This window comes from Muscardinus avellanarius (assembly GCF_963383645.1).
Source record: "Muscardinus avellanarius genome assembly, chromosome: 4".
NCBI lineage: Eukaryota > Metazoa > Chordata > Mammalia > Rodentia > Gliridae > Muscardinus > Muscardinus avellanarius.
This window is the reverse complement of record NC_137789.1, coordinates 58,856,342-58,928,430: the sequence shown is the minus strand read 5'-3', so window position 1 is coordinate 58,928,430 and position 72,089 is coordinate 58,856,342. Positions and strand designations below refer to the sequence as shown.

At 37.4% G+C, this 72,089-nt stretch overlaps 1 pseudogene across 1 annotated transcript; it reads right to left on the bottom strand.

Annotated features, from left to right (window-relative positions):
* Positions 1 to 44,415: 44,415 nt before the first annotated feature.
* LOC308261809 (centrin-2-like) lies at positions 44,416 to 44,936 on the bottom strand (annotated as a pseudogene). Its single transcript has one exon. The product of its transcript is annotated as a centrin-2-like (transcript).
* Positions 44,937 to 72,089: the final 27,153 nt, after the last annotated feature.

The following is a 72,089-nucleotide window of genomic DNA, read 5'->3' as shown; positions in this document are numbered from 1 at the left end:
GGTATCCTTTCTGAACTTTTCTCAGTCACACCTTTGACCAATAGACTTCTGCAGAAGTTACATTATGCCAGTTTCAAACATAGCCTCTGCTGTCTAGGCTTTTTACAAAGCAGTAGAAAACGAGGACAGGACCATCACCCTGGCCCCTCCCTCAGGCACTTTCCCAGTGTTCTAGATTTCAACACCGTGTTGATGTACAAGTGTACCTATCGCAGGACTTCACCAAGAGGCAAGTAGCATATTCAGGCCCTACCTTCAGCAACTAGACAATCAAAGTCACCCAAACATATATACTATTCCTCCTATCCCCAATTTTCAACCTAATCCACTAATTGAATCCATTGGATAAGTACTCTGCTTTCCAATGTACACACCCTCATGCATGACATTGACATGAATATGTATTTAGATGGTTGTTTCTTCATCCCAACTACATCTAACTTTAATTTTCTATAACAGATACCATAACATAAAGACCAAAGAGTTAAGTGTTTCTTGTCAACAAGAAAGAATTGTAACTTTAAAAATATTGACATAGTACATATGTTTTCATCTTCGCCAAATCTTCTTACTCTTAATAAAAGCCATATGAAATAATTTCTTTTATCTCAAGTTTTCAAGAAGGAAACAAATATCCACAGAAGTGTAGTGACTTGCCCAAATTCCTACCAATGTTCAACCAGTTTTTTAAATCAGTTTCTCCTAACACATTTCTGTAACCTCTTTTTCACCTTTATTTCTATTGACTTAGTTTCACGAGAAGGTGAAATAATCATTCATTTAGACAAAAATCCTGGTAAGGATCATGGCTTTTCACTAAAAAAATTAAACTTCAAACATATGTCAAAGCAAATAATATCAGCATTACAGAAGTTTCTTACCAAAAACTGCAACCTTAAATTCTGCAATTCAAACTTTACTACAAGCCAGGGCAGGAAAAACTGCTATTTGTAAAATAATTTAAAAATAAATTCTTAATTTAGTGTCAGAATGACATGAAAAGTGTCTTTTTTGTTAGAGTCTGGGAGAGAAACTTCACTTTCAAAATCTGAAAGCACTAGGCTTCTTTGGAATACTTCTTTGGGATACTTAGTTGTTTTTATCTTTTGGAGACTATACATCTTATAGACAACAATATCTCCTCCCTTTGTTAACCTTTGAAATAGTTTTATGTCAAGTTTTAAGCATACCTATGAATCATAAAGGCCAGAAGCAAGAGAGAGCAACCAAACAAGGGTTTAAAAGCCAAAAACGCTGTCCCTAAGGCCACACCCCCAAGAACTTGCCTTCTCCAGCCATATTGCACCTGCTTAGGTTATCAACCAGCAAATCCATTGGAACAGATTCATCATAACTCTGACCATTAATCCTTGAGCTCTTCAGGGGACATCCTATATCTAGCCCTAACATTTTTAAAAAACAGTAAACATTATCCATGCTATCATTACCATTATCATCATCTCAGAGCAAAAGGTATCAAATACCTTAATGAATAATATTATGACTTTAAAAATGCTTCTGCTACTTGTGCATTTGAGTTATCCTTAAAAACCTATCAGGATCAGTTGCTTTCAAAGTGAGCTTCTGCAAAAATAAGTGATTTATTGGTTAATTGTATGTACTGGTTGCATACAATTATTTAGTTCACCTATTTGGTAGCCAAAGCAATTGTGCCAAAAATAGTGTTAGTTTGGTCATGTGTCATACATAAATACTTCCTAATTATTGGCCATCAACTCACTGAAATACTTCTAGAAAATAGTAAAGGAACATAGATATTTTGTGTGTTTGTCAACCTATTTACCTAACTGTTCATCTACTTTTAAGTTTTTCATTTAAATGAAAATAATCAGTGAGAAATCACAAGTAAAGTTTCTAATATAGATATATATTTTCCCTGCAAAATAGAGATTCAAAATATTGTAGGGAAGCTGTGACGAGCACAAAAATTACTCTGATACTTTTTTTCTTCTCAGGGAAAAAATGTCTTTTTCTAAGAGTTTTCTGATTATTAATGCAGTCAATGTTTATTTAAAAAATAATTTCAGACAATACAAAGTATCTATTTTATGCTTATGATTTTTATTTATGGTTTTGCTCTCATTAGAGGTTATTTCTTTCTGTTTTGTTCACTTTTGAATGGCCAGGGCCTAGAATGGGTCTGATATATGGTGGACATTCTATTCATTGAATTAATGAATTAAAGACATATATGTTAGTCCTGAAAGCATTACACAACATTTATAGTAACAGTTGTTTTGTTTGTTTGTTTGTTTGTTTGTTGGTGGTACTGGGGGTAGAACCCAGAGGCTTTCTACCTCTGGGCTATACTCCCAGACCTATTTATATTTTATTTGGAAACAGGGTCTCACTAAGTTGCTGAGAGCCTCACTAAGTAGCTGAGGCTGGCTTCGAACCTGTGTGATCCTCCTGTCTCAGCCTCCCAAGCGCGGGGATTACAAGTGTGCACCACCATGCCCAGCTTATAGTAACAGTTTTTAATAAAAGTACTTTTAATAGCATATGATGAGGATCTTTTCTATAGACAGTTAAATAAACAACATAATTAAATGTAATAGAAAGCTGGGCATATTTGCAAAGGATTGTAATCCCAGCATTCGGGAGGCTAAGACAGGAAGATCACAGTTCACAAACAGCCTCAGCTACTTAGTGAGGCTCTTTGCGACTCAGTGAGACCTTGTTTCAAGATAAAGAATTTAAAAAATAGAGCTGTGGGTATTGCTCAGAGGTAGAATGCCCCTGGATTCCATCCCCAGTACTGCAAAAAAAAAAAAAAAAGTAATAGCATTATACTCCTGATTATCTCTTCTAATACTTTAAAACATCTAAGTGATGATAAATGCCATTGTCAGTTTTTTCTATTTTTTTTTTTTTTTTTTTGGTGGTACTGGGGTTCCTGGAAGCCCTTCTTCCTTCGAGCTACACTCCCAGACCTATTTTTATATTTTTGAAACAGGGTCTCTTACGCCAGCACGGCTGGCTTCGAACCTGCGCGATCCTCCTGTCTCCGCCTCCCAAGCGCGGGGATTACAAGCGTGCGCCACCACGCCCGGCTCTATTTTTTTTTTAGAAGTGTTGACATCAGGATTTGGCAGATATAGAACAAATACTTACCGAATAACAAAATTAAATATTTCCTTTTAGGCCCTTAAATGATAAATTAAGCTTTTAATAAATTATGGTCATCGTGTAGTCAGGTTTTTAAATCACAATAAACCATATATTTTAATCCATTTCTTTATTCGCATTCTAGTTTGTTAAATTTCTAGATTTTAAAAAAATAGCTGGATTTAATTAGTTCTAATGACCTAAGTTCTTTTTGCAAACACTTTCTAGCCTGATTTAAAAGAAATGTTCAATGTCTTTTTTAAAGACATGCTATTTACTAAGCTGAAATATCCTCAACACACTTTAATATGTACAAAAGCTCTAACAATGCCCTGAATAAAAATGGCTTGCTAATATTCAGTAATAAATTATCTCATATTTATATATCTTTAATAGATTTACATATAACTATCAAATAACTGTACTGGTTATGCTTAGAATTTTAAATTGTACTTGTCTTTCACATAATACAAAATAATTTCCAAGGCAATTCTCTAAGTATTTGTCTTTTCTGATTATATGCATGCGTAGTTGACATTTGATGAATATTAAACATACTTTGTAAGAGCAAGAAATAATTCTTGTTCATTCTAGGTATTACTGGCTTCTAGGTAATTATTGAAAAGAATGATCTTTTCTGAAATCTATCACACAAAAATATATTTAATGTTTTCTTTCCAATCAAGATGCTAAGTTTACTACCATTAACAAAGCTACCAAAGGTATCATTGTTTTTACAAATGTTTCATATAATTTCTGCTTTAAAAATGATGGCTGTTAATGTTGGTAATGCCCAGCCTAGCTCCTGTTTTTTTTATTTATTTATTTATTTATTTATTTATTTATTTATTTTTGGTTTGCCTTTTATTCGGTTATTTATTTTTCTTTCTTTATTTTTCTCTTCTTTTAATTGGTACATTACAATTATACATAATAGTGGGACTCATTGGTCCATAATTGTACATGCAATAACATAATTTGGCCAGTTTTATTCCCCAAGGTCTCTCCTTTCCCTCTCTGCCTCTGTCATCTTATTTCCTTTCCTCTACTCTACTGGTCTCTCTACTATTCTCACTTCAGATCTCATTAATATTTATCTTTCTACCAACCTGGTTCTTTAATGGGGCTTTGGCTTTCTGAAATGCCAGTCAGCACCTAAAAGATATGATGAAATTCCAGGCATTTGAGGTAGACCTTGAAAATATCTTTGGCAACATGGCAAGAAAAATAACATCTTCCTCATGTTTCCATGGAACCATAAGTCGCTGGATATATCCTATCCTCTCATAAAGATAAGCACTAAGAGAGGCTCCTGAATCCCTATTTTTGTTTAAATCTATAAAATTTCAAAGCACCTAGGGCCATCAGATGATTCTTTTTGGTTTTTGGGTTGTTTTTTTTTTAATCATTGTAGGCTTTGATGATCCAGCCTATGTCAGAGACACTGTAATGGCAACTTGTGACTTGCTTTTTAAAAGATAAATATCTTTTGGTACCAAGTTAGACCCTCTAGGGAAAAAAGAAAAGATGTTTGAGGAAAAAAAATCACCTATATCACAAAATTGAATTTTGAAAGATAAATTTAATCTTTTATTAAAGCCTCTGAAAAAAACAATCATTGACCTCCAAATAAGCACATCATTAAAATTTCTATAAGGTTGGCTAGTAATAGAGTAATTATAGAACTTCTTTGGAAATAGAAAAAAAATCCAATATCTAAATTTGCTTGCTATGCTTTAAAAATAAATGCCTAAGTAGATGTTCTTACATATTATTAGCTGTAACAAATCATTAAACAAATAACTTTTCCTATATTAATTTATTGACATAGCATAATTTCCAAGGATTTTTCAGAGCTTTATTGTCTAATGAATGGTTTTAACAACTTCAGACTCACCTTCATTTCCAGAAAAATAATTTGATAAAATTATATATGGAGATACTCTTTCCTTATCCACTTTATTTCTAAATTCATATGAACCAGTTCATATGACTGGGTTTGTGTGTTTATTAATTAAAAACAAAATTTATAAAAATGAGAAATTCTAACAAAGTAACAACATATTCTTCAACTGCACATCCTTTTTACCTTAGTACTCTATTAGTAAGTTGTTCCTCTGCCCAAATAATGTTTTGTTATCGTTGTTGCTATCTGCGTTAATGACTTTGCCTTACATGTATGTCAAGGCAGTCTCTAGGGAAGTGTTCTAAGTCAGTGGCTGTGAAGTGGGTTCGCTGTATACTGGTTACCAACTTGCCTAAGTCTAGTGGGGCAGAATACCATAAAAACAAGTGAGAGCACCATGTGAATTTATCACTCACAGGTAGAAAGAAAGGGTACTAGAAGTCAAGGATTCATAGTTATCCAGTCCCAAAGGCTCAGAAGGACTGCTCAGGGCAGCCAAATCTGCAGGAAGATACTGCAACTATAACTGAGGGACGCCAGCCAGCAGCTTGACCTGGTTTTATACCCTAGGTAACACAGGAATCATTGGGCTAAAGTGCTGATGACATTTTACTTCCAGAAGGGACTAGAACAGAGCTCAGGCTATTTTTGCTAGCTCCTCCTTATTTCAGGATATTAAACATCATCTCCAGAATATTCTATAGTTACCCTTGAGAACTATAAGCAAGAAGTTGGGGAGAACTGTCCCTTAGTAGTTGGAATGTAAATTCTCATTATTTGTATTAGTGACTCAAATGGAATTTAATTATTTTATAAGAAAATAAAGTCTCCTACCCCAATGGCATCTGCTAATGCCTTTAGTAATTTAATGATCCCCATTACTGTTCATTATCACTGCCATTGTGGGATGCTAGTATATCAGCAGCAAACCAAAGGAAGACTGTAACATGAGATCATGATTTTTAGCATAAATCAATCAGACAAACAGAGACTGGGAAGAAATGCAAAGAGTATTTTTGGAAGATGTTCAAAATCCAATCATGACCAGTAATGCTCTGACTTACTGCATCTTCTGTCTGCTGCTCTCATTGAAGTGACCTATGTTTCCTTTTTAAAGCCCATGCTGGAAAGGTTTCAACTGCAGATGACATTTAACAGGAAGGAAGACATAAATGAAACCCGAATGGGCACTTGACATCCTTAATGCCCAAGAATGTGGGTCAGAGTTCACTGGGTTACTTAATCTAGTCATGTAAATTAAATTATTCAGTGTCTGAAATAAATCAGCCTGAGTATAAAGAAAATTGGGCAGTAGCTAAACAATTTTCTTTCCTTTTCCTTTTGTGTGTGTGATGTGCATGAACACGTAAATTGTTAATGTTAGAGGCAGAATGAACCCAAACTTTAACCTTCTCCTCAAACCATTTATACAACTTGCAACAGGACATAGGAAGGAATTATGTAATAGTTAATTGGTTTATAGAATAATATAGACAAAATATATAGGAAATGAAAAGACCCAAGAGAAACGAATACCTGTCATAATAATAAGAGAAGCCCTTGAAGAGGTTTCATAATTGGAATTAAATTAGGTATCACAATGAAGGGGGGAAATTTCACAATATTTAGTTTTGGGCACCAAGATATCAGATAGGCATCAACAAAATATAGAGGTTAAAGTTCTAGAGAAGTTTTTAGAAGCATATCAACACAGTTTTTTAATATTTATGAGGTTCAGTATCTGGAAAGGGAGATTAGATTTGGGGTTTTGTTTCTCAAAATAACAGAATTGAAGACAGGTTACAACAAAGCCAATATATGTTCAATAAAATAGCTTATTTTGTGGTGCTGGGGTTCCTGGAAGCCCTTCTACCTCCGGATACACTCCGGACTATACTTTTTATTTGGAAACAGGGTCTCTTAAGCCAGCGCAGCTGGCTTCAAACCTGCGCGATCCTCCTGTCTCCACCTCCCAAGTGCGGGGATTACAAGCATGCACCACCACGCCCGGCAATAAAATAGCTTTTTAACAATAGAAATTTCCTTCAAATGAAAGGTGTGCCTCATATATGCAGGTGCCTACTTCAAAAATATTCTTGCTATGACTAAATGGCCAAGGAGATACCTAACAGTAGCGTTTACCGGGTAGAAATTTACTCTGGGTGAACTCTGTGGCCACTTTCAATTTTTGTTTATTAATGTCTAGATTTCTTTCAAACCTCAAGATCAATTAAAGCCCACAAGGCACAATGTAACGTTCCAGCTTCTATGAAAACCCTCAACTTTACTCCTTGTTGCTCAGTATCAATAATCTCTTTAAAACTGAGTTCAAATGTGTTATTAAACACATATCATTTTAACTATTTATATGTTCTCTCATTGGGCATGGTGATGCACATCTGTAATCCCAGTATCTGAAATGCTGACACAGGAGGATCAGGTTGGAGGACAGCCTCAGAAATTTAGCTACCATGTTTCAAAATAAAATATAAGGGCTGGGGGTGTAGTTAAAAGGTAGAATGCTCCTGGTTTCAATCCCAGTACCTATTAAAAAAAAAGACAAATGTTCAAATGTTATGTATCACACAAATCTTAAAACCTTCTAAAGACAGCACCACCTACTTTATACTAGGATCAATAAAGGTTCCTAAGGGAAAGTTTGGAGGGAGGAAAGAAGAGTTATTACTTTCTTTTAACTCAATTTTCTATTCCATATCAATTTATTCTTTATTAAAAATAATACAAAGCAAAATAAAAACAAAACAGAACACTCACATAAAGCACAATACTCATTGAATATGCTAAGGACTTATGCTGTTATTAAATAACAATGATGAAATGCTTAGCATATTTTTGACACACTCTAAGCATATTAAAGGCATTAGTATCTGTTTTGAAATGCACAGAATAATATATTTTATATAAAAGTCATGTATAGAGTTTCTGAAATAAAATTTGAATAGAGTTTAGATTTTACATAAGAATCTTATCTCAACTGAGGGAAAAAATATGCTGATGCCACCACTTCACTCTCTGCTTTAAATTCAGTTCATTGCACATGCAGAAACACTGTCATTAGGTTTACATTTCCCAAGCAAGGGTGATCAGGATGTGGTCCATCTCCCACTTTGGGGCCAAGCAGAGGTTGTAGAATGACAAATGGTACACACCAGATCTGGCTGGAATTGCTTTGTCTGACTACCTGTGTGTCCAATAGACCAAAAAGAGCTTTTAAAAACTATGCTTCTGAAACCGATTCACAAATGTTTGGTTAATGATCGCCAGCAGAGATGATGCACAGCAAAACGCCCCCAGGGAGCCCTGGCAATTTTTCAGTGGATGCTCAGGGGTTGACAGGAAGAAAACACTACATAAAATTATGTGCAAACTCCAAGGGCAGCCAATAGGAAAATAGGATGGAAGGGAAAAAAATTTTTGCTTAAGTATGTGCTATATACTAGGTAAGAAAACCAATATACAAGAAGCCATGTATCTATCTTCCTCTGATACAGACATATGTAACATAGTAAAATGTCTTTCCCTCTCTCAAATCCTTGAGCTTCCAGAACCAACTTTTTATATACTAAAGCATTAATTTTTAAAATATGTGATTGAGATATAGAAATTTGAAAATAAAAATGATCCCAATATTATTTATATATTTGTTCTTTTGAAAACTGGAGATAAAGCAGAATATTAACAAAAGATTTCTGGATGCACTATTACAAGTGAATGTACAACTTATTTGCTTCATTAATTTCAAATTTTATGCAGTGAGCATATGGGATTTTTATAATAAGAAACACTACAATCATTACTTTTATCTTTATTTTTGGAGAGGTGGATATTGGGGATTGAACGCAGGGGCATTCTACTTCTATATCTCCAGCCCTTTTTATTTATTTTTTTTTAAATGTTGTTTCTCTTTTTCATCTAAAGTTCCTCCTCTGACTCATTAAGATATATGACTACAATGCACCAGTAAAAAGGAAAAATAAATAAATAAATGAATTTGGAAACCAGGGTTTTGCTAAGTTACTTAGTGTCTTGCTAAATTGCTAAGACTGGCATTGAACCTGTGATACTCCTGTCTCAGTCTCCCAAGTACTGGGATTGCAGGCATGAGCCACTACTTTTGGCTCCTTTACTCTTATATTTTGCCTCAGTTTTGTAAATAAAGTAAGACAATGCTCACTTACCAAACTTTTAAATACAGGTATTTTATGTTGCCAGACACTATTGGCCTTATTTCCTGTGATGGTCATACCTAGGCCATAAATTCTATAATGTTTTATTTTTATATCAACGTTACTGTGCCAGGAATAATGAGGTTTTGGTTAAACACCATTCTGGCTGTATCTGTGAGGGTGTTTTTAGATGATATTTACATTTCAATCTATATATTAGTGAAGAAGTCAATGTCAGCCTTACCAATTCCATCAATGTGAATGAAATTAACCAAATAAAGAATTAGATAGGAAGAAAGAAAGAAAGAAAGAAAGAAAGAAAGAAAGAAAGAAAGAAAGAAAAGATGAATAATAGAGAATAACCTTTTTGCCTGTCTGCCTTCAGAATGTGTACCATCAACTCTCCTGGGTCTCCAGCTTGCAAACTACAGACATTGAAACTTATTCAATCTACAAACTGCTTGAAAAAAATCTTATAATAAATTTAAAGAGAGACTATGCATGAACCTAGGCTAATACAAATGCCACAATACTAAAGACAAAATCAATTCATCAGAAATTTGTCCTAAGTCATTCATTCATTCAGCACATCTTTACCTTGCTCTGCCCAGGGACTCTTTTGTATCATAAGAATATAAAGTTGAAAATACCAGTTTTCAAGGAGTTCTCAAACTGATATGGGGAATGGTAGACAACAAGGTCAAAGAGTTGCAGAGATGTGAAAGTGGATGTTCATTAGATTAAGAAATGAAGCAGAGTTAGAGAAGGTTCCCAGGGGCAGATAATGAATATAGAAGTTTTCAGGTTCTCTAGAAGTTCTTTACGTGAAATAAATTAGAAAAACTTGTGGCAGGAAAACAGAAAAACAGTTTTGAGCAAAGATACCGGTGAGGAACAATAGTTTTAATTTTTCCTAGTAAACACACTCTTGTTTTCTATAGAACTAGAGGAGAAAAATGGTTAATGAGAGAATAATTAAAACCAAAAATTCTGTGCCCTTTAGTAGGTAAAACAAGTTCTACTCAACAGTGAATAACAGCTTGTTAAATTAGGAGCCATGCAAACAGAGAGATAGATCAATGATGATAGACAGATAGATAGATAGATAGATAGATAGATAGATATATGATAGAGAGATAGGTAGATATAGGTATAGTATATGAAGATATATAGATATATGTGTATATATGTGAACATAAGAAATGGTAATTAAATGGGTAGTCACAAACTAGTGGAGATAATATAAGCAGAAAAAAAGTAGTCAAGATGGTCAGTACAAGTCATTAATAAGTGAAATGGAAGAGAAGAATATAAATTAAACAGAAAATTAAAAGGCAGTATAAAAGAAGGACAACTAGAATGGGATAAAGATTAGCTTTACTAGGACCAGCTAGAACAGAATGTGCTAAAGAAACAAAAGAAAAATCATCTTTGTTTATGAAATGAGCTGAATTTTTAAAAAACTGAATGCAGAAAAAAAATGAAAGAGATTGAAAAGGAGGTAAGCCCAGGATCCATGCAAGTTCAGTCATAGTCTTGTGACTCTAGAGGACCCACGGCTTAACCTCTGAGTTCTCATGTGTTTCACAAATGGAACTACAGTTGCTATTAAAAAAGTTGAAGATGTAGTAATTGCAAAAACTGTTTTTTGGAAGCCATTTAAATGTGTTTGCCATGGATCAATTTCTTGAAGTAGAAGCAGTTTAAGCTGTGTTTGAAATGTGAGGCAATATTGTATTTTAAGTACAAATCTTGGTTCCTCATTTCTAAGGTATATATTTGTCAAGTTTTATAAATTCTGTTCCCAGTTTTTTCTTGATAAAATGATCATAGCAATCTTGCTCACTTCAAAGAGTTGTTCAAATAATAGTAATAAGCCTACTTCATAAGGGTTAACATGTGTAAAAATTTATAACTATCACTATCCCACAGTGAAAAACTATTTAAATGTAAGCATATTAAAGGTAGTAGTAGAAGTAATAACATTGCCTCTGAATTAACTTCATGCCTACAAACCTATGTTCTTTTGAATTTCCTTTGAAATTTAAAAAAATTATTTAACTCATCTAAGTTTCAGTACCCTATCTACTAAATGTATATGAATAATAACTAGTAAGTAGCAATAGTAATGAATACTTGGTATATTACAAATTAAATTGAAGATATATGTATAAAGTAACATATAAAATTTGCCCATTCCCCTACATCCCTTTATATTTGGAGCAAAAGGACATCATCAGAGTTGGTGCACATCCAACTCTCAGTTGGGCAGCAGAGTGCACACTTCGTGCTATTTCTGTGGTATTTTAATTCAAAAGCTTTGTTTTGCAATTATGGTGGAATATATTTTTCTGAAAGAGCAAGGCCTTGCTGATCAATGAAATGTTCTTCCTTCAATGAAAATATACAATGAGTTAGCTTTGAGCAAACACGATCCACTTTATTGAATTATATGAACATTCTAAAGATCTGGGAAGAAAATTAATAATGGTGACTTTAGAAGTAATTTCAGTGAGCCGGGCATGGTGGTGCACGCTTGTAATCCCCGCGCTTGGGAGGCAGAGACAGGAGGATCGTGCGGGTTCGAAGCCAGACACGCTGGCATAAGAGACCCTGTTTCAAAAATATAAAATAGGTCTGGGAGTGTAGCCCGGAGGTAGAAGGGCTTCCAGAAACCCCAGTACCACAAGAAGAAGAAGAAGAAGAAGAAGAAGAAGAAGGAGAAGGAGAAGGAGAAGGAGAAGGAGAAGGAGAAGGAGAAGGAGAAGGAGAAGGAGAAGGAGAAGGAGAAGGAGAAGGAGAAGGAGAAGGAGAAGGAGAAGGAGGAGAAGAAGAAGAAGAAGAAGAAGAAGAAGAAGAAGAAGAAGAAGAAGAAGAAGAAGAAGAAGAAGAAGAAGGAGGAGGAGGAGGAGGAGGAGGAGGAGGAGGAGGAGGAGGAGGAGGAGGAGGAGGAGGAGAAGAAGGAGAAGAAGAAGAAGAAGAAGAAGAAGAAGAAGAAGAAGAAGAAGAAGAAGAAGAAGAAGAAGAAGAAGAAGAAGAAGAAGAAATTTCAGTGAGAAGTCTCAGTCAGAACAAAGCAACCAAAATTTTTCCAAAATCCTACTGCATTGTACAGAGCTGATATGATCCAGTAGAAGGGACCTTCTTAATGTGCCCCTTTCAGACACCACTTATGTTTAAATGGTATTTCTTGTGATCAACAGGCCAAATGCCATCCTGAAGGAAGGAGTATGGTCTCCCAAGGCAGCAGGAAGAGGAACCAGATCAAGAAAGGGCTGAATGTTGGAAAGGGAGAAGTTTGGGGAGGGAGAAGAAATGGGGGAAGTCCTGCTTACAGTGACTTTCTAATGGTGGTTGTATCAGCAAAACTTCCAGGATTGGTAGGGCTTTATAGTAGAATTGCATGTAAAGATATTGAAGGGTAAGTCTAAACTGTCATTCTTCATCATAGTTATGTGTAAGTTACCCAGGAAAAGTTCATATTCTTCAATCCAATAATCGTATTTTTAAATATGCCTCATAGACAGACAGACACAGAAGCAAATGTGAACGAACCTCTTTACTGCAGCATTGTAAAAGCGAAACACTGAAGTTATTTGGACTTCTACTAAGAGGAGACCAGCTAATCCAGTTAAACAAATTGACAATTCAAAATAATAAGAAAAAACCTTAAATATGTTAGCATAAAAAGCTATGATTTTCACAACTGCAAAAATACCATTATTAAAATCATGTTTGTAAAGAATAATTAATAGTAAAATAGAAAAAGACATGCATAAATATATACTTCTGTAGGCATATATATAAAATCAAGAATTTTTACAAATATAATAATGCAGTATGATCTCAGATATTAAACAATGCATGGGGAAAAAAGAATGCAAATATGATAAACATCAGCTATGTTGCTTATATCATTTTTTTTTTTTTGGTGGCATTGGGGTTCCTAGAAACCCTTCTACCTCCAGGCTACACTCCCAGACACCTATTTTTTTATATTTCTATTTGGAAACAGGGTCTCCTAAGCCAGCACGGCTGGCTTCGAACCTGTGCGATCCTCCTGTCTCCACCTCCCAAGCGGGGGAGGGGGGATTACAAGTGTGCGCCACCACATCCGGCCTTGCTTATATCATTTCTGAGTGAGGAGAGAGTGACTGATTTTCTGATTTTGTCTTTGTCTTCTGCCAGGCCTCAAAACCTAGAGATGAATCCTCCTGGTTGAGGTACATATATAATACAGTGGTATACATGCGAACTCTGTCCTAGGGCCTTAAATACACAGAACATACAGAAAGTTGAGAGGAAATATCACTTAATTTGAAAGTCATCACAGGATTCAGACTCACTTAAAGACATAATATAAAGCAACAACATATAAAATGCATATTGTTTTAGAAATAACAAAGCAGACGAAAAAACATAGTGTTAGGAATATGATTGGAGAAAGAAGGGCAGGGAATCTCTGAAGTTCAGCTGGACAATGTTTATAGCTTATCTAAAATTCTCTCTAGAAATTGGCATAAGCCAATAGACTACTGTAATATAATCTCTCTTTACCGCTTGCATTTTTAAAAAATTAATGTATATGTTATTAACATATAAATTCCTTGCTAGTGAAATGGAAGTGAGGCATTCCTAGTTTTATCCATAACCATTTTTACTCAATCTCCCAACTCTATTCCACTCAGACTCAAAAGCTTTGGACAAAGTTGGGAGTAGAACTTGGAGTCAGCATACATATCTCTAAACTTTTTAATCTTGTGCAAAGTATAATTTAGTTTAATAATCAAGTAAACAAGTAATATATAATAAAAAATCTCATAAAGTACCCCCAAACAGGACAACAGAAGATTTTCCTCAGAAATAAACCTATTTTTCTATACATAATAAAATAAGCCTTTTATACACTAATTGTGTACTTGGAATATGACTAAATAATCAAATAGAAATAATGGAAAGCATTTTTATTTTGATTCATTTTACTTACATGTCTACTGAGTGTATTTAGAAATAATTTTCATTAATTACTTCTTACTATTAATTATGAATAGGCACAGATTTAAAAGAAAAATCTATCTGAACCTGCACTGTGTGCAAAAATGCCAAAAGTCACACAAACCAATCTGCTGGTTCACAGAATTATTGATCTTCATGAAGTGATCATGAAATATTCCTTCCTGAATAGAAGACTTCCTAGTAGGCTGAAGTCATTTTTTTATCACTAAGCTTAATATTCAATTAAGGAATCAGTGGAAATATTTAGCTTTTTTTCTTATGTTCATCATATTTCAGAAATCAGTTTTTCCTCTCATGTCTTTCCTCTGTTCCATGTTTCTTCATGCAGTTTAGACCTATTCCAGAAAGCTTTCCTATTATCTTGTCACCCATAAAGAGTCTTTCAGAAGGAAGAATTTTCCTTATTGTGAATGCAGAGACATTCTTAGCATTTCTAGAGAGCATTTTAGATAAGCTATAAAAATTGTCCAACTGAACTTCAGAGATTCCCTGCCCTTCTTTCTCTGATCATACTCCCTAACACTGTGTTATTTTGTTTGCTATTTTATTTCTAAAACAATATACATTTTATATGTTGTTGCTCTCTGTTATGTCTTTAAGTAAGCCTGAATCCTGTGATGACTTTCAAATTAAGTGATATTTCCTCTCAATTTCTTGTATGTTCTGCATATTCCAGAGTCCTAGGACAGAGTTTGCATGTATACCACTGTATTATATAGTTCTCAGATTTTTTGATATTTCGATTAAATTATTTTTCTTTCTATTCACCGCTTTTTGTACTTTCTTATCTCCAATGACACTTTTTATTCAATCTCCCAACCTAATTCCACTCAGACTCAATATGTATGTATATGTATGATATATCTATTGGAGAAGAAATTCTCTGCACTGAGGCAAATACCAGGTAACACATTCTATTTAACATTCTAAAAATGCTTAGGGACATGTTAAATGAAGTACTATAGAAAAGCTAATGTATATTGCCTAATATGGTAGAGTTTGAAAACTAATTACATATTTATCCATGCTTAGTTATTGAGCCATAGAAATACCTAAATAAGCAATTTGTAGTTATCCAGTGTGAAATAGTTATCCTGTTAACACTTAATTCGAAGCATTGAAGAAAAAGCCTTTCTTCAAGCTAAAGATAAAATAGAAGATACTCCTTTGATTGCTAATGGAGCCCAATTCAGTGACGCTAACAAAAGCTGCATATTCTCTACCAACTGTTCTGCTTTTAATTTTCACCTGAAACATATATGTCAAACTACAGAAGTTATTCTTAAAATTTACATCCCACCTTTTTCTCATAATCACATTCCTTATTAAATTTTTATATTGAGACAAAATTGTTTTCTACCTTTCAGAAACGTGAAATCAACATACTCAAGAATTTTAATTTTCTGCCACCAATTATTTTGGGAGGTCAGAGCCCTCAGGAACATTCCTAAGGCAGCATTGTCATTCCCCCCCCAAAAAAAATTCTTTGTGCTTGCCTTGGTTATCTGTTTTGAAGCATCTGTCTAATGTAAATGCTAACCCTATTCACTTATTAACAACTGCTATATCAACTCTGAGTAGACAGAACTGCATTGCTTTAAATTAACGGTTATACTTAGTTGAAGATCATGTCTTCAAATACTTAACCAATGTTCTTCAAACATTTCTCTTTTTTTCTAAATTAGAAGGGTATTGAGATTAGAAGATTAGAAGAGCTGTGTTGGATGCAACAGCTATGAATAAAAAGGAAAGGAAAAATGCAAAGCACACTTAGTCAGGAGCAGGTGTTTGGATTAATGTCCCAGTTTTACCACTCACTAGTGTCACCCTCGATGCTTCTTGATCCTCAGAAACACACTAAACCTTTTCTGAACCTCAGCAACACATTCTTATAGTATGTTAAGTACATATGTGACGTTAAAGCATTTTTTCAGAAGGTCCAAGTTTATCACTTGAAAAGTTGGATATCACCTAGGCATTGTGGTTTCTTTAAGATATCTGGTTGTTTTGAAAGAAGACTTCCATACAGCCCCACAGCCCAAGGGCCCCTGCTGACTGCAGAACCACCTATGTATTCTCAGTCTCTCTCCCTCTCTTGAGCTACAGAGTTGGAGGAGCCTCTGAGGCCACGAACGTTTCTGTTCCTATCTCTTTCACATTGCTCACTGATATCTACTTTCTCATCATCTCATCCTGAGTATCAAGTAGGCAGAAAACTGAACAAAGCTAATAAAATTTAGCAAAGTAATAATGAATTCACATTGTAATGGGAATGTGCAAAGAGCATATATCTCCTTCCTTCTTTAAGACTGTTCTTATGTTTCTCAAAAATTCCCAAACTTTGGATAATAGAGAGAAAAGACTACATTAATATGCCCAAATCTGGAAATACAGTTCTCTTTCAGTAGCCACGAGGAACTAGTTTCAGGACACCCTAGGACACCAAAATCTATGGTTTCTCAAGTCCCAAATATAAAAAGTTGTGATATTTTAATATAATTTATGTACATCTTCCCCCATATTCTTTTTTTTTTTTTTGGTGTGGTCTTCAGGATGGAACCCAGGGGACTTCTACCTCTGGGCTACACTCCCAGACCTATTTTATATTTTATTTGGAAACAGGGTCTCTTAAGCCAGCTGAGACTGGCTTCGAACCTGCGCGATACTCCTGTTTCAGCCTCCCAAGTGCAGGGATTACAAGCATATGCCACCACACCCAGCGAACATCTTCCCCTATATTCTAAATCATCTCTAGATTATTTACACTGTCTAATATAATGTAAATGCTATCAAATAGTTGCTATACTGTAGTATAGGGAATAATGACAAGAGAAAAACTCTATACATATTCAGTAGAGACACATTTTTTTCAAGTATTTTTAATCATTGTTTATAGAATTCACAGATGCAGAACCCACAGATATGGAGGGCCAAGTATGCAATAACTTAATTCTTTCAATACAAAAGAGGTAATCACTTGGATTTCACTTCTTTTCTCCTGGCAAAGGTTTGTGGCTAATGTGACCACATAGAAAAAGGATGAAGTGAATCTTGGAACCAAGTATCATCCTCTAAGATTCTGGTTTCCATAGTGACGTTCTTTGTTCTCCGGTTGCCGCTCACCCTGCTGGAATAATTCTAGCAGCCTATGTGACTCTTGGTCCATGTTGCTTGACTTGCTCCAGATCTGATGGTCTAATGCTAACAAGTTTTGCCTGCATTCCAGACTCCAGGCCTTACTTAAACTTTACTCTGTACTTCTGATTCCCAGTCATTCTGCACAGATCAACATTTTTACTCACATATCTGCAGTCCATTCTTAAGCCTACTTTATGCTAACAGAATATGGAAGAGCTTCACATGAAAAAAGCAAAAGAGAAAACTTGTAGATGTTTTAATTATGAAAGCAACTGAGAGTGGGGATCAGTGATACATACATGTAATCCCAGTGTTTGAAAAGGCTGAGTGTTTTGTTGTTTTGAGGTTTTTCTTTTTGTAGTACTTGGGATGGAATCCAGGGGCATTCTACCTCCAAGCTACACCCCCAGACCCATTTTTTATTCTTTACTTTTGAAACGGTCTCACTAATTTGTGAAGGGCCACATTAAGTAGCTAATGCTCTCTTCAAACCTGCGATCCTATTGTCTCAGCCTCCCAAGTAGTGGGATTACAAGCATAAATCACCAGGCCTGGCTTGGGAATGTAGTTTTGAGGCCAACCTTATCAACTTAGAAAGACCCTGAAGAACTTAGCCAGACCCAGTTTCAAAATAATATCTGGGGGTATAACTTGGAGGTATAATACCTTAAGTTGAATCCCTAGTAAAAGTAAACAAAAAGGAACAACCTCAAATACTTGCAACATAATTTATCTCTCTTTACCAGCGTATTCACTAGTTCACTCACAAGAGTGAAAGAACACACAGAGGTAACTGAACAGTCCTCCAAATTCTTCATGAAAGAAGACAGCAACCATAGAAAGGAGCTGGTAGGTGATTGACTAAAACTGGAAAACACAGAAAGTCATTCAAACTCCATATTTTTTTATTATAAAAATCTTTCTAAAGTTTCCCACATTCCTACAATTTTTTTTATTTTGCAGGTCTGGGGATGGAACCCAGGGGCATTTGACCTCCAAGCTACGCCCCCTGCCCTATTTTTTATTCTTTAATTTGAAACAGGGTCTCACTGAGTTGCAGAGGGCCTCACTAAGTAGCTGAAGCTGTCGGCGAACTGAGATCCTCTGTCTCAGCCTCCCAAATGCCGGGATTACAAATGTGCACCACCACGCCCGACTTCCTACAATTTTTTAAACCAAATGCAAATTCACATATCTCTGACTCAGTAAAAACATGCTGCCGTTCAAAGAGAATTCCACTGTCTTGAATCATAGAAGGTAAGAGAATGAATTTAATGAGCACCACTTTAATTGGCCTGAATTATACTTTCTGGTCTCTCTGTGACCACCTGCAGCTGACCCTTCCTTCATGTACTGCCAATTATTAACCAATAATGATCACATCCTGAAAAACTGTAAATATCATTTTCCTTATGTACTGAACATTAAGTGTGCTCTCCTCTCCTTTTCCAGAATGGATTGTGGCATTAGAAAGCGCTATTGAATTCTCATTATCTTTCCTTATCCTGATGCTTCCTCTATTTCTTTAGCTCAGGAGATGATATAAATGTGTTTCTTCAATACCCTTCTTAAGATCTTGTCAATATATGTTTCAAGTAGACAAAGTATATTATGATGTCTTTTTTTATTTTTAGGTATATGTTTAAGCTGATTTTTTTTAATTTCCCTTATACTGAGCATTCACTCCAGGGACTAAAGTAATAAATGTTCTCAATTCTGTCCCAACCTGAACTAAGCCCTTTACTCATAAACCACTCCTGGGGAAATATCACTGCAATATTTTTTAGACAGTGGCCATTGAAATAGACTAAATTGATGAGTATGAAACTTTCTTAACCGGGTATATTAGTTTGCTAGAACTGCCATAACAAAGTGATACAGACTAGGTGGCTTATATAACAGAAATTTATTGTCTCACGATTCCGGAGGCTAGAAGCTCAAGATCAAGCCAAAGACTTTGAGAGAAAATTTGTCCCATGTCTTTTTTCCTAGATTTTGGTGTTCCTGGTCATTTTTTCATTTTTCGGTTTATATATCTCTCATCTTCACATAGTGATCTCATGTGAGTGTGTCTCTCTGCCTCTAACTTTGCTCCTTTTAAAAGATACCAATTATGCAGGACTAGGGTCTCCCATAAGGACCTCATCTTAACTAATTACATTTGCAACCACCATTTTCCCAAATAAGGTCACATTCTAAAGTTTAGGGATTAGGATTTCAATGTGTAAATGTGGGGGATAAGCCAGGTGTGATGGTACATGCTTGTAATCCCAGTACTGGGAAGCTGAGACAGGAGGGTTGCAAGTTCATGGCCAGCCTCAGTTACTTACTGAGGCCTTCCACAACTTAGTGAGACTCTGTTTCAACGAAGGCTGGGGTTGATTAAAGGAGGAGCTACATTCGAATATGTATATAAGTATGAATGTAGCATGGTCAACCTAGACACTCATTGTTGGGAGGGGGAGAAAGGGAAAGCGGGGTGGGAGAGGGCACCAAGCACTGTCTGAATGTTCAATTTTCATTATGATTCACATAAAAATATATATATATATATATAAAGAAAAAGAAAAAAGAAATTATTATTTAGAAAATATGAATTCAACATTTAAATAAAAAATTTTAAAATACCCTAAAAAATAAAAGCATACCCACACGTGATTTACATACATTTTTCTTACTCATATTTGAGGGATCAACTTCTATCTTTGTAAGTATAATATTTAAGTATATGTGTGAAAAAAATGAAGAATTCTTTAAAATGTTTGACTCTCCAAAGAAAAAAAACAAACAAAATAAGGAATAAAAAATAAGGTTTAGGGTATAGCTCAGATGTAGAATGCCCCTGGATTCAATCCCTAGTACCACAAAAATAAATAAATGTGGGGGATAGGGGACACAATTCAATCCATACAACAAGAGTTATTTTTTCTTAAAAGATACATACATACACAATATTTTTTCTTAGAAGAACTATTGTAGATATCCATTTTTTTCCTTAGAAACACTTAGACTTCCTGTGTTCAAATGTGTACTATCAGCCCACAAGATTATGTAGTATCTCTGTTGCATGCAGTTAGAGTCTTCTCCCATTTGTAAATTCAATTTTAGAAGTTTAAGGGGAGAAACAACAAGCAGTTTACAATAATTAAACTGGATATGTACTAAGCTTCTAATATACCTAGTTGAAAAGTTAATGAATTAATAAAGAATGGCTGAATATAGTAATGAAGTGGCTGTTCTTGATGTCAGTGCCAAAGATTTGAAATGAAATTTATTTATTGAAGTTTTTAACTTTTTATTGGTGCATTGTAGTCATACATTTCAATGGGGTACAAGATGGTGGAGGCATACATGCACACATCACCCAATTACCCCTAACCCAATTCCTTCCCCATTCCCTCCCCCTCCCTCCTCCCCATGTTTGGTTTAGTGATTGACTTTGATATATTTGTTAATGTACATCATGAACATTAGAGAATTTCCCTCTTCCCCCCTCCTATCCCCTCAGGTCACCTTATTTGTTCATCTATTGTATCTTCTTTGTCTAGAGTTCCTCCTATGACCCATTTTCTCCCTGGCTTTCACATATTAGGGAAAGCATCGATTTCTTACTATTTGTGACTGACTAATCTCACTTAGCATAATGTTCAATATCCACCACACTCTAGAGGAATGTATACAATCACATGCAATTGAAGAAGACAAATGTTAGGAGAAATACCATGTTTGTAAAATGTTAGGAGAAAAATTATTTCAGACATGTCAGGTGAATAATCCATCACTTTCATATTGTAGAAACATCTTGAGAAATCACTTCCTCACCCAGCTCTGCCTTCATTAAATTCAGAGTTTGCCCTATATAGGTATGGACTTCATACCATTGGCTGCAAGCAAGGTTTTGCATTCTGTTCATTTCTTTTGTATCTGAAGTCCTCCAGGATAGCAACTTGGCCTCACTTCTTTCTGTTGTCTCCATGGTGATAAGAACTCTGCATATTGCATCTGTTTGAGACATGCTGTTGACTGGATTTTACATCCAGGGTTTTCTCCTGTGAGCAAAGCTTTGGTCAATTAGCAATCACCCAGAACTGCACATTTTGTCTAACAGATTTCAGCAAATATTTTAACTGATTTCTTTATTATTGAGCTTTGTCAATCCTAAAATTACAAAGTATAGAAGCTTTTTGGCTTTATTCCCTTTAAAAAGGGCAAGTCTTATGTAAAGGTTACCAGAGGTTGCTGCAGATGTACATAGCAGTTGTTTAGTATGTTTTTAAAGAATATTATCCAGTTCCTTCAATACCTTGAATGTTGGAAAATTCCTTCATTTGCATTTCATTACTCCAGCTAAAGGCTCTCTGGGGTAATGCAATTGCATATTAAAGAAAATGGGATACTAAGTAGGTTAAGATTTCGACTGAAGTGTAGGAGGAAAATATTACTTCAATGAGAAATATTGGGTGGGTGGTCAGAGTAAGAGAAGGCATCCAAAGGTTGTCATTAAGATACAGAGTACCTGGAGTCTGTGTGCTTATATGTTTTTATCACAGTGAACCTCACTATAATGTATAATTGCATTACACTAATAAAATATATTTTTAAAAGATACAGAATACTTTGAGGAGACAGTGGTGCCCAAAGATGGCACAGTATGAAGAAAAGACTGCTAAATGATTTAGGAGAAGAGGTAATTAAAATATGCACCAATTTCACATTTTTTCCTCAAATGTGATCTGTTATAGTGAATAACAGAAGGAATAGTCATATTAACTTCTAAAATAGCTTTATAAATGTTTTCAAAATCCCTGTCTAGCCCAGGCACAGTGGTGCATGCTTGTAATCCTAACTACAGGGTGGGGTTCAGGGGTGGGGATGAGGCAGGAGGATCAAGTTAGAGGCCAGCCTGAAAATCCAGTGAGATCCTGTCTCAAAATACGAATAAAAAGTGTTAGGGATATAGTTCAGTGGTAGAGTGCCCCTAGGTTCAACCTGCAGTATTGGAAAATAAAAAAAAAAATTCCTGCATTCCTAATGCAGAGACCAAGAAATTGTTTTCCAAAATGTATTATAAAACTGACCATATTTATATCATTTTATTATTCTCTCAAAACAGAAAATATAGGTATCTAAACAGTTCTGTACAACCATAACAGAAAGAAGTGAAGGATGCTTTGCTCCTATTAGACCCACAGTCCTATTTCTATTTGACCTACCCTAATTTTCCCATTCAGTGTTCACATACAAGGAGCAAAGCAAAAGGAGCCAACACCACAGTGTCAGAGCCTCCACTACCTATAATGAATCACAGAACATTTCCAAATGTCACGTTTCAGTGAGGGCACAGGAAATGCGGCCTGTGAATAAGAACAAGACTAAGTTAAAATTTAATTTTCCCCTATCTTCGGTGGCTCACTCACTTTGGACCTTTAATTAGCAACCATATATACTCTTGCTAGCTATGCCTTGGTCCCTGGCCCTTCCTGAGGATGTGCTTTCTTTGCAGTCCTTTCACGTGGAGTTTGGTTGTTTTTCAGTTTGGGGGGTTGGGAGGTATGACTGAGGTGCTTTCTGATTTCAATCATTTTTCAGACTTCTCTTAATATTCCTTATTCATGATAGACTCTGGTGCTTGCTTACTAACTTTGTGTCTCCTCCAGGTTCTATGACCATCCTGGGAGAACTTAGGACTTCAGGTGGAGGACCATGCAGCTTCCTGGACCCTCAGTCCTTCAGCAGTTTCATATCCAGTGACATCTACTTCCACTCCGCCACTCATGCCTCTTGCCTCTCCTGGCCATTTTCCTTTCCTGCCACCAACCTAATTTCAAAATGTCTTCTTTTCTGATCATAACACTTTTAACATTAACTTTAAAAAAGGCATTTTCTTCATAACTTCCAGCATCCTACTTTCTACTGCTGGATATTGGCAAACAAACAAATGAATGAACATGCCTATTAAATGAAGAGGAAAATGTCAACAGTCATTATACTCCTTATATAATAACATTTCTTCCTCTGTTGAATAGAAATGCCCGGTCCTGATATGTGTTGCTACACTGTTTTTTCCAAATAAGAACTCAGCTTTCAGCCTCCCATTCTCATCATAAAATACCTTGACACCCTGAAATGGGTCGGAGTGGGAAAGAGAGGGCAAAAGAAGAACCAGGGAGAGATTTATTCTTATACACTTTAGCAGAATTTTTATCTGAAACATCAAAATAATCTCTCAAATATGGCACAGCTGAGACCATAAAATTATGCACAGTATAAAATACGTCTATTATTATTTTTTGTGTGGTATTGGGGATGGAACCCAGGGGCATTCTACGTCCAAGCAACACCCCCAGCCCTATTTTATTTTATTCTTTATTTTGAAATAAGGTCTCACTGAGTTGCAAAGGACCTCACCAAGTAGTAGCTGAGGTTGTCTTCCAACCGCGATTCTTCTGTTTCAGCCTCCCAAATTCTGGGATTACAAGCATGAGCCACCACGCCCAGCCAGATACCTCAATTATTTCCCTGTAATGTGTTTGGCCTGATAAAATTAGAAACAAATCTTTTTCCATGACTAGCCAATTAAGGAGTTACCCCAACAAATGTATTTATAACTGATCTGGTGGCCATACAGAAATGGTAACTTATAAGTGTCCAAAAGATGCTCCTTATTGGGTTAAACACAATTATTTATAATTTTGGGGTTCTCTTAGTTCTACTTTATGAGGTACATAAACTTGGCTGGATGGGCTTTTGTCCACTAGTACACTGTTTAAACCTAAATCTTTTCCTTTGTTTCATAAATAAATTATATTCATCTATCTAAATCTCATGAAACTGCTAAAGAATTAAAAATCAATAAATTCACTTCCAGCACAAAGTGTTTCCTGACTTCTTTGTCATTCTACAAAATATTCTCATAAATCTGTTAAACTTCTTAAACAACCTTTCAGTGAACTATAATAGTGTGTCTATGCTTTTAAGAAACTATACAGTATTTTCTCAAAGAGTAACTAGAGATACCATGTCTTATCACTAGAATGTAATGACTCAATGTGCTCAATAATTATTTATGAACATCTGGAAGAAAGAATGACTAGGTCTGGGTGGGGTCACACATGCCTGTAATCCCAGTACTTGGGAAGCTAAGAGAGGAGGATCACAGGTTTGAAGCCACCTGCAGCAATTTAGAGAAATCCTCAGCAACTTAGCGAAATTCTGTTTCAAATTTTAAAAAGGGCTAGAGATATTCACATCTCACATCCCATGTCTCCCCCTGCTCCTTTCCACCCCCTTCACCGTATAGCATGTTTCTGGGATCACTTGCAGGCAGCAGCCTACCATTACTTTGATTCTTTCATCTTGTGTTAATATGGAAGTTCCATTGAATTATTCTAAAAATATGTTGTCCAAAAAATGTTTTTGACATATCCTTTATAATTGAACACATTCCATTGCTTCCTAATATGCACAGTGAAATACAAAATTTTGAAACCCATAAGCATCATTTTTGCTAAATATTCAAAAGATACTATTTCTGATGTCTGTGATTAATAAATATTAATTAGAATTCATTTTTCTTCAAAATTTATTCCCTATGAGTAATGATTAAATATAGAATGTCCCTTGAAGAGCTCATGTATTAATATTCAGGGTTGATATAATTAAGTAATGAGGGTTGTAATCCCATTAGTGTGTATCTGGATTCCTGGGGGGTAATTTAGGCAGATAGGGTATGGCTGGAGAAAGGGATACCTTGGGTGCTTTTATATTTGAATCCCCTTACTTGCTTGCTCTCTCTCTTGCTTCCAGCCTGCATGTTGTGAGAACAGATCCATATTCTCTCATCTCTCTGTATTAGGCCTTTATGTTCTGAGATCCATAGACACCAACCTCACATGGACTGAACCCCCAAATCTCCCAAAACTCTGACCAAATAAATCTTCCTTTCTCTAAGTCGTGTGGTCAGTTGTTTTGGATTATAGTAGTAAAAATGTTGACTGAGACACTAGTATTATTCACAGCTTGTATTTTGATTTTTCTTATTACTCCTAGGCTGTGTCTTATATATTTTATTCACAAATCTTACCTACTCTACCATGTAATATACTCTGTTGAGCCACTATATAAATGTTTCACTTATTTTCCTTTTCTTTGGTTTTGGCTTTTTAAATTTTTATTTGGTTATATTTTAAAGATAAAACATCTTGGGCTGGGGATATAGCTCAGTGGTGGAGCACTTGTCTATCATGGGAGAGGTTCTGGTTTGATCCCCAGGACACAAAAAATTTTAAAAATAAAACTTTTTTTTTTTTTTTTGCGGGTCTGGGGATGGAACCCAGGGGCATTTGACCTCCGAGCTATACCCCCTGCCCTATTTTTTATTCTTTATTTTGAAACCGAGTCTCACTGAGTTGCAGAGGGCCTCACTAAGTAGCTGAGGCTGTCCATGAACCGTGATCCTCTGGGTCTCAGCCTCCTGAATGCTGGGATTACAAGCATGCACCACCACAACCAGCAAACAATATGTTTTTTACAGAGCCAGATAAGGAAAATACTGTTTTTTTTTCAAGTTCTGTGTGCATATATGTATCACACTGAGACTCACTATGATGTGTAATTACGATGCACCAATAAAAGTATATTAAGAAAAAACTCATTTTCGTATTTCTGATTGTTCTAATAAAATAATTATAGAAATGATAATAATAATAATAAAAGTAATATATTTATCCCATGGTCTTTATTGATGCATTTATATAATGCATTTTTGGCAAGATTTCTGCCAACTTTCTGGAGAGGACAAAAGAACTCATTCTTTAACTCTTACTGAGATAATAGTAACAACATTAAGAACACATTTTCCACAAGTTCTTTGAAAAAGCCTAGTATTTTGAGTATGGCTATTTAGAAGAAGCCAAACAAAACATTAATTAAAGGAGAAGAAATGTGTTGGTCAAATGACTTCACTCCCTTGTTTGCACACCCAGGGTGGACCTCAGTCACTATCAACATCCTTTTTGCTGAGCAGGAACAAAGCATAGCATCCTTCTTATTATGCCTGAAATTTGTTATCAACTTTAAAAATGTATTCCTATCAAATATTTATATTTAAAAGTTCTATATATTAAGTTTTTTATTATTCTGATATGCTTGAAATTCCTCTTGAGTTAAATGATACACAAGGAGCTGAAATATTTTTAGTTTCTCCAAGTTCCTAGAGACACTACGTTTCCTGTTATTTTTTTTTAAGTTGTCATACAACTTTCTCCTTTCTTGTTGTCTTTTCTCTTGTTTAATTTCTATCATTAATATATATATATAAATGATAGAAATATATATATATATATGCCCACGTTAAAATAGATTTGAAATTTTAATTAGAAAAGTTAAATTCCCACCAGCTATTAGCAAAAACCTAAATAAATATTACTAAATTACTAACATATCAATATCAAGAGACAAAGAAGGTATTTTTCTCAATTATATGGTATCCTCAACTTGAGTGCCGAAAAACACCTGTTTATTAAGAAATTTTGGTATCAGATATAAGGAAAGCCTCCTATTGAGGACTCTGAATTTACAATCATAAGATTAAAAACTCACAGATGAATTTTGCCAGTAGTTAGTATTGTGACATATCCTGTAACAGTATATCCAATAATTTGAATATTTAATAGGGTTTTTTCTTTCCATCTGATGGTCTACTCCATACTATAACAAAATAGAAATTGCAAACATATGCTCCTAAGATGCTGTGGCTGGAAGAATTACAGTCTCAGAAAGATATCTGCATCACAATCCTTAGAATCTGTGACTATATTCCCTTACATAGCATTAGAGACTTTTAGATGCGATTAAGGATGCCGAAATGGAGAGATTGTCCTGCTTATCTGGGTGGGCCCAGTACAATTAACTAGCATTTTTTATAAGAGAAAGAGAAAACTGATCCTAAAGAGACTTGAAAATGCAACACTGCTGACTTAGAAGATGAGGAAGGGACCACTAGCCAAAGGAGGCTGGTGGTTTCTACAAAGCGGGAAAATAATAAATGTTCTCCAAAAATCTTTCAGAAAGAAGATGGCCAACACATAAATTTTAGACTGTGGCTTCCTTTTCAGATTTCTGACCTCCAGAATTGTAAGATAGGAAATTTGTGAGTTATTTTAAGTGGTATGCTTAAGCACTGTAGCAATTTATTGTGATAGCAATACAAAAGTGGTATTTTATTATATATCCCAGGAGAATTTAAAAAAAGAGGGCACTAATTCTATGTAATCTTTTACTTGAACCATATTAATTAATCCCTTAAAACAGAATGGATTATATACAATAATTGTTTTTAATTTAAAGACATAGTAATTTTTTTCTATTTATCCTTAAGATGCTTATATAGTATTGAGAAATGCTCTGTCTTCACTGTTTGCAAAAGTCCACTTTTCATTACTTAAGAAAAATTGTCAGTGGTAGTTGGAAACAAACACTTTCAAGACAAAGTAAGTTATTCAAGTAATGACCAGAAGAGAATGAAAGCCACAGCATTTATATTTCCAAGTTCAGAACATAACAATGACTCCACCATATTTTTTTAACAAAAAGGCATTTGCCCTAGCTGCATTTTCATTTTTATACTATTCTGTAACTGGAAGATGAGGTGTCCCACATGAATTTCTAAATATAGCATAATGTTATTAGCAAATAAATAAGATTGTTTTTGTAATCCACCGAAAATCAAGAAATTGAATGTGCTTTTCTGGTAACTTTATGTGGGACACATTAAAATGCAGGTCATACTCAAGGATAAAATGTTACACATTTGTTTATGTGAGCCTAACATGTTAGTACATACTAATGACATATAATTTATATCAACCACAGGGGTGAGACTGCTCCCAAATTACTTCAAATGGGACTTAAGGGGTATCATACCAAATTTACCACCTAAACATATTTCTAGGCCAACAGCATATACTTGAAGGAACGCAAAGGAAAGACATTTACTTAAAGATTACAGGGTGTATTCAAAATAAAACATTATTTTATAACACATTATTTACTCATTCACAAAGGTTTATTACATGGTGAAAGTAAAATAACACAAAATACAAATACTGGACTTCACAATTTGGTTTAAAATTCAGGTTTAACTCCTTATAAACAGCAAGATTCTGTAACATTCCTTCTCTGGCCTTTAATTGTTCTTCATATATGAAGTAATAAAGTCCTCCTTTTATAAGACATAGCATAAATATGATTTTGTCTCTGGTAGAGATATTGATAAGATCACATATAAAATACATGGTATATATAAGAAACAAATGTAAAAAATACTGAATACTTAATATTGTTCAAATATTCATATGAATATTATATAACATGCATTATATATATCATGTTGTATGACATATTTCCTCAATTTTGGAACACACTTTTTTCATACCACTATAGTTTGAATATTGGAAGAATATCATAAGGAATATATCTTATAATTGGCTTCTATACTTAACATAGTAATCATTTCTCCAAAAGCTAATAAGCATTTATTATGTGTAAATAAGGAAATAGAATGCATGCATATATACATATGTATGCATGTTGGTCAGGGAATTTTCCTTATTTGCCTGTGTTTCCCAATGAAAACAGTGTGGGACCTCTTCTTTGTTCAATACTTTGTTAAATACCTGTTAATACTGTGAATATATAACCTATCAACATCTCTGGATTTGAATTGTATTCTATTTTTTTCACTGCCCTCTGCCTATATTTCATCCCACCATAAAAAACAAGCACTTCTGCCAGGCGTGGTGGCACACGCTTGTAATCCCCGCGCTTGGGAGGCAAAGACAGGAGGATCGCACAGGTTCGAAGCCAGCCTTACTGGCTTAAGAGACCCTGTTTCCAAATAAAAATATAAAAAATATGTCTGGGAGAGTAGCCCAGAGGTAGAAAGGTTTCCAGGAACCCCAGTACCACCACCAAAACAAAACAAAACAAAAAACCAAGCACTTTGGGTTAGTGATTTACTCCCAAAGAGACTAGCCTACATCAATTAGACTGCTTTGCCTGTGTAACAAATAAAAATTTCATACATTTGAACTATTTTCTTTTCTAAAACCCAGGTAGCTACTGGGTTTAAGGATCCTGTTTCAAATAGCTTTTCTTATTGCTTCAAACAAAATACAAGGACAAGTTGGAGGAGGAAAGTGTTATTTTGGCCCCTGGTTTCAGAAGTCCACGGCAGGCTGGCTCCCAGGCAGGAGCATCATGGCGGTGGGTGTGGTGGAGGAGAGCACTTGGGGTAGCTGGCACACAGAGGTGGAGAGAGGGATAAGGAACACAGTAGTCCTCAGGGCCATGCCCCCACTGACCTGCTTTCTCCAGCCATACTTTACCTGCCTATAGTGACCACAAAGTCAATCCACTCAAATTACTAATCTATCAGTGTATTCATCCACTGATGGGGTCAGATCCCTGATCCAATTACTTTGCCTCTGAACATTTCTGCATTGCCAACACATGAGCTATTCTAGAGGATATTCCATAGACAAGCCCTGACAGACACCCTGCTATTCATCACCATTCATTTTCCTTTCAGCTGACCAGTGCCTGCTCCGGTATGCCAGCATTCCTATGCAGTCCCCGCTCCTTCCCAGAAGAGCACAAACACTGGAAACTGGTCAATAGGTAAGAGCAAGACTTATGGGGTTGTCAGCCAGTGTGGGCAGGGTGTCTGTCAAGCCTTTCTGTGCACGCCTCTGTATTGCTGGCTTAAAATTATCCAATCAATTTGAAGAAAAAATTTATTTACCAATACAGAACCAAACATTGTATCTCACCCACACTATATTTGGAATGGTGCACTTCAATTATTTCCTCTAAAAAAAATCCATCAGGTGGTTCTTATTTGCTCGTCCTGCCATTTTATAGCATGATCCTCACAAGTGAGACCTGCTTTTTACCCAGCTGTGTACCTCAAGGCATTGTACAGAGTTGACCCATTGTATACAATGCTATGGAATTAAATGATCAAACTGGACTGTCAAAAATTATTTATGTACCTTCTGATTTATTAGTTCACAGTTTATTGAGAATTGTGAACTAGTTGCTAGAGGGGAAAAACAGATAAATAAGATTCCTTTCCTACAACAGAGAGGCTTACAATAAGTATAAGAGATAGATATACAAACTAATAATTGCATAAGAAATCACTTATGGATGAAAGCACATAAGCTTTGATGATTCACTAAATCTTCTTAGAAACTCAGCTGGAGTTTGTAATATGACTGTGTTCAAATGGGAGATAATTTGGGCCAAGGGAAATGGATTAATAAGTTTCATGGCTTAGAAGCACAAATAATAATATTAAAACATTAATAAGTAACCCTTCCATTGTACCATGTGTCAGGTTCTATTCCAAGCCACACACATACACATCACACTCATTTAACACTCACACGTCTTATATATAGTAAGGCACTATTATTATTCCCAATTTGCATAAATGAAAGGGAAAGCACATAGCAGTTAAATAATTTAGCAAAATTAAAATTCACATAAGCAGTAAATGGCAAAGCGAAGAATCAAACCCAGGTAGCCAAGCTCTATAACTTCTGTTCAAAACTGTGGACACATTAATTGTAGCGTCTTAGTTTCTCTTTCATTGCATGTACTGCATCCACAGATTCTTTATTATGAATCCATTCTAAACAAAATATATAGAGCAGCCAGTAAGCTGAAGCATCCCCAACCTGCAAGTCCCAGGCCTCCTGAACATTGGAGTGTATCTAATGTGACCTGTGCATACACTCTCAATATGTCATGGCTTTTCATTTTGTTTCTGTTCAGAATGTTCCTAAACTCTTGGCCTTTCCAACATAATAGCTTGGCTTCAGTGCTCTAGTACCAGTAATAACAAATAACAGAAAACAAAAATATCCCATTGAAATGACATATAAGAAGGATATGAATATCAGACTCTGACCCAGGCCTTAACAGCACCTGTTTTATTGTGTTTCTTGGCCATTTTTATGAAAAACAGGCAAGGACTGCTTGGAGATGAGCTTTTTTTTATATAAAAGATTCAGAAAAAGAAGTCTATTATCTTTCAGCCCAGAAAGTCCTAGAAGAGCTTATCTTTATCCTCTCCTTTCTGTGACAAGATTTGTCATTTTGCTAACCAGCATGTCAAGCCATGAGCTTTACCTCTGACATAAAAATGGTTGGCCATGGTTTAAGTTACTTTAGGACAATGCTTGGTCCCACCGTTTATTCACTGATATGCCCACAACCCTAGAAAATATGAAAAGATATGAAAAGACTAAAACTGGAAAAAACTGAATTAGAGAAAACCATTTCTCACATTTTTCTCTACCCCATAACCAGTATATTCATAACAACCACATTGCCCAGATTTATCTCATAATTAATTTAATCAGTTCATGTAGGTGGTTGTCCTGTTGTTCAAATTGTCTCTGCTTTTCCTTGAGTAATCTCTTATTTGAGTACTTTATTTATTTATTTTTGGTGGTATTTGGGTACCTGGAAACCCTTCTACCTCTGGGATACACTCCCAAAACTATTTTTATATTTTTATTTGGAAACAGGGTCTCTTAAGCCAGCACAGCTGGCTTCGAACCTGCGCGATCCTCCTGTCTCCTCCTCCCAAGCGCGGAGATTACAAGCTTGCGCCAGCAAGCCCAGCTTATTTTGGTACTTTTTTAAAATTCAAAATAAATGCTGAATAAGTATTCCATTACATAAAAATCAGGGATGTTAAATGCTTGATATTCTTTAAGCAAAACCACAAAGTCAGATTAACTGTGAAAAGTGCTTACAGCTAGGTGTGGTGGCGCACTCTTGTAATACCAATACTTGAGGGGCTGAGACAGGAGAACCACAAATTCATGGCCAGCTTCAGCAATTTAGTGAGACCATCTGCAATTTAGTGAGGCATGTTTTAAGATAACGGAATAAAATAGGGCTGAGATAGAATGCCCTTGGGTTCCATCCCCAGTATACACACACACACACACACACACACACACACACACACACACACACATACACAGTGCTTACAAAGGATGACAAGAGTTGGCAACCTTTATAAACAATGGTTGTTTGATATTTTGTGCATTACTGGCTCATCAGGATAATTGGCCTCTGGGATTCTGGAACAAGAGTTATATCTGCTGGGAAGGTGACTTCATTTGAAAGGTACAGGTCTCACAGTCATCAGTTACTCTGGCCCTGTAATTCTTTCATTGATTTTATAAATGTAGCAGCCATGAATACTAACTGTACTGCATTCGAATCAAAAGGAAAGGCAAGCTATATATATTCAGAAATATGTATATGTTCGTACATATATAGTATATATATATATATTATATCCTTATGTATATTTTTACACAGATAGATATATTCCTACATATAGGAATAATATATATGTGTGGATAGATAGATGATAGATAGATGATAGATGATAGATAGAAGATAGATAGATAGATAGATAGATAGATAGATAGATAGATATAGATGATAGATAGATGGAAATAGGAATTGCTGGTCTTGGATGGCTAGTTCAGCCAGCTCTGAGAGCTGCAGCCACACTCAGTGGAAAGCAATCCACGAGAGCTCTCTCTAAAGAAAAAAGAAGGCCTCCCCCTGCAATATAAAACTTGATGCTGGATTCTCCATATTGACATATTTTTCCATTAAATTAAGATCCAAGCTTGAAATAAAAAGTACAGATGTTCTGTTAGGATGCTTCAGGCTCTACTTTATGTACAGAGAGGACTGTCGACTAATTATAAAATCAGACCTATTCATTCAATTAGGTAGGAAGAAATAGAAGCTTTCGCTGAAAGGAGGAATAAAGAGTGATACAGGATGATTCTTCATGCAACTAGGTCAATTTACTTGAGCTCAAGTACCCAGGGACTTAAATGTCATCCTCAGAATTCTAACACCTCCTCTAAATAATGTGTACAAGACAACCAAACACCCAATTACCTCAATAAGGGCTGAGTAAGGCCAAATTCTTTGAAACATACTATACTGAGATGCTGAAAGTCATCACAATAATGGTAAAATGTCAGCTAATTTCATACAATGAGATAGCTTGTTTTATATTTTTTTTCAAATTGTCTTCACAATTTGAAGCCATGCATGGTAGTGCACACCTATAACACCAGTGCTTGGGAAGCTGAGAAAGGAGGAACACAGGTTCAAAGCCAATCTCAACAACTAAGTAAGACACTACTTCAAAAACATAAAAAATGGTTGGGTAGAATTACAGAGAGGTAGAATGCCATTGGACTCAATCCCCAGTACCTAAAAAAAAAAAATCTTCACAAAAATTAATGAATAATAGCTTTCTTTGAAGTTAGTATTTTTCCAAAGATCTAAGCATAAGAAAGAGTACTTGTTTTTGTAACAAGTAAAAAGTTAAGATAAATACAAATTGTCCTTAAAGAAACATTCATTTGATAAAATACGATTGATAGATAGTATTAATGATCATAGACCAAAAACATTGTGTTAGGGGTCTTCCAGTTTTCAAAAATCTTTTTGATAGTGTTTCTTTATTACTCAGGGCATAACCCAACTTTTCTGCAATATTAAACATTATGCTTCCAAAATTCATTTATCATAAGTTCCCCTGGACCCACTAAAATGCTACCAACACCAGGTGGGTGGATTTTGGTAATTATTTTTTAAAGATAAAACCTTTTTATTAAAGAAAATCAAAATGTTAAAAGTATACATATATTAGTATGTTCTTTTGCATAGTTAAATTATATACACATATTTCCTATTCTACTTGTATAGAAATAATAAACATATTATTATAAAAAGTTCCTAAGTACTATTTCTTATTATTGCATGACATTTTTGAGTGGCCGTTATTTTGTTAGCTATTTATGTTTCTTCATTCTTACTCTGCAGACGAGCATCTTTGAGCCTAAGATGCTCGACAGCACAGGAGAAAGCATTCGCTCTGAAATCAAACACGCTTTCAAGTCCTGTCCACTTCTTTGAAATCGCTTGTTGATGTTGGAAAAGTTACTTTCATCTTTCACTCTCAGATCGCTCACATTTTAAACGGGAATGATGTCTACCTTGTTAGGGTGCTGTGATCATTAAGATGATAATTTTAAAACCTCTAGCACACTTCCTGGTATTTTGGTTGTGATTAAATTACTTATTTATTGCTCATATCCTTTTCATTATCTTCATCTTAAAGCCCTGGGATAGATTCTCTGCGGTAGCTTGTAGCTTTACAGAAAGACATTTTTAGAAATTTATAATTCATATCCACCATATCCTCAGAACTTGTTTTATTAACTTGATTGTCAGTGTTGATTTCCCTTTTTATTTCAGAATTATGTTGTTACTTTTCAATGTCATTACTTTATATTTATATATAATTTAATATCATTTTGATATATTATTTGACACAATGTTAATTTTCACGAAACCCTCATAACAGGTTATTAATATCCTATGAATACTTTATTTAATGTTTTGGCCTAATCAGTGTATTTGATATTATTATTGCTGTTCTCACTTTCTGTCAGTGTTTTACCAATCATATCTTTTCCCATCTCTTTATTTTCAATCATATTTTGCCAGATATTTTAATTATATGCAGCATATGACCGAGTCTTATGCTTTAACTCATGATTGTTGTAAAACAAAATGGATTTTTTTTACATTTGGTTTAACAACTGTTTATACTATTTTGGCTCCCAGGAAGTAAGTAGGAATGATGCTAGTGGCACCCCAGTCATACAGAGGACTCTAGGACTCAGGGACACTGCAGCTAACAGCAACTATGCCCTTGTCAAGGTTGTCTTTGGCTAAGACTAGTGGGGAAAATAACAGTAGCAGGTACAAAGGGTGAATTCGTGGTAGCTGGATATGAAGAACAGGACAAAAGGACGTGTGAGGAGGACTGCCGGGGTCCAGCCCTAGTGGGAGTCGGGGGTCTTCGATTGATGGAGTGACTCGAGTAGACTGAGAAGAATGAGACAGCACACCAGCATATGGAGAAGCATGTCTGGTTTATTCATACAAAGCAAGCAGTTTCTACACTTTCTTTTTTGGCATATGAAGAAGCTCTGAGGTTTACAGAATGAAGTCGTAAGCGGAAATATTCTAGGCACTGAACTTAACATGGCCTTTTGCCCTATGTTAAACACAGACCTTTTACATTCTTTATAAGAGTTCTTGGAAAGTTTATAAGGTCATGTTCTATTAATTACTTTATATCATTTATATCTCGTACCCCTTCTGGGTGCCCAATGTTCCTGTGATAAAGGTTAATTTGTCTCATATGAGTACGTTTTTTATCTTTAGTTAATAAACACCAAGGAAGTCCTGATCTCTTTATTTTTTCCCATGATCTTTATGTGTAATTTGGAACCTATTATTGATTCCTACCATTTTATTACCGTCTTTGTCCCAGAACACTTTGTTAGGCATATCTGGTGGAATAGCTTGTCCTGCTTTTACCAAGGGATTGTTTATATCACCTGATACATTTTGCTTTTGTAACATTTTTCCAGAATACACTTTAGTTAATATCAAACAGGTTATGAATGCTATTCCCGAGAAGCCCACAATATAATCTATTCCCCAGAAGGAGAGGCCACATCTCATTTCCTGAAATCTTCTGCCTTGCAGGGATCCACTAGACAGAGCCTTGCTCTTGTCCAGACTGGAAAGAAGCTGTGGCAGAGGACAGGTTACATTTTATTCTAGGACTAAGAGTCAAAATGCGTGATAAGATTCCTATTTTACATCACTTCTCATATATCATTTGAGAAATTCCAATTTAAAAACCACATTTAGATTTGGACATTACCATCATCATATGGTATATTACTTGTTTAAAAGAATGTTTTTGTTCCACTCTCCCATTCTATTTCTTGGCTACACAAACTAAATTTATTTTTTCTCTAACTTCTGTAGTAATTTAGATGGCATGTATTCAAATTTTAATTTTTTCAGTGGCCCTCATGTTTCTGCACATCCAAAATATTATTTATCTAATTGTCAAGATAAAACAAGTAGAATTTCTGCTTATTTTTATCTGAAGAGAATCTCGGGGCTTTTATTTTCTTTCTCTCTCTCTCTCTCTTTCTTTCCTTTCTTTTTTCTTTCTTTTTTTTTTTTCAGTACTGGGGATGGAACCCAGAGCATTCTACCTCTGAGCTACAATACCAGCTTTATTTTTTTTTATTCTTTATTTTGAAACAAGGCCTCACTGTGTTGCAGAGGGCCTCACTAAGTAGCTGAGGCTGTCCACAAACTGCGATCCTCCTGTCTCAGCCTCCCAAATGAAGGGCTTCTATTTTCTTTATCTACCTGGCCATAATTTTTCACTCCTCCACAATATTCCCAGTTTTTTGTAATGTAATTTTAGGGGTATAAATGTGTGTCTTTAAAATTCTTTTAATATACAGATTCTTCTTTATAGAATTTTTACATGTTTAATTTTGTAACTAAATTCCCTAATTATTTAAGTAATTCTTTGGGCTTTTGAGAGCTTAAATATTTACTATAACTCCTTTTATCTATAATTCTTACAGCCTAAAATTCTTAGGTTTTTTTTTCAGCCTCATTTTTAGAGTCTAAACATTGGCTCAATAATTGAAAGGCATAGATTTGGGAAGTATAACTTGATGAAAGATTTGTTTTTATTTCAATAAATATCTCAAACTTGCACACAAGAAAAGTAATTTGGATACTTTTTTATCCAAAAAGATATTGTGGATAGTAAATTTTGTTTTACTAACCTTGTAGAAAAACCTTGTAGAAGCTAACCTTGTACAAAAAGGTCTAAACTCAATATAAATTGGAGTCATTTCTAATTTACCTATATGCTTATAAAGTTTGAAGTTTATTTGAATGTAGCTACATAAGGAAACTTTCCATAAATTTCTATAACCCCATAATTTTCAGTTCAAAAACAGCTTCTACTATTATTTTATTATATATCTCCTTAATATAGCTTAGCCTCATTTCTTCCTACGTATCCTCATATCTGTTTATACTTTCATTTGTGCTCCAGAGATGTATCCCAGTTCATCTTTTACATCATAAATTAGAATTTGTTTCTGATTTATTACACCTGAATATGCCGTTCAGATGCCGTGTTATTATGACCGACTAACCATTCATACAGTTGGTATTTATTCATGCCACTTTGTTTTGATCTAAACTCTTCTTGTTTCACTTGTGGTAAATTTATTTCAGAGAGACATAATGTGACACTGGGACGATGTTTCTTGTCTCTTATGTTGTAGTCTTGACAGATTTGTTTGCTGTCTACCATTTCCCTCTAGTCTCACACTTCATTTCTCTATCTAAAAGGACAGTTCCATTTAATAGAGGTGTTGTCATTTGGGCAACATTAGCTACTATGAAAATTGTCCTGAGATTTACCAGTTTTATATATAACTTTACACAAATTTTCAGTTAACTCAATCTAATGTATTAGACTATGGTTTCAGAAATAAAATATTAAGAAAGTGCCATAGGACTGCAAACTCAAACCATGCCTCATCACCATTTCCTATTAGATGGTTTTGATCAAGGATCAGAAAATTATAGCCTACAGGCTAAATCTAGACCATCATCTGTATTTGTAATTTTTTGTTTTTGTTTTTGCAACAGAACCTAACTTATTTACTTATGTATTGTCTAGGGAAGATTCCAAAATATAATAGCAGAAATGAGTAGTTGCTTCAGAGGCCTGTATCCATAAGAACTACAAATCATAAAATTTTTATTATCCATATTTTACAGCAAGTTTACTGACACATAATCTAGATTTTCAAGCTCCATTAAAAACAGAAATGCTAAGGAAATAAGATTCCTTTTTTACTTTTATTGTCATCTATAAATAATGTCTTTTTTCAGGTAAGCAACCAGAATGGCCTAGGGCATCAAAAACATCAATTTATACTTTATAATCAAGATATCTTTGTTGGCGTTGCCAGATAAAACATGTATGCTAAGTTAAATTTGACTTTCAATGTAAGTATGTTTCACAAAGTATTTATCTGAAATTCAGTCTAACTCAGTATATAGTATTCTTCTTTGCTGAATCTGGTAACCATATTCTTAATGTATGCCTCATGGATATACACAGATCAAATAAAACACCAGGTTCCACTACAGTGAAGGAAACACAATGGCCCATGAGTAGGGAAACTCATTGTAAGCAAAGATTTTGTGTTGCTGCATAAGAGAAACTCAACTCAAATTGGATTAAACAATGATGAAATGTATTACTTTAAAATAATAAAAAATGTTCTATATTGGGATGCAATTTTTATATTTTTATTATACCTATTGCTCTTCCTTCCTCTCTGTGCTGAGTTGATTTTTAAGATCACTATGTAATTTTTAAGTTATTATTATTACAGCTACAATTTTCAAAGTCGACAGTAAAACTATATCACATTGTATATCTTTTGTAGAAGTAAGCCACCATTTTCCAGAACCACTATAGCAGAGTCCATTGAAGTCTCATTGCCTAGAATTAATAAGAGAAATGGAAATTCCATGATTATCATATACTAATCATTTGGAGGTTGAAGGATATTGAGAAGTCAGCCATGCTGACTGTTACAGACCATCTCTTTGGTTGACAAATATATATATATACATACATACATGTTTTCAGAGAGGATGTCACCTACATAAATATAGCCATATCCTTTCTAAAGAAAGAACAAGGTCTCTTATGTATCCAGGTCCAAGTACAAAGTACCTGATTTATGTGCAGACTTTTCCATCAGGTTCAGATACGGATCTCAGAAACCTAAGGGATGCACCCCTAAAATAACCAATATAAAAGGCAGAAGGGACAAGATAACAATAATTAAAGTCCTAATGGGAATAAATAATGAGAAATTAAACATAAGAGTCATTCACCCAAACTATATATATTCTGCTGAACAGACAACAAAAATCCATGCCCCAGGAAAAGAGCACATTTATTTATCAGAAATCCTGGTAGCAATGTTCTTTTCTCTGTGTGTAAAGCCTTCCTTACACAGTTTCCTTTGTGCTTCTACCCGAGATGAGTAGTATAAAGACAGACCTTGTAGGCCAGCCTCAGCAACTTAGCGAGACCGTTTCAAAATAAAAAATAAAACGGTGATGATGTTGGGGTGTAGCTTGGAGGTAGAATGCCTCTGGATCAACTACCATAACCAAAAAAAAAAAAAAAAGGACTTTGTAGAGACAAGCTTTAGCCAACCATTTTAGGTTGTTGAAATTTCTAAACCAGGATATTTCTATAGAGCAATGTAATTCTCATAAGTTTATTACACTTAGGTGTTTTGCATTCAATCACAATTAAAGATCTTGACTTAAATGTGATCTTTGAATATAAATGTCTAAGTATGCACTTCTGTGTCCTTCCATTCTTTCTTGGCTTCCGATTGGCAGCCTCTGCCTCGAAGTAATCTGAGATGACTATCTTCCAGAGGAGGCCCCATAATCAGATTTTTCTATCGGAGTGGCTCCTTCCCAAGTAGAGAATGGCTAACAGGCAGCATTGAATTAGTTCCCAGTATTGTGGACAGCTGAATCCCTGCCTGTCTGTTACCATTTGAATAACTTTAACTAGGGGTAGAGCATTTAACTATTCTATCAGTGAAGTTGGCTAACAATCAATGATCCAAATGACCTCTTTCTGAAAAGTCACATTTCTCTCAATATACAATTGCTTAGGCTGCCATCAGCCAAATATTGTTTTTCTTTAAGAATTTACCAAAAGAACCATGGTCACTGACTCAGTCAACATTCTCACTCCTACAAATCAAAACAACTAGCCACCCAAAATGAGAAAGAAAGATTTATTTTCTGAGTTTTTGAGACTTCGGGGTATAGTCCATGTCAACCAAGGTCTGCAGTACCCACGAAGCAGAGAGAGGGAGAGAGAGCAATGGTTCTGCTCTCACATCATAGAACCCAGAAACAAAAGAGAGCAAACAAGAAAGAGGATTCAAAGACAAGAGCATAATCACTAAGCCACCCACCCCCAGATAACCCACTTTTCCTGCCATACCCCAACCTGCCTATGTTATCACCCAGTGAAACTGTCACAATGGATTTATCCACTGAAGAGATTACAACCCTCATTAGTACCTGAGCTCTTCAGTAGACATTCTATATCTAAACAGTTACCTACACCCAAGGTTTAGGATAGTAGAGTACCATAGAGCAGGGAATTTTTATTTCCCATCACTATTCTCAGAACTCAGCAAATACACATTTTAGAGAATGTTCTTTTTAATGTTCCACTTCATTTTGCCACATTCTATATCTCTTAATAGTGTGGAGACTAAATATTTGTGTCTCCATTAAAATTTGTATGTTGAAATTCTAATGCCCAATGTGATGGTACCTTTGGGTGGGACCCAAAGGTAAGAACTTTGGAGTTAACTAGATAATAGGGGTGGAGCCCTCATAAAGATTAGTGCTCTTATTAAAAGGACCACAAGAGAACTCTTACCTTCTTTCCTTCATGTGAGGATACAAGGAGAAGTCAGTGATCTGCAGCCTTAGATAGCACCCTCACCAGAACCGCACCACTCAGGCCCCCTTGCCTCAGACTTCCAGACTCCAGAACTGTGAGAAATAAACTGTTAGGTACAAGCCACCCTGCCACATATAATGCTTGTTTTAGAGTTTAGAAAGACTTCCACATTAAATAACAAAATATTAATTCAAGTTGGATTAAATATGGAAATACATTTTTTTTTTTTTTTTGGTGGTACTAGGGTTCCTGGAAGCCCTTCTACCTCCGGGCTACACTCCCAGAGCTATTTTATAATTTTTTATTTGGAAACAGGGTCTCTTAAGCCAGCGCAGCTGGCTTTGAACCTGCACAATCCTCCTGTCTCCGCCTCCCAAGCGTGGGGATTACAAGCGTGAGCTGCCACGCCCAGCTAAGGAAATACATTTATCTCATATATCTGGAAGTCCAGAGTTAGGGTAGTGCCAAGCTTCTATATCAGGATATACCTGCTCCTCCTCTGTCACACTCTTGGTTGTTCTATCTCTTGAAAATGGGAACTCAAGCTTGTTTCAATAGTTTAAGGCATTGCTTTCAAAATCTGCAATATTCTCCTATATAAGAAACAAGCCTATTGATTTTTTACTTGTCGCGTAAGGGCAAACAAGATGTCTAGAAACATTCAAGCCACCTCTTTCTTGCCTCACTTGATTTATCACACAACTGTGCCTGAACCAGTCTTTGGAAAGAGAATGGGCAAAGCATCACTCCTCACAGTGACCACATAGGGTGGTTATCATAACAGGGTATCAATGCATTGGAATTTGGTGAGTGGCTGTGATGCCTTTCTCGGTCCCAGTATCAGTAATTAGGATTGTTAACTTCTTATCAGACTGTGCTAATTTCATATGTCTAGTTAATTGCAGAAAAACACATAACTTTAGCTTTCTTTTGGATCCTGTTAAGAATTTAAGGATGGAAATAAGAATCAGTCTGTGTTGATAGTGCTCTCGCACACATAAGCCATGTCAAATTAAAAATGAAAACCTGCAATAATGAATCCAAGTTCATAACCATATTCTTCTGATGGTCAGAAAACTCCAAGAAACTTTTTTTTTTTTGCACTAGGGATTGAACTCAGAAGCATTTGACCTCCAAGTTACAACCCCAGCTATTTTATATATATATATTTTGTTTTGCCTAGAGTCTCATTAAGTTACTGAGGCTAGTCTCGAACATTTGGTCCTCCTGTCTCAGTCTCTCAAGTTCTAGAATTTCAGGCATGCACCACCATACAAACACTGTCATTTAGGATTTATTAAAAAGAAAGAAATATCAAGCTCCAGAAGTTATAGTTTCTGATTATAAAGAAAGAAGCAGGGAGTCTTAAGTGATTTTTTTTATATCTACTACTCTGAGGTATATGAAATATATACCTCAAATTTTATTCTGCTATTTCTCTAGGATGTAGCCTGACTTCCACATGCCCTAACATGCTACATAGCAGTTAGAAGCATGAAACCTATGTTTGTTTGTTTGTTTTATGTGGCAGGGATGATGCCCCCAGGTTTCAAGACAGTAAGCCAGATATCTGAGTCAAGAAGGGGTCTGGAGTATATAGGTTACGTGTGCCCACAGAGAGGCATTGACTAAGCTAGTACTAAACATCCCTTGATAAAGAATACCAATATCATGTTCCACACATCAAAAATTCCTTTTTATGTGAAGGCAATTATTTTTTTTTTTACTGAATGGGCATACCACACCCATTATGTTAGGAGCTGGTAGGCATGCTGTGTGAACAGAGCAGTAGAGACATTCCTGAAGCTATTAGCCCTCAGCTCCAGCTTTGTCTGTGACAGAACTTCTCTCTCTGTGTGACTCATACATTAAACAAGTTTATTCCCCCGACCAAGAATAACACAGTCCACAGGCATCCCTTTAGTACATAATATGTGTGAGGCACCAGGAACACAAAAGTGAGAAAAGGGCTAGTTGACTCTCAGGAAACACAATCAATCTAGTAAAACAAAAAAAGGCATGCTGACAAATAATTGCATTAGAAGAGAGCAGGTGCCAGGTTCCTTTGTGGAGCTCTGCAGGGGACAACAGGGCACTGGGGAGATTGTGGTCAGAAACTCTTCCTCTCAGCTAACAATCCCACCCAAACTGAGCCATTAGGATGAGAAAGCTTCTCTCCACCTTTTAACTTCCCAGCACATCGGTCCTCTCTCTGTCATAAAACTGTACCCTACATGAATGGACCATGTTTACATCTACCTGAACAAGAATAACACCTTCTCAAAGGCTGAGAACACAGTTTACAACCAGAGCTCATTACATACAAGATCCTTAAAAGATGCCCAGTGTTTTTTCAATTTTTAAAATTTATATTGGTGCATTGTAGTCATACACCTTAATGGGGTACAAAATGGTGGAGGCATACATGCACACATCACCCAATTAGTCCTTACCCAGTTCCTTCCCCCATTTTCTCCCCCTCCCTCCTTCTCATGTTTGGCTTAGTGACTGACTTTGATATTATGTGCATTAGGGAATTTCCCTCTTTCCCTATCTCATCTCCTCAGTTAGGACACCTTATTTGCTCAATTACTTCATTTTATTTACTGCTTATTTGTAATTACCAAAAGCATTTTATAAATTTACCTTTATAGTATCTCCCTTGTTTCCATAGCAGAGCCAACTTGAAGTTATTTCTGATGCCATGCTATTTCAATAGCTTTTATTTATATTTATTTATTTACTTACCTACTTACTTACTTACTTACTTATTTTCTGTACTGAGGATTGGACCCAGAGGCACTTTACCACTGAGCTATATCCCCATCCATTTTTATTTATTTACTTTTTTTTTTACTTTAAAACAGGATCTCACTAAGTTATCCAGGCTAGCCTCAAATTTATAATCCCCCTGCCTCAGTCTCCCAAGTTCCTGGGATGGCAGGTGTGTATCACAACATGCAGTTATTTCAATAAATTCCTAATTCTTCTCCATCTTACATTTCTTCTCCTTGCACTTCATCCTATTCCAGGTCTCATAAACTGCAATCAAGATTTCACTGGGCTGGGATATCATGGAGGCTCGGGCCTCTTCTCCAAGATCATGAGGTTGTAGTTGTTGGAGGAATTCAGTATACTCATAGGAGTATACTGTCACCTTTACCACATAATTTGCGTAACCACAAGAAAAACATTGCTTCACATTTTCTTCATTCTGTTGATGCAAAACAAGTCCCAAGTCCAACACCCCACCCCACCCCAGGGAAGGATTACACAGAAGCATAGCAATAAATAGTCTGACTCCATGTTTATGTTTGATTGAGGATAGCTTCTAAGGCACACCCCTATTTCTCCTTCTGCCCACATCTGGGTAAGCTGATAAGAAAGCCTGTGCACTCTTTCCTTTGGGGGATGTTCTCGAAAGCCAGATGTCACACAATAACAGACACTAAATCTAGTCACATGTGCAGTAAAAGACAATGATCTTAATAGAGGCTGGTCTTTTTCACGATGCTCAGGGACTCTTGCACATTGACCTCTCCATCTCCACCTCCATCAGCTTCATCAATCATTCCCTGCAGCTCCTACTCAGTCAGGTTCGCGCCCAACTCTTTGGCCACATGCTTGAGGTTTTTGAATGATCTCTTGCCAGTTTTATCATGATCGAAGAGCCTTTCAGGATTTCTTCTTTGGTAACTCTCAGACATTTTCTGAGTCATCACAGTAAAAAAAAAAAAAAAAAAATCACTAAAGTTAAGTTTTCCTGCTCCTTCTTTATCAATTTCACTTAAAATTTTCCTGATTCTTCTCTCTTTGGTTCGAAGCCCAGGGCCCTCATTGCCACCTTTGGTTTCTTAACATTTATGGTCCCAGATCCATCAGCATCAAGGAGATTAAAAGCTTCTCGGATTTCCTGTTTCTGCTCTTCTGTAAATTCTGGCTTTGGGACTCATTCTTTTCTCTGGGCACCTGATGCCGTGTTTGCTTTCTTAAAATTGGAGGCCATCGCCAACAGACTCCACTGCCCATTACTATGGCAACAATGTACACTCAGACTCGGCCCTGTTTCCACCACCATAATAGTAATTTCTTACCTTATACATATAAAAGCCAGGTGTGGTGGTGAACGCTTGTAATCCCAGCATTTGGGGGGTTCAGACTGGAGGATCACGGTTTGCAGACACCCTCAGATACTTAGTGAGGCTCTTTGAGACTCAGTGAGATGCTGTTTCAAAATAAAGAATAAAAAATAGGCATCTCAGAGATAGAATGCCCCTGGGTTCCATCCCCAGCACCGCAAAAGAAAAAATAAGTATACATATACTAAGCAACATAGAATATATTGCCTTATTTTAGAACAATACAAATTCAATAGGTATGCTGAATGAATCAGAGTTATATTCATGTGTAATATACATTAAATGACATAATTTAAGAAGTGAATATTTTCATTTTCAAAAACAAGTTATAGATGTTGGTTAATATTTTTAAAATAGAAAAAAAAACTGTTCTAAGAAAAAGAACACATTGAAATGAGTTCTGTCTCATACATTTGGGCAACCCGGAGCAAAGTCATTTAGTCTGAGATCCAATATACTGAGTCACCAATTACATTAGGCTGAATCATGTTAAATTTTCTAATATTCTTAATTGTTTTTATTTAACCATCAGAGGGCAATTTCATGTGGTTTAATAATACCACCTCACAATTTTTAGGGTAAAACATTAATGTTATTTGATATTGAACAAAATTAAGACAAATACAATGATAAATAATCAGAGAAACCTAGAAATCCATGATAATAATAAAGAACAATTCTAAAGCAAAACATGATGGCATTTTCCAGGAAGCATCTGCTCTTCTTTAATAGCATTGATCAAATTCCATATTATAAAAATGAGGTCACATAAAAATTAGACAGCATTTAGAGGTGATGAATAAAAGGAGAAGAAAGGAAATTTTCTTTAAAAATAGAATAAAGAAGGGTACGAAAGAGATAAAAAGAAGTCTGGGTGTATTATTCTGAAGTATTCCCTTGCAAGAAGTAGGGGAGCTATCTATTATTGTTTCCTGGTTTTTTTTTTTTTTTTTTTTTTTTTTTTTTTTTTTTTAGCAATCAAACCTTGCCCTGGGAGCAAAACACAAGATTAAAGTGTTTTCTTTTGAAGCTGGGAAAAAGATGAGTCATGCTCTGGGGTATGTTTCCTAAAAAGACATTGTAAAGAGAATGAGGTGATAAGGGGAAAATATGGGCACACATTTTTATTTTTATTGAATTCCTTTTTAATTACAAGAGAAGATGGCTCACTTGTGAATCAGTAATCAGGCCATTTCATGATATATTCATTTTGAAAAGAATTAATTTTTTTAAAAAAAGCTTTTTTTAAAAAGAAGTACAGATTTGATACTATAGTAATAAATGACTCCCAGGTGATCATCAGACTTACTTGGAATCATTTAAAAACAATAACAAAATACAAAGATCTTGCCCAAATGACAAAAATAGGATCTGGGCTTGAGATTGATGAATTCGATTTTTTTCTGAATCTCCAAAACTCATTTTGATCATTTAGGTATGAAAAAATCTCAGCTTAAACTTAGGTCTTATTGTTCTTTCTCATGCATTTAACTGATCTTATTTCTATACCTAAGAGGCCAAGTCTTTTTTTTTCCTCTTTCAGATTATTATGCTTATTGCTACTGTGGTACTCAAGTGAAACTTCATTTTTTTTCTTTTCTGTGCTCTTATATACTGTCTTAAATTGAATTAATAACCAGCTACTTCATTTTTTAAAAACTAGTTGTTTTAAAGAAGTGCTTAAAGGTATCACTGTGATAGAGAAAACGTATTTAAAGCAAAATGAATTATGTTTCTGTCTTTTGTTTAAAATGCACAGGTATCCAGAACATTGTACAATGCTAAAATATTTAATAAGTGGTGGGGTATCAATTAATTTTATTCTCATTAGATGATTAAGGAGAATACTGACAATGTTACTTCATGAAGCACTGGCCCCTCTTCTCTGGGCTCATTCATTTCAGAGTCCTATGCATCCCTCATGGGAGTTACTGTGCTCCTAGGAATGAATTTGCAAAGAGAATGCATGGAGAGGCATGAGTTTGGAGTAGTGTCAGGAAAAAAGCTCAGCAAAAGCCTTTAATTTGCAACAACAAGTTATTGATTTTTTTTTTAGAAAGAAAAGCTACAGTAAAAAGGTCTGCTGGATTTAAGCCATTCATACTTTTCTTTCTGATTAATTCCAGATCAAAATGGATACAAAAGATTGGATCTTGGTTGAGGCAAAGAAAAGAAAAAAAAAGAACTCAAATCACAGCAATTTCACTTCTAGGACTTTATTTGAAGAATTAAAAAAAAATAAAATATCAAACCTAGCATCAAAGAAAGATATAAAGAATATTTGAAGCATTAAAACAGAAAAATATATCAGAAACAATCCAAAGTACCAAAAAGGGAGGAAAAAATAATCTATAGGATATCCAAATAATAGAAACCATTACAGTTGCTAAAAGTGATCATTATAAGAAATCCTAATGATATAGAAATATCCTTTATAAAATATTAAGCAAAAATAGCAAATACCAAACTATATTAAGTTATATGGCAATTTCACCTAAATATTAATAGATATATCAATAAAAATAGCCAAACAACTAAACCAAATATAAATCCATAGAAAAATCAAAATTAAATGTAATTTTAAAATTTAGCTGTTATTATTTCTGAAGAGTGTATTGTGTCTAGATAGTAGATTTGGGTTTGGTTTTTTCCCCCTCTTCTTATGTTTTTATTTTCTAACTCTTTAGTAATAAACATTTGTTAAATTTATAACCAGGAACAAAAATGAAAACAGAATATAAATGAATAAAAGAGTCATGCTGCTGCTACCATGGCCAAATGGGAAGAATTTCACACCTACATCTTTCTACTGACCTTTCCTTAGGGTATATTTGCATTTTATTCTCCTCATAAATCTAAATTTCTACATTCCAAATTCTTTATATTTCTTAAAGATTTCATCATCATGGACCAAAAGTTGGCCTAAGGTGTTAAGAACATAAAATGGACAACTCTTTTACTTTTTATAAGTTCAGCTTTAAAGACCTTCAAGTTAAGATACCTGCAGGAGAAATAGGTCATTATATTAAAGAAACATCTTACAATAAGGGAGATGGTAGGAGTGGAAATGCAGCATAGAGGCCATTGGCTGACGGTAGTGGTTGAGAATCAGAACCATATAAGATCCAATGAAAGCCCAAAAGACAAGTGAAGAGGGCAAAAAAACCAAGCCCTGAGAACTGGCAGTACATTGGAAGGGTCTGAGAAAGGAAAAGAAAATGATGGAGATTGTGACATTAATAGAGTTCAAGACACAGCAGGTTATCTAAGTTCTAATTGCTGTAATTCAAAACAACTGACCACAAAACTTATAGGAAAGAAGATTTATTTGCTCACAGTTTTTGGAAATATCAGGGTTCAGTCCATGTCAGGCCAGATCTGCAGAGCTCAGAGGATGGTGTAAGGAAGCAGAGAGAGGGAGAGAGCATAGTCTCTCATATCATGGAGGCTGGGAGCAAGAGCAAGCAAGGATATTCAAAACTAAAAAGCTCAGTTCTTAAGTCCACAGCCCCAGGGATCCATCTTCTCCATTCATATCCCACCTATGTAGGTTATCACCCACTAAAAATATTACAGTGGATTTATCTACTGATAAAATAGCAACATTCATTGACTTTATATCCACTTGAACATTAAACAAGAACTCTTCAGGGAATATTCTATATCTAAGCATAACAACAGGTAATAGATATGAAATGGAACATGAAGAGAAGACAAGAAGGCTTTGTGGAGGATGGAACTGTGACCAGATGGGAAAGCAGAGATGAGTGTGGAAGCCAAGGAAGTGACATAGAGGACAAGACAGATGGAAGTCCTTTTTGGAGATACTTTGAAAATGGAAAAATAGGTTGGAAATCAAATTGTGAAATATGTTGAATTCCAGGTTACAAAGATAAGATCTTATTCTTTAAGCTGGAAAATCTGGAGTGTTTAGGTTAAGAGTCTTAGAAGTCTGAATTTGATGAGAAAAAGCTAGAAAGAGAGAGAATTATTTTAAGTTCTCAGATTTCTTTTATATATTACAAATAAAGCTTACAGGTTTAAGAATACAGCTTTACTTTCTTAAGTAATATTCTGTGAAGAGAATAGTGAAAAAATGTCTACCTGGTGTAGCAGGAGCTTAAGAGGAGGAATTTTTGTGAAGATATGGTTCGGGTGTTACCAAAGGATGTAAAAAAAAAACAAAAAAATCAAGGAAACATCAACAGAGACTCTGAACAAGTTTAAGGAATAACTCAGAACACCCTAGCAGGCTCTTTGCTTCCCCACCTCTTCCAATATGGTGCTAGAGAGAGGTATCCATGGGAATCTACTTGGGCCTCTTCGGCTCACTCCCTAGGTACAGGTGCCAGAATGGAGCCCCCACACCACCAGATGGAGTGCAGAGACCCGGGGACATAGGTGAATGCTGTGAAGCCACATTTAAGAAGAGCAGAGAGTGGGGAAATCAAATCTGGAAGGCTGAGTCAGTACTACAGATTTTAGTAATAAACATGAGCACACTGTCTGGAATGAGGTGGTGGGGCCACATCTTAGAAGATCCCAGTTTGAGATGCACAGGAAGAAAGAGAAACATGCCATTCTCTTACTCCTGAGGTCAGTACAGGCCCAAAGGACTGAGCAGTAAATGAAACCATGAAATCTTTGAGCTAAAAAATCATGTTTGTGAACTATCCTAAATGTAGTCATATGCACATAAATGACTGGAAACAAACAAAAAGCTTTTGAGGGTCTTGCTCTGACAACAAAAAGACCTGGTTGCAATACTGTGTGATCTTTTAACCTTAAGTTAATCTCTAAAGTTCCCCCAGCTACATCCATGGAAAGAGCCTTAGAAGCTGAGGAACCCCAGAAAAGACACCTTCCTTTAAACCCAGCTCAGAAGAAGAAATAGTTGAGCAGAAACCACTCCTTTCCATCCCCCTTACTCACAGAGAAGGCAGATTCAAAAGCTATGGAAAACAAAAGACAAGGGATATTCCCTAGAGCAGGAGTTGCCAGATTTGCTGTGGGATATGGCGGGCACCTGCCCTGGCTGCCTTTATCAGGCCCAGCTTCTGTGCTGTTGGCTGCTAATGCCTCACAGCTGTGTCCTTCCCCAGATAATTGCTCCCTGCCAATCAGAGCCCCCTGGCTCAGAGAGATCTAGGCACTTAAACAAAACCCTGCAGCTTAGTAGTGGAAAGCAACTGAAGAGCCACAGATACAATAATAGAAAAGCATCACCCTCTTGCTTCAAGATAGGGCAGCTCCTTGGCTCCATTCACACTCAAATTCCGTTGGAATGAAATTGAGGCTGGATTTCAACTGAACTCATCTCTTTCCCTTGCCTCCCACCTGCCCCTCCTCCTTTTATAACTTCTTTACAGGATTCTCTTAAGAATATTCTCAATAAATAAGTTGCATAAGATTCACCAGCTCAAGCTCTGCTTCTAGTGACACACACTCAAGATATTACCAATGATCTTTAATCACTTCGACAGCAGTGAATCCTGGCTTTTCCCTGAGGGTTTTGATATTTCCTGGAAAATAGTAACTGCTATAATCCCATTATTCCCTTTTCTGAACTGGAATTATAACAATAGTTATAAAAGAATCATAAGGTTTTTAGTCCATGATGAGTATTGGATATGTCAGAGTCAGATAACGGGCATTTATGGGTCACCAGACCATGAGGAACCACACATGAAAGGCTGCCTGGGAATAAAGGTAAATATATTCTACCCATGCGAAGATCTATCTGGGTATTAGGTAACCAAATTGTTGTAAAACTGGTGCTTTCCTGTATTAGTCCAGGTTCTCTAGAGGAGCAGAACCAATAGTGTTTAGGAGGTTTATATAATTGTAAGAGGGGATTTATTATATTGGCTTATGTGATCAGAGGCTAGACAGTCCCACAGTGACTCCAGACTAGAGAGCTGGAGATACCAGTAGCTTCTCAGTCCAAGAGGCTGGAGACTCAGAACAAAAGAGACCAACAATGCAGTACCAGCCCTAGGCTGGAGGTTTCCTGGAGAGTCACTGGTATGAATCCATGTTAAAGGAATGAAAAATCTAGAGTCCAGGGTCCTCAGGCAACCACAGCAGTAAAAAGCACACATGCTCAAGTGGAACATAGCATGAGTGTACATGCAAACATTCACCCTTCTTCCACTTTTCTTCCCATCCTCCATCTGGACCCTCAGCCTATGCATCAGTGCTGCCCACATTCAAGGTGAGTCATACCTCCTATTTGGCTGATCCACATGCCAATCTCTGCAGCACTCTCCAAGGTACACCCAGAAGTGTGCCTCACCAAGTATTCTAGGAGTCTTTGAATCCAGTCAAGTTGGCAAACAAGATTAACCATTAAACTACCCAATTTCTACTCTTCCTTACTTTCTTTCAAACATAACCCTGATTTTGTGAGAAGTGACAATTGTACCATCTATAATTATGCATTCAGGGTGAATAAATGCCCTGCTTCACAGCAGAAAGGGCTCACATCATCTAGTCCTAAACAATAAAGTAGAAGCAGAAGTCTTATCATGAACCAAAGCTTCAGGTAAGATTAAAATTGGAGGAGTCACAGCTGAAAGTAGTCTTTATCCTGTATCTTTGCTCTTGGAAACAGAACAGCCATTTTATGCCAAGGGATGATTATAAGAGGAAGCCACACACTATGAATGTCATGAGAAATTTTAGTCATGATATCAGCCCTTACGTACTGAAGTCACTGTATGTCAGATTTCTTATTCATCAAATACAATTTTAATCCATAAGGCACATCAAAATAAAATGGATCAAAGAGTATGGACAGTTATGGAAGAAATGCAAATTTCCAATGATCAGTAATTTTTTTAAGTTTTATTTTGGGAAAAGAAATTGACAATGGCTAAGAATATAGGATCAATGGAAAAAGTATAAAGTATTGTAAAAGCTATGATAATGCAGCTATTCATCTACAGTTAGAAAAATGCATGGATAGAACCTTCCAAAAGGAAGATTTGGTAATGTATCTGCATGTAAAATCTGGCTGTCCAGAATTCTTGAGAAAAAAAAAAAAGTAAGCTAAGTAAATGAATTTATATTTCTACAATCCAAGAATTGCATATACTAAAAGATCTATAGTAATATACAGATAAATTATGAGAGTTAATAAGTAAATTACAAAGCACTATTGATACAAGACCAAAACTAAAAATAATATAGATTAATAATAAGATAGACAATTAATTTTTTTAATTTTTTATTGGTGCATTATATTCATACATCATATTGGGGTAAAAAATTGTGTGTACATACATGAACACATCACTGATTTAACCCCTACCCAATTCCCACCCCATTCCCTCCCCTTCCCTCCTTCCCTTGCTCGGCTTAGTGGTTGACTTCAATATGTTTTAAGTACATTGTGTGTTTTAGAGATTTTCCTCTTCCCCCCTCCTTTCTCCTCCTTTAGGTTGCTTTGTTTGCTCCTCTATAGGATTTCCTTTTTCATCTAGGGTTCCTCCTATGACCCATTTCTCCCTGACTCTCACATATTAGGGAAAGCATCTGATTTCTTATTTTTTTGTGACTGACTAATCTCACTTAGCATAATGTCCTCCAGTTCCATCCATTTCCCTGAAAATGATATAATTGAGATTTTTTAATGGCTGAGTAAAATTCCATTGTGTACATATCCTACAGTTTTGTAATCCATTCATCTGTTGATGGACATCTTGGCTGGTTCCATAGTTTGGCTATGGTGAACTGTGTAGCTATGAACATAGATACACATGCATTAGTTTGGTAGTTTGGTTTCCTTTCTTTTGGGTAGATACCCAGAAGTGGTATTGCTGGATCAAATGGTAGATTTGTTCCCATTCTTCTGAGGATTCTCCATACTGTTTTCCAAAGTGGTTGCACTAATTTGCAATCTCACCAACAATGTCTTAGAGTTCCCACTTCTCCACATCCTCGCCAGCATCTGTTGTTTGTGTTTTGAATGATTACCATTCTAGTTGGAGTTAGGTGAAATCTCAGGGTAGTATTAATTTGCATCTCTCTGATTGCAATGATGTTGAGCATTTTTTCATGCATTTATTGGCCATTTGAATTTCTTCTTTTGTGAAGTGTCTATTTAGTTCGTTTGCCCATTTTGTTATTGGATGATTTGTTTTCTTAGTTTTGAGTTTCTTGAGTTCTCTGTATATTCTAGATATTAGTCCTCTATCAGTGGTGTAGGTGGCAAAAATCTTCTCCCATTCTGTTGGCTCTCAATTGAGGTTCTTGATAGTTTCCTTTGCTGAACAGAAGCTCTTCAGTTTCTTGCAATTCCACATATTGATTCACCTTTTAATTTGTTGTACCTTTGGGGTCTTGTTAAGGAAGTGTTTATCTGTGCCTATGTGTTGCAGTGTTGGACCTATGCCCTCTTCAAGGAGCTTCAAAGTCTCTGGTTTGATTTCCAAATCTTTGATCCATCTTGAATTGACTTTTGTACAGGGTGAGAAAGTGGGATTAATTTCCAATTTTCTGCATAAGGTTAACCAGTTTTGCCAACACCATTTGTTGAACAGGCTATCTTTTCTCCAGTGTACATTTTTGGCCCCTTTGTCAAAAATCAATTGGCTGAAAGTGTGTGGACTTGTTTCTGGGTCTTCTATTCTGCTCCATTGATCTATGTAAAAAAATTTTTTTGCCAGTACCATGCTGTTTTTATTACGATGGCTTTGAAGTATAGTTTAAAGTCAGGTATTGTGTGATTCCTCCTGCATGTTTTTTGTTGCTGAGAACTACCTTGGCTATTCTAGGCTTTTTGTTATTCCAGATAAATTTAAGGACTGATTTTTCTATGTCTGTGAGGAATCATTTTGGTAGTTTAATGGGCATTGCATTAAATCTGTAGATCGCTTTTGGAAGGATGGCCATTTTAATGATATTTATTCTGCCAATCGATGAACATGGAAGATCCTTCCATCTTCTAAGATCTTCTTTGATTTCTTTTTTCAGTATTTTATAATTTTCTTTGTAGAGATCTTTTACCTCCTTGGTCAAGTTTATTCCTAAGAATTTTATTTTTTTGTGGGAGATCTTGAGTAGAAGTGTTTTCTGAATTTCTTTTTCAGTAGATTTATGGTTAGTGTACAGGAAAGCTTCTAATTTTTTAAGATTGATTTTGTATCCAGATACTTTGCTGAATTTGTTGATCAATTCTATAAGCCTTTTGGTTCAGTTTGTTGGGTTTTCTAAATATAGTGTCATGTCATCTGCAAATAGTGAAAGTTTGAGTTCTTCTTTTCCTATTTGTACTCCTCTGATTTTCTTTTCTTGCTTTTTTGCTCTGACTAGAGTCTCGAGCACTATATTGAAGAGAAGTGGTGATAATGGACATCCTTGTCTTATTCCGGTTTTTAGGGGGAATTCTTGAAGTTTTCCCCATTTAATATGATGTTGGCGGTGGGCTTATTGTAGATTGCCTTAATAATGTTGAGATATGTTCCTTCTATTCCAATTCTCTGCAGTATTATTATTATAAATGGATGTTGAATTTTATCAAATGCTTTTTCAACATCTATTGAAATGATCATGTGATTTTTGTCCTTGATTCTGCTTATATGGTGAATAAAATGGATTGATTTTCATATGTTGAACCAGCCTTGCATCCCTGGGATGAACCCTACCTGGTCATGGTGTATGATTTTCTTGATGTGGTTTTGAATGCATGTTGCTAGTATTTTGCTTAATAGTTTTGCATCCAAGTTCATCAGAAATATAGGCCTGCAGTTTTCTTTCCTTGAACTGTCTTTATTCAGTTTGGGTATTAGTGTGATGTTGGCTTCATAGAATGTATTTGGGAGAGTCTTGTTTTTCTATATCATGAATTAGTTTGAGGAGTATTGGGATTAGCTCTTCTATAAAGCTTTTATAGAATTGACTTGGGAAACCATCTGGTCCTGGGCTTTTCTTTGATGGTAAGCTCTTTATTGCTGTTTCAATCTCTTTGATTGTTATTGGTTGATCTAAGTGTTCTATATCTTCTTGACTCAGTTTAGGAAGGTTGTATTTATTCAGGAAGTTGTCAAATTCCTCCAGATTTTCCATTTTGTTGGAGTATAGTTTTTCAAAGTAGTTTCTGATAATCCTCTGGATTGCTACACTGTCAGTAGTAATTTCTCCTTTTTCATCCCTTATCTTCATAATTTGGGTTGATTCTCTTTTTTTTTTTTTTTTTTTTTTTTAGTTAGGTTGGCTAGTGGTTTATCTATCTTGTTAATATTTCCAAGAAACCAGCTTTTGGTTTTGTTGATTTTCTGTATAGTTTTTTTATTCTCTATTTTGTTAATTTCTGCTGTAATTTTAATAATTTCCTGTCCTCTACTGGCTTTGGGGTTCAATTGTTCCTGCTTTTCAAGGGCTTTGAGGTGTGTTGTTAGGTTATTTATTTGAAGATTTTCTGTTTTTCTTATGTGAGCACTCAGTGCTATAAATTTTCCTCTTAATACTGCCTTCAATTTGTCCCAGAGGTTTTGATATGTTGTATCTTTATTTTCATTTGTTTCTAGAAATTTGTTGATTTCACCTTTTATATCTTCTATGACCCATTCTTCATTCAGAAGTGTGGTGTTCAGTCTCCACATGTTTATGTTGTTTCTCTGGGTCTTCTTATAGTTGATTTCTAGTTTCATTCATTATGGTCTGAAATGACACAGGGAAGTATGTATGGTCTGAAATGACACAGGGAAGTATGTAACATTTTTCAAATTTTCTAGTGCTCATTTTGTGTCCCAGGATATGATCTATTTTAGAGAAGGTTCTGTGAGCAGCTGGGGAAAATGTAAACTCTGCTATAGTTGGGTGAAATATTCTATATGTGTCCAACAGGTCCATTTGGTTAATGGTGTTCTTTAGTTCTGAGGCATGTTTACTTACCTTTTGTCTGCAAGATCAGTCTAGTCTAGTGTTGTGAGAGGTGTGTTGAAGTCTCCCAGTATTATTGTATTGGGATTTATGTTTGACTTCATGTCACAATGAGTTTGATTTATGAAAGTAGCTGCACCTATGTTTCGGGCATAGATGTTCATTACTGTTATTTCATCTTGCTGTATTATTCCTTTTACCAGTAAAATATGACCTTCTTTGTATCTTCTAATAAGTTTGGATTTGAAGTCTAACTTGTCTGATATCATAGTTGCTACTCCTGCTTGTCTTCGAGTACCATTAGCATGGATTACCTGTCTCCAGCCCTTTACCTTGAGTTTGTTCATATCTTTACTTGTAAGGTATGTTTCTTGTAAGCAGCAGATGGATGGATTCTGGTTTTTAATCCATTTTTCCACTTTATGTCTTTTTATTGGAGAGTTGAGTTCGTTTTCAGTGTGATTATAGAGAGATAATTTTTAATTCCCAACATGTTAAGATCTTATTTCTGTTTGAGATACTGTTTATTCTTCTTTGCTTAGTTGTCTGCTGGATGGGAAATCTTGTTTCTTTGGTTCTGGCGTGTATTACCTATTTCTTCTTTGCAGTTAATCTCCTTGAGTATTTTCTCTAGTGCTGGTTTTGAAGACATAAATTCCTTCAGTTTCTGTTTGTCATGGAAGCTTCTTATTTCTCCATCTAATTTGATAGAAAGTTTTGCTGGGTAGGAAATTTTTGGCTGGAAGTTGTTTTCTTTCAGAGTTTGGAATATGTTACTCCATGTCCTTCTGGTTTTCATGACTTGGTTTGGGAAGTCTGGAGTGATTCTAATTGGATTGCCTCTGAATGTCACTTGGCCTTTTGTTTTGGTTGCGTTTAAGATTCTCTGCTTGGCTTTCACATTAGTCATTTTGACAATTATGTGGCATGGCAATCCTCTTTTCTGATCCTGTCTAAAGTGAGTTCTATAAGTTTTCTGGACCTGTGTATCAACCTCTTGCTCAATGTTTGGAAAATTTTCTGCTTTCACTTCCGTGAAGACATTATTGATCCCTTTAGTTTCACCTTCTTTTCCCTCCTCTATTTCAATTATTCTTAGGTTATCTCTCTTAAAATGGGCCCATATTTTTTCAATGTCAAATTCCTGCTGCCACATTTTTTTTCTAAATTAGAGACTATGCATTCATTTTTGGAGTGATCATCTTCTAGGAGTGAGATCCTATTCTCCATGTGGTATAATCGGTTGTTTATACTTTGAATTGAGGCCTTTACTTCAATGATTGCATCCTTTATCTCTTTTAGACTCTCTCTGAATTCTTTTTGAAAGTCCTCTATTATTTCTAGAGTTATTTTCCTGATTTGATCTTCTAGAGATCTCTGAATTTCTGTGTTATCAGTTTCTGATGTTGTGGGGTTGTGGACATTCATTGCTCCATTTTTATTCCTCTTTCCCATGATTTTGGAAGTTTGTGCCTTCTCTGGGTTCTTCTCTGGGTCACTATGACTTCACTTAAGGTGCTCTGGATCTTGAGTCTGTGGTATCTCAGTCACCACTACTTCTTTGCTTGGTTGTATGGCAAAGTTTCAGACCCATGGAGTCAATCGAGGCTGCTTTAGACCATGGGGGTGCCAGGCTAGGCATTCTCCCATGGGGAGCTGCAACTATGGTATGATATCTCTGCTGCCGCCACTCCCCCACTGGGTTGGACTGCAAAAATCTCCGATCCAGGGAGACTATCTGCCCAAGTTCCTGGGAGTGCATTACTCATATTTCTCCTCTAGGGGCCGCAATTTGACTCACGGTTGTTGAGTGCACTGATGGAGCTGTAGTGGAATCGGTGAACTCACTGCTGTTGCCGCTAGCAATATTGGGCCATTGCCATGCCTTCGGTCGTGAGGCTGGTGTATTTCTTCTCTGGTTTTGAGCTCTGCTCTGAGTTCCTGCAGGTTGTGCTGAGCCTGGCCCCTGGGAGCTTTAGACCCTCCTTGAGCCAAAAAAATCCTGCTGAATTCTGCCCAGCAGTTCTGCAGCCTCTCACCTCAGCTCTCTGTCCACCCCTCCTCTCTGAAGCCTGGTGGGTTGTTGAGTGCATTGATCTGGAGCCGTCAGGTGAACTTGCCACTGCTGCTGACAGTATGGTGCTGCTGCTGTGTCCTTGGCCGTGAGGCTGGCGTATCTCCTCTCTGGTTTTGAGCTCAGTTCTGAGTCCCCCTCCTCTTTGGAGCCTGGTGCTGTGAGGGAAGATGGTCCTGGCACATCTTGTTTCTTTTCTGGTGTCTGGTTGTTCTTTCAGCCCTCTTTTTCTCTGTCCCTTGTAATTACAATTTTTATTTCTCTGCTAATGGTGTTTTCTGGCTATCAAAGGCACTGATTTTGTGGTAATAGATATCGATTGTTAGTGGGACTGGTAAACACCACTTTTCTCCATTGCCATCTTCCCGGAACCCTCCTATCCCTTTTCTCAATGAAGTTTTCTAGCTGAAAATATTGCCATTTAAAAAAAAAATCTTTTTAATTTGCTTCCCTGAAAATATTCTCCAACTTCGATGGTAGTCCTGAGCTACCACACAGTTGGGCATAGCTCCCTCCAGAGCTTACTTCCTTGGGGACTTTCTTATGCAAATGGAGCTGTAACTGCCTGCTGAATTCCAGACAATACCTCCTGGGTGTGGCCATTCACCTAGCAGGCCTGCCTGGCAGTTAGTTATCTGGCTGAGACTTCTGACTAGTTTTTTTTGTTTGTTTGTTTGTTTTTGTTTTTTTCCCCCCGCCCTTGAGCTCTTGGAAAAACTTACCCATTCAGGCTTCCAATACCTGCTGGGAGTTCAGATAATGATAATGCTTTCTAGATGCTTCCTGTAGTAGTAGTAGTAGTCTTTGTCTGAGGATGGCCTCCCCTTCTACCAGAATTAACTAAGGATGCCAGCACTTAATGTTTGAGCTGGTGATGTAGCTTTAAACTCATCCCCTAAATACTGCTTATGGCTAGATCCAACTTTAAACTCTCTTCTTCCCACACAGTTACTGTAGCCTAGGCTGCCATAATTGTCTCAACCCTGCAATCATTAAAGAAATCTGGGTGGTCTCAAGGTTAAAGTACAGCTGAGGATAAGCTACTTCTATCCATCTTTTCTCCTTTTTTCCAGTTTTGGAGGACCCACGCTAGTGGAGATCTGACTTCCACTTTGGATTGATGGGATCCCATCTGAGATAGAAAAGGTGGGGTTTTAGTGGCCTGTCTGGGCAAGGTTGGTGTGTGTGTGTGTGTGTGTGTGTGTGTGTGTGTGTGTGTGTGTGTATGTGTGTGTGTGTGTGTGTGTGTGCACGCACTCCCACTTCCCAGAGTTTCCTGACCTAATGCCAATTACCTTAGCATTAAGGATATTGCTGGAATTCCACCTAAGGCAGAGAGAGGTATTTTGTGCTCAAAAGATCGTCCTCCTGTCCCTGCACCCTGTGTGTGTGGGGGCCTTGAGGGTGGCCTCATTTCCCACCAGTTTGCTGCCCACCAGGAGGGTATTAAGTGGGAAGGGGCTTTGCCACCCTTTTCCCTTGCTCCATATTCCCCTTTCCGATTGAGCTGCATGGCCTTTCTCTGTCCAGATAATGTTCTCTGCATCCCCTAAAGCTAAGACCTCGGCTGGGGGCAAATCCAGCCAAACACATGCGAGCGTTGCTGAGGGCAGCTCCTCAGGGCTCAGCCAGGATGGGATGTGAGAGTGTGAGTCTGAGCCGCCCCAGACCCTGTCTCTTCTAATCCCACCCTCTCCTTTCTCCCTCTGGATGAGATAATATTACCAGCTAATAAAACACTGTATTTTTCAGAATATTTTTCAGTGACCCAGAATGGGTGATCCCTGATTTTAATATACTGCCTCAGACAGTTGTATTAGCCTGGTAGGGATAGAAGCCTAAAACTGCCAATAAATCCAAGCAAGCCACAAACAGATTTCTTCTACGGGGCCCCAGTAACAGCCTAGTTGGTTGGAGACTAATCTGGCGGCACTAGGACCCTGTGAATCCCACACTGCCTGAGCTGTGCCTGGGACAGTTGGTAGGTCTGGCTTTCTTAGCTGCCTAGACTAGTTCTCAAACATGCTTGGCTAATCGCCTCTGGCCTCTGGCCTCTGGGAGTTTAAGGCCACTGTGGTGCTTGAACTGTCAGAGTTTACAGACCAACAGGGTGCACATGGCCCCAGTTCCTAGGTGCTGCCGCTAAAAGCAAGCTAGCTTATCTCCCTAGAACCTGTTTCCAACTGCTGAAAAAAACTCACTACCATTTTAGAAATGGGTGCTGGCTGGCGTCTTCTGTTTGGGAGCTTTCTAGAGGTGGGCTATGGGCCTTTCTTTTTAGATTTAACTTTGTATAGGGCTTTTAAAAGAGTGTACCATCTGTGATGTGGGCAGAAAGGATGAGTACTCATTGGTCCTATCACGCCTATGCTATATAATGGGGAATTTCCACTCCCCTGGAGATTCTCTTGTAACTAGTCCATGGCAGGGGGCTCTCAACAGTTCCAGAGAGCACTTTGGTGCTGGCAATTCAGTCATCCATGAGGATCTGGTCCCATTTGGAGGAGGGTTACTGACCTTCAAGATGCAGTGGCTTTCAGGCCACCATCGGCTGGAGTTGCCTTTGGCTCAAAAGATATCCCCACGTTGGGCACCAAAAATGTTACGGCTTTGAGAATATGTTATGGATTTGGGGAAACTGTCCCTGACGACCCCTGTTAGGGTTCTGGACACAATTTCCCTCAAACCACACAAAAACACACAAAAACAGAAAAACCGTGAGTTCTTGTCCTGAGCTAAGGATAAGTATACAATAGCCCAGACTCTTGCTGAAGGTTTAAAAGAGTTTATTAAAAAGATATAAATACAGAAGATAGTTACAGCCTCATGTTACCGGGTAACATGAGGGGGTGGTTCGAGCGAATTCACCAAAGATACAACACGTGGAGCAGACTTTTTTATACACATGTCCTCCATCTTGTTCATGTAATTCTGACATAGTAAATGTCCCTGTAAGGTTCCTCCCCCAAGGTGTCTCCTTTCACGAAGGTCGAAGGTTGACCCCCTCCTCCCATCCTAGCTAGATTATCCAATTATTATGTAAAACTGTTTTTAGAATGAGGATGAGGAAGTCTTAGTTCCCCTCTCCTATAGACTTGCTAATTGCCTTTAGCTAGGTTAATTTACATTGGAATAGTTGCTTCCTTTTTTTGGCAGAAAACAAGTCCTCTCACCAATTTTTGAAATATATTAATCAGAGCTTTCTCAAATCTTCCTAGGCCATTCCCAATACTGGTACAGCCTCCATGATGTGAGAGCAGAGCCCTTCCTCTCTTCTTTTCTCTGCTTCCCACTGCCATACTCTGAGCTCTGAATACCCAGTCTGAGATAGACTAAATTTCAAGATCTCCACTCTGAGCAAGTAAATCTATTTGCCTTTCTCTAAATTGTGAGGTCATTTTGGATTTTATTAGTGAAATGTTAACTGAGACACTAATCAAATCTCCAAAATTCCTAATGTACAAAATCATGAGCAAAGTTAAATGCTTCTTCTAAAAATTCCTAACTTTTAGGGCAATTTTTAATGTAATTAAAAGGGGCTTTCAAGATCCTATTATTAGTAGTCTCATAAAGAGAAGAAAGAAAACAGAAGGTGAAATTATTTCTAAATAAGAACAATAATATCAGAAAAAATTCAAGGCTTAAGGAAAACAGTTGTTAAATAGAAGGGGCTCACTAAGTGCTAAAGAAGGTAAATGAAAATAGAAGCTCTCTTAGATATATAGTTTTGAAATTTCAGAACACCAATATATCCGCTCCTTAATCAACCAACTTAGCCAAAGATCAGAGGGCAGTGTACACTCAGGCAATTACTGCCTCCACTCTCTACTGAGCTGGAACTGAACAATTGTTAAAACAATTCTATGGCATTAGATTCACACACATTGGATTATTATACACTGGTTAACTATTACAATCTACATCAATATTTCTTTTTTAAATATTTTATTGGTGCATTGTAGTCATACATCTTAATGGGATAAAAGACTTGTGGAGACATACATGCATACATCACCCAATTAGCCTTTACCCAATCCCCACCCCATTCCCTCCCCATCCCTCCCTCCCATGCTTGGCTTAGTGATTGACTTTAATATGCTTGTTTAAGTGCATCATGTGCTTTAAAGAGTTTCCCTCTTTCCCCCTCCCAACCCCTCAGTTAGGTAGACTTATTTGCTCCTCTATAGGATCTCCTTCTTCATCTAGAGTTCCTCCTGTTACCCATTTCTCCCTGGCTTTTGCATATTAGGGAAAGCATTCAGTTTCTTATTTTTTCTGGCTGACTAATTTCACTTAGCATAATGTCCTCCAGTTCTATCCATTCCCCTGTAAATGATGTTGTTAAGTTGGGTCCTGCACTCATGTGACTTTGTGTCACATGACCTCTGCAGGGCAAGGGAGGGGCTGAAACCCCCGCGAGAACTGGGCATTCCCGCGAGTAAACCCCCATCTCGCGAGATGCATGCCTTTAAAAGGAGAGCCTGCGTCCTCTAGCTTCGGACAGGCGCGCGGCCCCACAGTGCCTCGCCCTGATCCCCGGGAGAGCCGTGCCATTAAAACTTTACATGCCACGTGTACCGGACCTCTCTCGTGTTTTTCACACTCCGCCGTACGCACATTATTTTTATTTTACTCGCATTTAATTTTTTATTTTACTTATCATTTGGTGCCGAACCGGGAGAACTCTTGGGTCCCTCCCCATTTTTTCCTTTTTTTTTTTTTTTTTTTTTTTTTTTCTGTTTTCTCTTTTTCTTTTTACTCTCTTTTTGAGCCCCGGACTCTCCGACCCGCCAGCAGCTCGACTGTGAGGTCCCACACCAGCGCTCCGCTTGCAGGCGTTGCTCCCGCCACTGCCACCACTGCTGCCCCGTGCCTGCCTGGACCTTAAGCCATCTTTCCAGCCCTGCGCTCTCCGGGAGAGCCGGCGGCCTTCTTCCCACCCCGGGCTCTGCTGAGAGCTCGCGGCCATCTTTTCGGCCCCGATCTCTGCTGAGAGCCGGTGGCCATCTTTTCCCACCCATGTGCTCTCTTCTGGAGCACCGGAGGCCATCTTCCAATGCCACCGCGGCCGCAGCCACCACCGCCGGGGCGTGTAGGCTCCGCCGGCCGCCAGGCTGCCAGTTCCACCCTCCCGGAGCCAGGCTCCTTGGGTGATGCTGGCACCTGTTCTACTTGCTGACCTCCTGCACGGGCCAGGACCTCTGCCTGCCACTTGGACCTCCTAAAACCGCCGTTCCCGCCTGCCCACGCTGCCCGCCGCTGGAATGGGACCGCGCCGCCCGCGGACTGCGCCACACCGCGCGCCTATGTCTTCTCCGCGCCTGGCGTTGCTTAGACCCGCCTGCCGGGGCCTCCTGCCTCCTCCATCTAGGTAGCCGCCACTCTGCTAAACAGCCCCCAGCCCGCCAAGTCCAGCCCGTGCTCCATCTGGTTCCTCCACTCGGACTCGCGCCCTGGCGCCCTTCACCCTGTGCCTGCCCACCCCTGCTGCCTGGGCCTGGCCATTCCGGTAAGCAGCAACATGGAATTACAGGGGGGGGGTCGCCAGCTTTGGCCCGCCATCTTGGACACGTGGAATCACTGGGGGGCCGCCATCTTGGCCCCACCATCTTTAACCCCTCCCACCTCATGGCCTCACTGGAGGCCTCGCCATCCTTAACCCCTCCCACCTCATGGCCTCACTGGAGGCCTCGCCATCCTTAACCCCTCCCACCTCATGGCCTCACTGGAGGCCTCGCCATCCTTAACCCCTCCCACCTCATGGCCTCACTGGAGGCCTCGCCATCCTTAACCCCTCCCACCTCATGGCCTCACTGGAGGCCTCGCCATCCTTAACCCCTCCCACCTCATGGCCTCACTGGAGGCCTCGCCATCTTTAACCCCTCCCACCTCATGGCCTCACTGGAGGCCTCACAATCTTTAATCCCTCCCACTTTCCACTCCTAACCAATCCTAGGAGTCGGCGGCCATCTTTCCGGCCCGAGCCAGGCAGCTTGGCACTTGCTCTGCCTGCCAACTGCCTGCGTGGGCCAGGACCTCTGCCTGCCGCTTGGACCTCCTAAAGCACCGTTCCAGCTTGGTTCTCCGGTCACCGCCGGGACCTCTGGCCGGTTTGCCCCACCCGCCCCGAGCCAGGCTCACTGGCGGTGCTCCTCGGGGCCCAGCCTCAGCGTCTGGCGCGTGCCTAGAAGCCATTTTGTCTCCACACCGTGGGCCCGGCAAGCCACGCCGCCTGCGCACCCCCACTGATCCCACCTGCGCCAGCCGCCAGTGCCGTCCACACCAGCCACCGGCATCCACGCGCCCCAGCTCCACCACGCTCCCAGCAGCTTCTCAGCGCTTCTGTCGCAGCCAGCGCTGGCTGGCAACACTTCACTCCGGTAAACTGCCTCCTTCCCTTGGTTAGCGGGTTCCGGACTTGGGTCTTCCGGTCCACTGGGACCCAAAAATCCAAGCGCTTGGTGACCCATTGTCCCCCGGTCCACTGGGACCACCCTGTGGATGACCAGGTCATCCTCCGGTTTTGAGAAGGAATGAAGACGTTCTTCCCTATCTCTTAACCTCTGTTTCCGAACGATTGAGCAGGGAAATCGGGGACGCCCATTTCCTGCTCTTCGTTTCCGCCCGCGAACCAATTATGGGGAGTCGAACCTTTATACTAGCAGATGCCCTGAGAGCCTGTCTGCCTTGATACGAGTTGGGAAATAGGTTGCGGTGGCCCAGGAATAGTTAGAAACTTTTCTAAGTGGTCTGGTATCCCTCCAAATGCTCTCCCCCATCAGCTTCCATTTATTTTCCCGCCAGCTGCCATTTTGTGATGGCTCATAGTCGCTGCCTGGTGATGTCACAGTCGCCATCTTGGCCCGCGCCAGACTACAATTTTGCTGGGCGGCCTGCGTGGGCGTGCCCTAGGTGCTGTGGGAAACGCCGGGCCGGGGCTGGGGCGACACCCTCTGCCCATGGGGAGTCTGCGTTGCCATTCTTGCCGGACACCAGCCCCGGGACGCACTCTTTGTGAGTATAGGTCCGTCACAGCTGACAGAACCTTAACATAGCATCTAAGTTTTAATTCCAGAGAGAAACAGGCGGAAATGGAGCGTACACTCCGACTTTGCCAAAAAGCAGATCCCTGGTAGCTGCCCTTCAGCTGGCGGTGGCGGCTCAGCCCTCTGGAGCGCCACCTAGGTGTGGAGGACTGCAACAACAACTACCTCCAGGAGCCTGCCTGAAGTGGGGCGAAGCCACGCCCACCAATCAGACTGTGCCCGGCGTGTGGCCAGGAGGGCCACTGGAACAGTGCCCTAGGAAAAGGTTGAGCCCCAGGTGCCTCAACACAGGGGGAGCACCTTTCCAGACCAGGCCCTGCCGCTGGCTCTACTCAGCCTGGCTGAAGACTGACGGCTCCTGGATCCCTCAACCTCCATCCTCTTTGCCAGCTCAGGGTAGCTCTCCAGGTACTGAGTAAGCCAGTCTCCTTTTTGGTCGCCTGCTCAATCTCATGATTTGTTTTTTTCTTTAATAGCCCTTGCCTGTTCAAGCCTCCTCAAGCGCACATCACTAAGCTGTCCAGGGTAACCTCCAATTCGCACTGCAGCTATGCACCCACCTGCACCCCCTTCTGGGGGACTGGACTCCCAACTCCTCCCGGCCTGGGGCCCCTGACGACGCCCCTTGACAGCAGGAAGAAGCTAGAGGGTCCAATCGTCATCCATTATCCCTACCATCAAAAGGCCGGAATGTTAAGTTGGGTCCTGCACTCATGTGACTTTGTGTCACATGACCTCTGCAGGGCAAGGGAGGGGCTGAAACCCCCGCGAGAACTGGGCATTCCCGCGAGTAAACCCCCATCTCGCGAGATGCATGCCTTTAAAAGGAGAGCCCGCGTCCTCTAGCTTCGGACAGGCGCGCGGCCCCACAGTGCCTCGCCCTGATCCCCGGGAGAGCCGTGCCATTAAAACTTTACATGCCATGTGTACCGGACCTCTCTCGTGTTTTTCACACTCCGCCGTATGCACATTATTTTTATTTTACTCGCATTTAATTTTTTATTTTACTTATCAGATGTAACTGTGCTTTTCTTTATGGCTGAGTAAAATTCCATTGTGTACATATCCCACAGTTTTGTAATCCATTCATCTGTTGATGGACATCTTGGCTGGTTCCATTGTTTGGCAATGGTAAATTGTGTAGCTATGAACATTTCTTGACATAAAAAGTAGTCAAAAATATATGAGAGAAAAAGAAGCAAATTACAAAAAAACCTATTAAAAAGTTGGAAATTTTGCAAAAGGAAAATCAATATTTTCTAGATATGGTGATAAAATATGGAACAAATAGGTTTAGTGGTGAAAGGTGCGCAACAATGTCCTAGATTAAAATCGACAATAAAGCATGGTGATAAGAGGAAAGAGAGTTTGGATTTGACCTGTGATCCCCTGCTAAGTATTTGTATGTGAGCAAGTTTTTTAAACAAAGCAAACAGAAATAACTTTTACAGGGGAATTTGAATACCTCATTTGTAAAAACAATAGTAGGAGCTGGGCATGGTGGATGCTTGCAATCCCAGCATTTGGAAGGTGGAGACCAGAGGATAGCAGTTAGCAGATAGCCTCAGCTACTTAGTGAAGTCCTTCGCAACTCAGTGAGACCCTGTTTAAAAAAAAAAAAAAAAAAAAAGCCTAGAGAGTTTCCCTCTTCCCCCCTCAAGCACATGATATAATCAAACAAACATATCAAAGTCAATCACTAAGCGAAGCATGGGAAGAACGGATGGGCAGGAAATAGGGTGGGGATTGGGTAAGGGCTAATTGGGTAATGTGTGCATGTATGTCTCCATCATCTTTTATCCTATTAAGATGTATGACTACAATGAACCAATAAAAAAAAGTTTTTTAAAAGACTAAAAATAAAAAAGAGCTGAGGGTAGAGCTCAGAGGTGCAATGCTCCTGGGTTCCATCCCCGGTACCACAAAAAAAAATAATGATAAAACAATAGTAGGGCTATACTAATAAGTCCTCCTGAATGAGTTTCTATGAGGGTGACTGACAGAAGTCACTGGACTTTCCTCACCATTACCAGTATCAGTGGGAAGAGTTTCATGGGCGAAATGGAATGTTTCAGTCAGAGAAGTAGTTTGTACCTCTCAGCTAACTTACCCTTGGGAAATGGCTACCCAGAATGAGATACCAAAATAATTACTGGAGTAAATCAAGTAACTTTTCTATAACTTCATGTTAAAAACACACATTAATTGGCTTAATTCTCTTAATCTATTCAACTATTCACTGATATTTCTAAAATTGACTTTATAACATGAAAATGCAAGTTCTCTTCCTAATTTGTTACCATCTTGAGTCAGAGGCTAAATTCTTAAAGCCAGAACTCTCCTGTTTTCTCATTTATGCTGTCAAGTCTTTTTTTGATAATAAATTTCTAGTATATAGATCAATTTAAGTGAAATGAAGGAAAATAGACCAGAAATTAAATGTCTAAAAAAGTAATCACAAATCAGGTATTATAATTTAAAAAGCTGTAAGCTGTTTGAGGTTAATGAACTACATAAAAGTATGAGTACTGACTTCTAAACCTATCTCCTTAATCAATTACTGTAGAAGTTCTCCTAACCAGCCACCATTTAATTAATTTGTTCTACTAATTAGCATTTCCCATTTTGATTTGAAACTTAAGTACAGATGTTCATTGAACACTCTCCAATCCTAAATTACCCTCTTGCACACCTGAACACCTCTTCCTACCATTGAATTAAATGTTTATGGAGAGTTTATTATATTCAGTCTCAAACCATTTCATATCTGTTATGCTTATATAATGATCACATTATTCAGTGAAATATAATTTATATATAAGTATAAAAATAAAAGGGATCTTGTCTTCAGATTAATTATGCTCATTTTTTCAATAAAATTATAACTGGATGTTATGAATGTGAATGAAATAGTTGTGTCTGCCCAAAATTCATAAGTTGAAGTCATAACCCCTAAGGTAATGGTTTTAGAAGAGGATGTTGTGAGAGGTGATTAGGCCATGAAAGCAGGGTCCTCATGAATGGAGTTAATGTCCTTATAAAAGAGATTCAGGAAAACTCCTTAGACCTTTCCATTTTGTGAGGACACAGTGAGAAGACAGCTTATGAACCAGGAAGCAGGCACTCACTAGGCATCAGATCTGCCAGCACCTTGCTTGTAAACCTTCCATTCTTTCAAACAGTGAAAATACTTTTTTTAAAGATACCCATCTAAACTGGGCATGGTGACATATGCCTGTAATCCCAGTACTTGAGAGGCAGGGACAGGAGTATCTCAGTTCCTGGCCAGCCTCAACAACTTAATGGGGTTCTCTGCAACTTAGTGAGACTTCATTTCAAAATGAAAAATAAGATAGGACTGAGGTTGTACCTCAGAGGTAGAAAGCCCAAGGGTTCAATCCCCCACACCGACCCCCTCCCAAAAAACAATGATATTTTGTTAGCACAACCCAAATGTACTATAACACTGGATATTAGATATGAATTACAGGATTGAAAGATGGCACAGAACTGCCACCATACTCACAGTAAGTGCCTACTGAAGTTCAGAGAAATAAATTAACCCATCTTGCTCTGGTTTATAGACAAATGTTTTATTTAAAACATGTATTCATCAGTCAGGATATCTATGTTATGCTATAGCAACAAATAATCAGTATAAAAACAGTTTATCACACTATATTCATTACAATATGCCTGGAAAAAATATTAATATCTCTAATGAACACCTGCACTGAATTTAGCCAACTGCCAAGACAGAGGGAATATATCCTACACCGGATTATCCTCACTACTGACACTAATTGCAAATATGATGTATATGTGTGGTGGAAAGTGGCTTCCCAAACCACTCTTAGGTTCAAGAATTCCCTAGAAGAACTTACAGAACTAACTGAAGGCTATTTATTCATGGTTATTGTTTATGATCAGAAAAGGGTACAGTTTAAAATCAGCTGAGGAAAAAAAGACATAGGGAAAAGTCTAGGAAAAATATTAAACACCAAGAATATGTTGTCCATTCCCCATAGAATCAAAGAAATGGTACTTTTCCAGGACTATATATGACAATTCAGAGTATCAGCAACCAGGAAAGCTCATCCAAGCTTTGGGATAGAGTTTTGAATGAAACCAGATCACTCACTATCTAAATGTCTATCCTGTAGTCGCCAGACCTACCTAGAAGTCAAGTTAATATCTGCATACTTTAGTCCCTTCTCCAAGGCAAATGAGGACATTCCCATTAAACAGTACATCCCACAGAGTTAGCGATCATCTTTCAGTAGCCTTAGGTAAAGGCCACATATCTCTGGGGCTTATCAATTTCACTGCACAACACTATTTTTATTTCACATTATGCTGACTTTTTGGATAATTGACCAAATGCATGACCCAATTTCATTGGATAAGAGACCTGATAACTCCTTATTTAACTCTTATTACCAAGTGCATACTTATTATCTCAATCATATATTGCCCACACAGAGTTGGATGCAAAGCATGCCTTGTGTAACAGTCTCACATGAGCACCAGGCATATTTTATATACTCAAAATTTAATTATCATTTTTTTAGAACAGAGGATGAAAAATGAACATTGTATCAACTTCAGGTTTTGCAAAAATCTCTAAATCAATGTTTCTCAACATCATTGTGATTTAGGATCAGAGAGTTCTTTGTTGTGGAAATCTGTCCTGTGAATTCTAGGATATTAAGTATCATCTCTGGCTTCTACTCACCAGATGCCAATGGCAATACTCACTCAAGGTGGTATGACAACTGAAAACATCTGTAAACCTGGCCAAATGTCCCTCAGAGTGAGCAAAATCACCTTCACAGTGAACCACTCTGCTAAACGCAAGTCAAAAGATGAACATTTGATTCTTTTTTTTCTGCTGTTGTTAGCCTTTGTTTTAGGTGATAAGCCTTAGATTTGCAATCTAATTTCAGCAAATGTCCCGAAGGAAATAGTGTAATTATAGAAAACAAGCAGTTAACAGTTTGATAGTACATACTGCTTTCAGTAAATTTTAAAATTAAACCCTACTAGAAAGGAGTAAATAGATAAGATGATAATATAAGTTCTTCCCATTTTGTTTTCTTTGGCAAAGGCAACGTGAGTTTTGTTATGGTGGGCATTTGAAAAGCAAATAATGCCAAAGCTGTTCAAGATAATCATTATAAGGCAACAACACATTTTTAAAAATTCAGCTTTTTGTAATGACCACCAAAGTTAATTAAAAATGTTATCTACATGCATATTAAACAGCTCATCCACATTTCATGGCTGAACAAGACCCATGCTTAATAATCTAATTGGTACTGCAATAAAAATAAAATCAGTTTCTGAATGTTGCTGGTAGTTTACAATTTAATTTACTAGTAATGCTTTTCTTGATGTAATACAAACCTCTTCATTCACTGCTTGAAGTATTTTGAACGCAAGTTTCATTCAATATTTATTTTCATTGTATGGCTCATTGAGGTTTGAAATCTGGTCGTTTCTTCACAATAGAATTGTGGCTTAATGATTTATGTTCATAGTACTTTTTAATCTAGCCTTTAGAAAATTTCCCGTTCTCTCTCTCTCTCTCTCTCTCTCTCTCTCTCTCTCTCTCTCTCTCTCTCTCTCTCTCTCCCTCCTCTCTCCTCTCTCCTCTCTCTCTCTCTCTCCTCTCATCTCTCTAAAAATTTCCATTTCTTCTAGTTCATTTTCATGCTACCATCTGAAGTATGGTATCCCAAATTAAAAAACAAAGGTTGAATGAGCAGGGAGTAACTTGATCTGCGTGACCTTAGTGAAGTTCTTAAAAGAGCTCTCTGGTTCTTTTTTTCTCATCTATAAAATAGGAAAAAACAGCAATAGCTACCACAATATTATGAGACTCGATTCCACATATTAATGCATGTAAAGTGACTAGAGGAATACCTGTTTCATAACATGGATGGTACTTGTTGTGTATGAAGATTGAAGACCAGGTGTGGTGGCTGGTGCCTGTAATCCCAGTACTTGGGAGGCTAAGACAGGAGAATCACAGATTCAAAGCCAGCCACAGCAACATAGTGAGGACCTAAGCAACTTAGCAGACCCTGTCTCAAAATTTAAAAATAAAATAAAATAGGGCTGGGAGGGTGTATATCAGAGGTAGAATGCCCCTGAGTTCAATCCTCAGTACCACAAGAAGGGTGGAGACGGGATAAAAGAATTGAATCAAATTCAAACAAATGCATTAATTAAATGCCTTTATAGCTAAGACTAATACAAAGCAGTGATACTCATCTCTGGCTGCCCATTAAAATCAATTAGGAAAGTTTCAAATATACCAGTACATGGGCACTCCTCCTGGACCAACATAAATTATAATCTTTCATGGTAGACCACAGCATTGATGTTCTCAAATACTCTCCAGATAATTCCAATCTGAAAACATTGGTTGAAATCCAGTATAAGGACAATACTTGTCAAATTCTTTCTATGCCATCTTTCTACATATTTCTCAAGAGTGGGTCCTATTCAAAGAAAAGTGTAAGTGGTACAAATATGAGTCCATCTACAAAATGCAATTCTCCCACCCAAATTTTAGCAAGCCTGTTTCTAAAGGGAAACTTTTCCCTGCAGTTCTATCTTTAATACTTGTTGGTGCATTGTAATTATTATACGTTCATAGTGGGTTCGAAGTATTGCACTCATACATGAATGCATCACTCGGTGGACTTCCCCTGCATCCCACCCTGCACACCCCCTTCTTCCTCGTTAGTGAGACTAGACTCGTAGTGACACCTCATATGTGAACATAACTCTGGACTGTACTTCCTCAATTCTCCTTTTTACCTCCTACCTCACACTTCTTCCAACACCATTCTACTGGTCTCTCTCCTCATTCATCTGAAGTTCCTCTTATTTCCTATTTTCTCTCTAGCATCCACATATGAGAAAAAAATATCATCCTTAACTTTCTGAAACTGGCTGATCTTGATTACCATAATATTCTCTAGTTCCATCACTTTTTCACAATAACA